Here is a 56,760-nt window from a genome sequence, read left to right as displayed (position 1 = left end):
TTTAGCCTAACCCATATGCTGCAAGGCGAAGTGGTACAACAGCATATTCCGGGAATGTTATACGCAGACGACATTGTTCTTTTAGCTGATAACCAAACCGATATGCAGCGGCTAATAAATATTTGCGGCCAGGAAGCCACCGACCTCGGGTTAAATTTCAGTGCAGAAAAATCAGGAATAATGGTTTTCAATGACGCTACCACCGACGTAGTGTCTATCCAGCAAGGCGAATTACCTAGAGTGAAGGAATATAAATATTTGGGAGTGTGGATAAACGAAGGGGATAACTACTAAGTACTCACGAGGAGCAACTTAAGGTTAAGGGAAAGCGAAACGCAGCTATAATGAAACATAGAGCTCTGTGGGGGTATAACAAATATGAAGTAGTAAGAGGAATGTGGAAAGGAGTAATGGTTCCCGTTCTCACGTTTGCGAATGCTGTACTCTGCTTAAAATCAGACGTTCTATCAGGCCTTGAAGTAAACCAGAGAACGGTAGGACGTTTGGCCTTAGGCGCGCATGGAAAAACAACTAACGAAGCAGTTCAGGGAGATATGGGCTGGGCGTCGTTTGAAGTTAGAGAAGCTCAGAGTAAAATATGCTTTGAGATGAGGTTGAGGACAATGGATCAACGAAGGTGGGCAGCTAAGGTTTTTAGGTACCTATACTTGAAAAGCGTGGACACGCAGTGGTTAAGAAAGACTAGAAGGCTAACGATGAAATACGGAAAAAACAGTGGGGAATCCAAAACAGCCAAGGTAACCAAAAAAGAGGCAGGGCAGATTGAAACGAATAAATGGAGGGAAAAAATGGAAGCTAAAACGTCGTTAGAGATGTACAGGGCTGAGAAGATGAGCATCAGAAAGGAAAATTTCTACGATAATTCCCAGGGCAGTGCTTTGCTTTTTGAGGCTAGAGCAGGTTGCCTGCGAACTAAGAGTTTTGTGGGGAAGTATTCACAAAATGATGGGGTATGTGTGGTCTGCGAAAAAGAAACAGAAACTATGCGGCACATAGTGTTAGAATGTGAGGGTATCCATCCAAATCTACGTCAAGGGAATATTGGGATTTCAGAAGCCCTAGGATTTAAGCAGTGTTGTACGGAACGGCGTTACAAGGAACGGTGTTCCTGGAACTAGTTCCTTTTTGGAGGAACGGAGGAACGCCACCGTTCCATTAAGGGTGGGTGGAACTGTAACGGTAACTCGTTACGTTTTTGAAGGAACGGCAGGAACGGCGTTCCTGCCGTTACATCGCTAGGATTTGGCTGTTTTTGATGCCAAGGCTCGAGTACAAAAATCCACAAGTCGCTACTGCGTTTCTCTTCCTATAAGCTGGTCAATTTGCCCGCCCTTCAGCCGTAAGTGCTTCTTCGAAGGTTAAAGGCAAAAAAATAACCACGCAGCAGGCCTTTCATGCTGGTTGCTTACGCGGCGTTCGACGGGTGAATAGCGTAGCCGCGAGAATGCTTTTCACTCTTCATCGTTTGTCTGGGGAGGCCAGAATGCGCGTCTGGCCGATAGATCTGTTCCCTGGCGGGGAAGGAATAGAGAGTTTTAGCAGTCCGTTCGTTCTGTCATATGCGTTGTTACTGGGTTGGCCGGGACCCGGCTTGGCACTTGGGCATTCGTCGCAGTAGGTGGATTAGTTCCGCGGGCCTGCCTTCGCCATGTCCGCGCCTTCGCACCCTTCCTACTCGCCCTTCCGCGCACTCAGGAGCAGACCGGTCCAACCCGGTAACAACGTAGCCAACGAAACGGACGGACTGCTAAACGGGATCCGAACATTTCGGTGTCGGACATTTCGGTCCAGGACGTTTCAGTGTGGACATTCCTGTGCACGGACAATTTGGTGCACGACGTCTTGGGACAGACATTTTGAGTGAGGGGATGTCCCGGGCATTCTTCGAACATTTTAGCTTTAATATTGTTATTTCGTGACTTGATATGACTTTACGTTCGAGACTTGTGCTTGCGCCACCGTTCGTGGAAACGAACGCTAAACCCTGGCGGAGCATTGCCATGTGAAACCCAATTTCTGTAGTAGATGGTAAAAATTAACGTTGTTAATTTGGATCCGTTCAACCATTTTTTGTTATTTTAACATTCATGTGAACAACCCTAATACTTTAAGTGTTACCAAAGCGCTTTACGCGAAAAAACAACAGAAAAACGAGGTCGATTAAACGCGTGTGCATTTCGTTTTAATTATTCTCTCAATCAATCTCGCCTTCGTTTAATTCGGTGTCAGTTATACTTAAAACTAACAAACCAACGATCGCACTTACGGTGGCGTTACTTTGGGGAGGGGAAAGCTGAGCCCCGCCGGCAATCATCCCCTAAGTAGAGAGAGAGGGGTGTCACTTAATTGTGCTTCACCATTGCGTCGACTGGACTTCGAAAACTTGAAGACGACTGTTGACGCTCTCGTCACACTAGCCTATTCATTTTTTTTGCTCCTTATAATGGGAGGAAGCAATGTATGACTGGGGTGTCCATGATATGCGCAACTTGATGAGTTAATTCCCAAGGGGGAGACTGAAGGCGCAGAAAGAGCGATTCCTGGAGTGCGGGCGCCGTCGATATGACCGCGACGCGCGGAAGGGTGTAGCCAGCAAACGATAGTGGCCATTGTGTTCTCAGCGGCTTTCTGGGTGGCTTTTTGTGTCACATTATAGAGGTTTCGTGCGCCCATGGTGAATGTAAAGCTTTTTCTCTGTTTTAAACGTGAAGTGTGCTATGTCATTGTTCTGAATGTATCACCCAATTCCTGCAAAAGCCTCCACCAAAAGGCTAGCAGTATGTTCTAAATAAAAAATAAAAAATCACTGCGGTGACGCTTCGGAGACCGTGAACTCCACCACGCCAGTAGGATTTTCAGGGGAAACCGAAAATAATATGGCTGAAAAAGAAATCTGGTCGAGGTTAGAGCGTACAGGCGGGAGGTGGGAGGGGTGGGGGCGCTAGAACAAAGAATTGAAATGTGGTAAATGTAGGCTTGTAAACATTAAACGAAGGTTGGTTGTCCCGAACACAATGGGTGGAATTTGTATGCACAACCGGTACGCGCTTAATCAGCATTTAGGACATTAGAACCTGCGGCTGTTTTCCAAAAGGCCCGTTTTTCCTCCCCGACAATATCCTAGACCAGTGTTCGCGAATTCATTTTAGCAAGGCAGCCCAGCCTACGTAATACTCTTGATAAGGTTTTTTTCATTCTGGGGAGCTAGCTAATGTTTGTTACTTTTTTAATATTGAGAGTGTGCATGTAATTTATGTAATTTGAGCGTGTGTAATTTAAAAAAATTACAAAGGAGGCGGTAGACCATCGTAAACACGGGTAATTGTCTGAGCTAAAAAAAGAGCGAATATAAATTAACAACCTGTCATAAATGAAAAGAAACGTGTGCTAAAGACTTCAATCGGCTGCATAACAGGTGTCCCAGTATTAAACAAAAATATATAAATGTAGAATTTCTAAAAATACCTGGCAAAGATCGAAGATGGCATCAATCAAAAAATTAAATTCACTGCTCTAGATTGTTGTCCATAACCCACGTTAAGCGGAAATAAAAATATAACTGCTGTCGCAAACAGGCAAGCACCGGATAATTTGGTCGCCTAAATGTCCGTACACCGAAATGTCCGTACACCGAAATGTGCGATCACCGAAACGCCCGTACACCGATATGTCCGTACACCGATATGTCCGTACACCGAAATTTCCGCACCGAAATATCCTGCACCGAAATGTACTCGAGCCGTCTGGAGTTTGTCCGGTGCTCCCTGAAAAAATTCGCCTAGGAGCATTTCTTTTGATTATCTTTATCTCCAGATAATCTGCTGCCGGTGGTGTTAATATTCGTATAATATACGTAGTTCGATGTGAGTTTTAAATGTCTCACCTAATTTCAACCCAGGATTATCCAACCCTATATTTTAATTTAAAAACCTAATTGTAACGTTAATGTAACGACACGTTCCAATTTTTGAAGTGGAACTGGAACGCGTTCCTTTCGCAATAAAGGAACTTGTAACGGGAACTCGTTTCAAAATTGGCAAGGAACGAGGAACGAGCTTTCGTTCCTATTTTGGAGGAACGTGTACAACACTGGATTTAAGGGTATCAGAGAGGAAGTTAACTTCAAGGCTGTCGAGGGGACGAAAAGAAGATTAGAATGCTGGTGGACGAAAAGCAGAGAGGGGAATATTGCCTAGGACAGTTACCACCTGTACAAGGAAAAGGAAGTATTTCGGGCCTAATAAGCTTTAGTGCCTGCCCTAAGCGGCGCTAGTATTAAACCAAGAGTGTAAAACATGGTTATATTAGTCCTTTTTGGTAAGATGACATGTCATCACCCCGCTTTAAAGGGGAAACCAATAGGAATCATCATCATCATCATCATCATCGTGTAAGCTTGGTTTTTGTTAGCTGGTTTTGCAACGTTGTATGTTACGCAGTACAGACAGGCCATCTAAGGCAGGAGCATATTTACAGCCCCATTTTATACTCCTCTGCGTAGCCGTCGCCTCTTTATCGAGTCGTGTATACTGCTCGCCAAGCGCGGCATCTATCTCTCCTATGCATTGCGCAATACCATCCGCTCATGGGCGGCCGCCAGTTCGGCGCATTAGAGCCTGCGCTACGATTGGCGTGGCCCCACTATCATAAGATGTCATTGTTTCCACCCAACAATCGTGTGTGCCCTTATTCTGTAACATAAATAACTGATCACTGTCCTTTTCATTCAATATAGTAAATTCCCGATACAGCAGCCGACTGATTTTTCGGACCTGGAGGGGAACGAAAGAAAGTCTGAATAATCCGCGATTCGCAAAAATAAACTTTTTTTTTAACTGTTTATTTTGTTTCTTACCGTTGCTGTGTAATGTTGCAATGTCGCAGGTACGGGGTTGATGGCCGCCGTCAGGCAGAGGTAATCTGCCTTTTGCCTCTCCTCCCGAGACATGGTTTGTCTAAATAAATGAACTGAACTGAACTGAACTGAACTGAACCACATTCAACACAATGGCTACCGATCAAGTAAAAGGACAACGTGCATGACGCGCGGCACAGGACAAACCCAATTGTGATGTTGCCTATAAGTCAGCCTAACCTGGTGCCTAAAAAAAGTGGTGTCTAAAAAAGAAACTGGCCACGCATTACCCGTGTTCCGGCGCAGAATATATGCCAAATTATTACCTCCAAGATCAAGGTTTGTTACGCGTCGAGAGTCAAGCCAATCCCCATCTAATCCGAAGCTAGCCGAGACTTAGTATTGAAAGTGGCGGCGTTCCGTAGTCGCACCATGGCTTTGTCGCGGAAAATATTCTGCGGAAAATTTAACTTCTGGCTTTACTTTGTCGTAAATACCCGTTGTTCATAGACATTACTCCTATTGGACAACTGGCGGTTCCTCGGAAATTCCGGAATATCCAGCAAGCCCGAATTTTCGGAGTAAAAAAAAAACAGTCGGAGCGTGTATATAGCTAAATCCCAACATAGCAATCCCACCAGACTGCTAGCTTCACTTGACTTCTCCTTTCCCAGAGTGCAAGAGCTCTGATTTCTTGTTTTTCCGCTGAACGAAATATGATTGCAGACCTAGGTGCACAAGGCAGCATAAAAAGTGCACATCAAACTATCTATCTATATATATATATATATATATATATGTAGCAGAACAGAGAGATGCGGGACGAGGGACTCGGTAAAGATACATATCAATGTTGCAGTCGTCATTGCCAGTGCTATTCGGCTTTTTTTCGAAATATTTAATAGGGCCGAATGACGTGTGCTTGTCACGTTGCTTTGATTCATTGATCAATGAATCAAAGCAACGTGACAAGCACACGTCATTCGGCCCTATTAAATATTTCGAAAAAAAGCCGAATAGCACTGGCAATGACGACTGCAACATTGATATGTATATATATATATGTATATATATATATATATATATATATATATATATATATATATATATATATATATATATATATATATATATATATACAGAAAATAAGGGTTGGCAGTCAAGAAAACCTCGGAAAGCAAAGGGGAGGTTGTGGTGGGTCATAGAAAGAGATGAAGAAATTTTTGAGAGTCGAAAAGAAAGTGGTGAAAAAATGCCCGCCGGGTGGGATCCGAACCCACGACCTCCAGAATACCGGATCCCACCCGGCGGGCATTTTTTCACCACTTTCTTTTCGACTCAAAAATTTCTTCATCTCTTTCTATGACCCACCACAACCTCCCCTTTGCTTTCCGAGGTTTTGCTTGACTGTCAACCCTTATTTTCTGTATTATTTCACGGAGCCCCTCATTTCCCATTTTCTGATTCGCTATATATATATATATATATATATATATATATATATATAAATATATATATATATAAATATATATTATATATATATATATATATATATATATATATATATATATATATATATATATATATATATATTATATATATATATATATATATATAAATATATATATATATATTATATATATAATATAATATATATATATACTATATATATATATATATATATATATATATATATATATATATATACCTATATATATATATATATATAATATATATATATATATATATATAACAGCAAATAAGGATTGGCAGTCAAGAAGACCTCGGAAAAAGAAAGAAAGAAAGCGAAGAAAAAATGCCCGCCAGGTGGGATCCGAACCCCACGACCTCCAGAATACCAGAATATATATATACTTTATATATATATATATATATAATATATATATACTATATATATATATATATATATATATGTGTGTGTGTGTGTGTGTGTGTGTTGTGTTGCAGTTCTATATAGCACTCTATAAATAGGTGCGGAGGTGCGGGACACGTCAAAGAATGCCACCTTGTGCTTACACAATTCTTAACAAAATAGAAAGCAAAGGGCTCGTAACGCTTAATTAGACATCCTGAATAATTTGAAAGCGTATCAGTACATTCTAGATTAAAGCACAAGTAACGACTTCATTCTGGTGCTTTAATGGCTTTCTTGTGAGTCGGCTTTTTTTTTCTGAGTGTGCTGCGCATGTCCTCCATAATTTATGCGTTTTCGTTAATAATGGATAATTGACTCCTCTTGAAACGGCGCTGACTTCGTTCCCCGACACATTTTGGTACAGCCTTATGATAAGAAATAATTATACCACTTTGCAGAAAACCCACCGCGGTGCTAAGGCGTTGTGCTGCTGAGCACGACGTCGCGGGTTCGATTCCCAGCCGCGGCGGCCGCTTTTCTGATGGAGGCAAAAAGCAAGAATTCCCGTGTGTACGAGATTTCGGCGCACGTTAAAGATCCCCAGGTGGTCGAAATTGATCCGGAGCCCTCCACTACGGCGCGCCTCATCGCCCGCGTTGCGTCGGCGAGTTAAATCCTACACTATATCAATCACTTTGGAGAAATTTCGTCTTTTAACAGCGGCCAGTTGTAAGCAGTTGAAGTTGCCAGGAAAGAACACACGGAAAATATTTAAAGGACCAAAATATGATCCTAAAGGGAAATTAACACTTTTATTTATACAGGCAAGAAGGTAGATATGTGGAGGTAATGTTGTTGGTTGTTAAAATTGTGACAGTATTTGTTAGCGGTATTATAGAAGGCGTAACTACATACACCGGTACAGTCAGAGACGCACACACCCACACATAAGTATTTGTATTCGTATACATTTTTAATGACTTAAAACAGCACAGGTAGCTTCGCTGATAATCTGTAAGGTCACGCAAAGATGCTTAATATTTTCAGGGCCAACGCGATTTCTGGAGCGTTTCAGGTGCTCTCGCAATCGAAGGAACAAGTCCAAGGAGCTGTCGGAACGCTGCCAGACCGATAAAATTCTTCACGTTATAAACGAAGTGTCACAGAATCAGGACTGTCTCCCAGGGAACTTCTTGAACTTGTTAGAGACGAGAACCGGGAAGGATTGCAGAGAACCTTCACCTTGCCCCAACTTTTCCACGGGCCAGGAGCTTTTTCTGCTTCTTCCTCAGTCTGCGTAGAAGCGAAGATGTATTTGTCAATGTAGTGAGTTTATAGAATTAGTCCAGCGAGGCTGTCTTGTGTTAGGTTTTGCAAAATATTGCGTGCATCTTAGGTCGCATCGACAAAAAGCCGCATTTGCTCATCCCAGAGCTAGCGTAAAAGGATGTGTAGCTCCCAATCTAAATAGGTACGTTGCATAAATTCATGCTGCAGTTTGCCTCTAAGAAGACTGTATTATTGCTCCGAGTTTGATTTACTTGTCATAAGTACTTTCCAGTGTTGTAAACGCCATAGGGTTTTCGTGTGCTGTAAAAAACATGGCCGTCTATGGAGCGATCACGGTTACAGAACACGGCTGTCACTCTTGTTTTATTGAAGATCTGACGAAACAAATTATATAACAAAAAGCTTAAAATTATTTAGAAGTACGTTATGTGTACTTGTCCTTGTTCCATCATTGTAGTAAGACACCAGGCACAACTCAATATAGTTATCCATCCCTACAGCCTGCCTGGTATGCCATCTTCACAGTAGTGGAAGGACTGCAGTTTTTTTTTATTTTGATAGAATTGATGGCAGGCTACACAAAGCGGACGATATGTTATTTTATCGCTTATAACTTTGTCTTTGTTTGTTTTTAGCTATAAGGTGGACTCCAGTGAAATTAAACCTGCATGAACGCTGCTGCCGGATAATATTTGAAAGTTTTCAATCCTTGGCGTAACACTAGAACAGAGATAAAATTCCTTAGTTGGGCGGAGCAATCTTTTCTGTCCTTTGTTAAACAAAACTTGGACAGACGTTTTTGACAGTATGACACTCAAACAACGCCAAGAGAACTGTCGTATTTTGCTTTTGTCAAAACGAGCAATATGTATTTGTGTTGTGTTGCTGCGGCGTCTGGAACACATCTAAGGACATGGCAAACTTCCCTGGAACCGTTCTTAAGAACGCACAAAGTTACAATATCGTCCCTCGGAATGCTGTGGATTTAAAAAAAAGTATTACTGCAATTCAGAAAAAAGCACTAGTAACAAGTTCCTTTAACTACTTGTGTGGCTATTGAGTCCCCCTCTACTTCTTCAAGTGTGTCGTGCCTCTCTCTTTTTTAGGAGTTTTATATTCACTGATACTTAGGCCTCTTTAAGAGGCCCCGATTCGTTCCTAAGATAGAAGGAAGGAGGAAATGCTAAAAAAAATACAGCATGCCCGTTCCCAGCTACGCTGTATTCTTGCCGAACCTTGACAAAAATACAAGTAACATGTTCTCTTTTTGGTTTTGGGGATATCTTGGTATTATCCTTTTTTTAGTGCGTCACAAAATCTCGTTCCTTAACTTATGGTGTTATTTATTCAGAGATAACTAGGTCATCTGAAAATACCGCAGTTTTGCTTGCCGACTCTTACCACAGAACATAAATAAATGAAATCATCAACAATTACAGTCACCCACGCACTGACCACTTTCATTCACCAAAACATTACATCGCGGTGTAAAAAAGTGGGTGGCTTTGAGTGCAGGGTAAGTTCCTTACAACAAGACCAGATCTTTCTGCCGGGGATCCACTAGAGCTTATCCTAAGTACCGCATAATTTCGCCGTGGTTAACATCGATGCTTTCTGGAATTTTATGACCCGTCATAGAGGAACAGAGCAAGCTGTCTCATTTACGTACAACTAATGTAATTGCAGCATAAAACATACGTACGGCTAATGGACGTTGTTTCACTCAGTGATAATGAAGTACAATGACTGTGCACTGCCGAAGCCCATGGATACTTCTCTGCTGCTTCGAATTGACTTTCGAACCTTTTAGTACCCAGAAAAAAATACGCCGTGAAGCACAATGGTGACTTTTGGAGATCGTGCGTCACTGTGAAGACTGCCACGTTTGACTTATCTGACTAACAAATCTGTCGCGATATTTTTGCTACAATGAATTTTTGTCAGACGGGAACTGGCATACCCCGTGTTAATTTCCGGATGGTTGAAGCCCGCGAGAAACTATGAAGAATATGCAGCGATCCTCTGTAAAAACATTTTTAGCAGGCTATCAGCGCTTTCGCCGTATGCTTTTTTGCTTTGGTGACTTTATTGGAGCCGGTCCCGTTCCCCATTAATTGTATTTGGTCGCCTTAACACATCTGATTTTCACGAGAATTCAAATTAATCCCCATCACTTGCATCACAGATATGTTAAATTATCCACTCTATCATATGATACCCACGTGGAATTGGAGCACACTTACCAACACCATGAGCTTGTATTGGACAAGTCGCGCGATCAAGCGCGGGTCCAGATCGGTGTAGGACTTGTTATTGAGTCGGGCCACCTCAGCTTCTGCCAGAAGTACTTTCTTAAGCTCTTCTTGGCCGTCTTCAGTTCGGATCCCAAATCCCTGTTCACCATCCATCGAGAGCTGAAATATGACTCTGGATCAGTCGTGGAACGGATAATTTATTTGAGTAGCGCGTTACCAATCGAACAACGGCCGAAATAGTTTCTCTTGTAAAGCAGCCTTGTTTATTCTTTTTTAGAAACTATTGTGGCATGTGTCTCCAGTTTTGCATTATTTGGCTTACCATACTGACCAGAAGTGTTATCATACGTCTCTTAGCTTCAATATAACTACCTCCCATATGTTTTTTCACAATTACGCTCGGAGACAGAACAGATTAGAGATACAAAGAGGAACCTAGAGCCCGTAGTTAAATTATGACATGTTGCTGCGCCATGAGGAAACAGCGTCACAGCGCTCAGAAAATCTTGACTTGAAAACTGCTGACTATATATCTTCTATCTCGCCTAAGAACGTTTAGACGAAATGGTAGAATACAGATTTAGAATACAATTACGCTTCTGGATGGTTTTTTATGAAGGTACTGAAGCAGGCTAAAAATTACCAATTGAATAAAAAGTGCAACACTGAAGCGTAGAAGAGCAAATTCAACCACGTAAAGTACAATACCGACTACACTAAAATGCGGAAAGGATTAGAAACAATTCAGTGTACCTTGTTCCCAGACACAATTTCTTCACTTTAGCAAAAAAGAAAAAGAAAATAAGCCTTCCCTGCTCATTCGGATGATTGATGATAGCTAACGTGTTGGCTAAAATAGAAAAAAGCACGGTGCAGACCGGGGTTACAGTGTTGATTGCGGTATGACAACAAAAACCGCGCATGAAAGAGCACATAAAGGAGTGTTGTCACTTTTGTCTTGACCGTGTTTAAAGGAGAACAGTTTGTTACATCTTTAAGAAGTAAATTATATGGAAGATCGAGCCACTGGACCAGCTGCTGTGGCCACTGGGCTTTGCCAGGGAGCGGGACAGGGTTCACGAGGCCCTGGGCTGCTACCTAGAGGCATCAGAACTCATCCTGGTACTCGGCTTCCTGGCCCAGTGACTAGGCACCAAAACACTGTGGGATTTCTGCTTATTTTTTTTCTCCCTCACTCTCTTGGTGTGAGTGTGTGTGGGTTTGTTTGTGCGAGCTTTTTTTTTCATTTTTAATATTTTGTGGTCTGTCTCTCCTTTTTCTCTCCTATCCACCTTTCCGACACCCTTAACAAGTAAATATTATAAAAGATCCAGTTTTTCATAATATCGCAACTGTCTGCTTTTTTGTTTTCTGGTGCCACCATGGAAGCTGCTACAATGCAGGTGACTAACCAGCTCCGGATCTGAAACTGTCATGCTTGGCCCGGGGGCTGCACAATGTTGCGTGTGAGTATCCCCAAAATGTGGCTTTTCGATGCATCCGCGCCCGGTATTGGTCACTTCCTCTTGCGGTGATTGCACTGCAAGACAAGCCAAAGGAAAGGAGTGCACAGAAAAATCTTTTAGTGATGCTCGCAGGCAAATTGTCTACTAATCTGCATAATGATTGCACATTATAAAATAATAAGCCTGGCTTTTACGCTTACCAGACAGCGAAAAACTGGATACGTATCTTCTTGCTTCACTAGAAAGTTCATCGAAAGACGACGGCCAGTGATCGCCCTTCCCACGACACAACTTCCTCCTTCCCCCTTCCACCTTTCCCGGTCTTCGCCTCGTATTTAGATTCTACTATAACGAAAGCAATCGAGATTTCTTGAATTCAATTTTCCCGCGTTCCCAATGCTCCCGTGCTCCCGTTGAGGCCTTTCGTTTCTGTCCTAGCCGGAACAACTGAATCCGATATTCATTTGGTTTAGTGCTCGCTTTTACCGTTTTTTTTTCCACGACGCCCTTCTGACATGTAGTTGTTTACATTTGCTTTAGCAACAACTCAATCCAAAATTATTCTGTATTTTTTAACGCAGTGTCTAGAGTGCCATCCGACGGCATTCGAATATTTAAAGAGTATCCTTGCACTGGGGAAAATGTCTGTCGTTTAGTGTAGAGGATCGGTCATTAATTGTTAATCCCAAGGGCGGTGGTTCGAGACCGGCTCTTGCCTTGGCTGTTTTTTTTTTCTTTCCTTTCAATTTAACTCTAATTTTTTTGGCTTTGGTTAGTTTTTGTGTTTCGGATGATTTCTTTGTGTGCGTTAGGTCATGTTATGATATGTTTAGGTTAGGTTGCATAGCTTTACGTTATCTAGAGCGATGCCGTGCCATACGCAGCAATTTTGTTACAAAACGCCGATAGACGTCGATATAGTGGAGTGCTTATAACACCGTCGAACGGCACTCTAGACACGGCCATTTATTAAAGGACGCTGGTATTTTCGGTTATGTATGCAGTTACCTCAAATACACCTCAGAGTTTTTGCGCTGACTCCTGTATGCCTCGAGGCTTAACGTGGAGATGTCTGAACCATGGCACCAGTTCTAGCTGTTTGGAGTGGTCATGCATAAATGCAATTTAATTCCGTAGCTTCCTTTGGCGAGTACCCCCACAGGCAAAACCGTGTAACACCCGGCATTTCTACAAACATCGCGGAAGTTCCTCCAGTAATCGCTATAATGGCGTAAATGGAGATAACTGGTCGCAGGAAATTGTTAAAAACTAAAAAATAATTTAAATTTAAAAAATTACGGAAAATGGGGAAACACGTGACGCCGTACATTTCCCAATAATGCATTATTCGCGAAAGTTCCACCTGTAATCGTTATATAAGCGTAAATGGAGATAATTGGCATAGCAAATTTTCAAAAACTAGATAAATAAGAAAAATATAAACCAATTAGGAAAAATGGCGAACCGTGTAACACCCTGAATTTAAACAATGCTGCATATTTGGCGAAATTTCCATATTTAATCGTTTCAATCGCGTAAATGGAGGTACATGGTGAGAATAAATCCTGAAAAACTAAAAAATATGAACATTATAAAAAAATTACGCAAAATGGAAGAAAATATAACGCATGGCATTTTCTCAATAATGCAGATTTCGCGAAAGTTTCACTTGTAATATTTAAATAACGTAAATGGAGGTAATTGGTATAACAAAATTTTGAAAAACTGAAAGAATAAGAAAATATAAAATATTTACGGAAAGTGGCGAACCGTGTAACGCCCTGCATTTCCCCAATAATGCAGATTTATCGAAAGTTTCAAGTGTAATTCTTATAATAACGTAAATGGAGATAATTGGGAGTACGCAATTTTGAAAACTAAAAAATATGAAACATTAAAAATTACGAAAAATGGCAAGAGTTATAACCCATGGCATTTCCACAATAATGCAGAGATCACAAAAGTTCCGCCTGTAATAGATAGAATAACGTAAATGAAGATCATTGGTCGAACGAAATTTTGAAAATAAAAACAGAAAAAAAAGAATAATATAAAATAATTACGGGTAATGGCGAACCGCGCAACTCCCTGCATTTCCGAAAAATGCAGATTTCGTGAAAGTTTCAGATGTAATTGTTCCAATACAGTAAATGGAGATAACTGGTAGGACAAGATTTAGAAAAACCAATAAATTTGACTAAAAATAATCACACTCAGGACAAGGGGCATAAGAATACTATCCTCTAGTAGATAATTTTCTGAATTTATGCAGCCGTTTTTGTTAACCCGTTCTTTCCTCCATTTTTATAGAAAATAGTCGTTCTTGGGCTAGTCAAACGGGAAAATGTTGGTTGGTTGGTATGTTTTCCGTCGGTCGGTTTGTATGTTGGTCTTTGAATTAGCCAGCCGGACAGAAGTTAGAATTCTTCAACGAGACGTTCATATAGGTGAAACATTTCTATACTAATTCTGGCGGCAATATTCGTACGTTCCAACACTGTCGAGAAAGAAAATGAACATTAGGCATATTTGGCAAATTTGACCAAGAGATCATTACAGAAGTTATATATGCATTCTTCTTTTAATAAACATATAAGCCTGCTTGATGTTTGCGATGGAAAATACTAAAAAATAAGCTGTGATAACACTTGTGACTTAAAGATACAAAAAGCACTTGAGGCGCCCTCTCGTGGCAGTGTTCTAAGTTAAAAAGTGGCGAAAGTTCCAGTAGGTGGCGCGAGTAGTGGACCGCGGCAAAATTGGATTGACTAGCCACACTTTTCGAGTAATGTACCCTGGTTTTTAAAACATTTGGCTCTTTTATGCGCGGGGAAAAAAGTCTATCTGTGTCAGTCCCATAGCTTCTATTTTAGTGATGATGATGTTTGAAGGTTAATGGCGCAAGGCCAGCTAGGGCAAAGAGCGCCAAGAAAGTATTTTTGTACCAGCCAGCTTACCTTCTTGAATACCGGTTAGTTTGGCAAGTTTCCCGAGGTGTGCAATGAAATCTCAACGGTTCTAATTACCCAACCACCAGTATACTTACAAAGCATCAGAGCATGCCGTTAATGCGGAAATGAGAGCATTTGCACACCTAAATTATGTTTATATGGGAGTTCTGGTGGATGTAGGTGGGATACGTATAGGTGGTATTCATTGGGAAGTTCAGTTGTAAATTTCTTTGGCTGGCAACACTGGAAATGGCCACAGACATGGCCGATGAGCCACGGACATGGCGCGGCTTGTGCCACTGCGCCCGCACGCCGAAGAAGAAAAAAACGCCGGCGTGCGTCGTCTGCTCCGTTTCAACCCGATTGTCAATGGTGGTGTCAACGGAGATGGTAATAATTGCCCTCCCATTGGACCCGAGGCATTACTTTGCGTTCGGTGGGGTAGAGATTGGAACATCCAACACAAATCACGTGCTTGGCAAGGACAAGTACCGCCATCTCGCGGAGCCAGATATAACCAGTAACGGCGCACTCACATCGTTGTCGGGATGCATGACTCGCCAGTGAATACAAGCTATACCTAATCTTTCTACGCGACGCTACTCAGGCGAAGTTTGCAAGTAAATACGATATATTTAAAGAAAGGGATATGTGCCAATGAAGAAGCTGCTTAAACATACTTAGAATTGTCCTAAAAACATTTTCAGGCGAACACTGGGAGCGGTTGAACAACGAAATGTATTTAAAATTGTCTGTTTCTACACCAATTAATAATGCATGGCGCAGGACTATTCACACTCACTCGATCAACCAGGCTATTTTTCCAAACTACTGTTGGGTCGAATCCGTGAAAGATTAGTCTCATGTGACGACCCAACACTGGTATGGAAAAAAGCTAAGACTATCTGAAAGTATTACAGGAAGCGTAAATGGGTTAACTATAGTTTTGAGATTCCGAGTATATTTCGGTAACATGCTACCACACGATTTATTTATTGAGTGTGAAGCGTTCATTTGGTGTGCAGGATTGATTTATAGAGGCTTTCCACTTGCCGAGATGCAGTTGGTTCACGAGTGAAGCGTATTACTTTGGCATAGAACACTCACCTTGTGAGTGAGCTCTGCTATGCACTGCTGCATGTGAGGTTCGCTATTTGAATACAGATGTTTAGACACAGTTATCTGATTTGGGCGTTCAAAATCCCCGTTCCCAACCTCAGGCGTATCGATAGGAGTATCTACACTGAAGACTGATGCTTTAGTTTAATGTTTTGAAGTATGCCATCTGCTGTGTTAGTTTCTCTCACCTACTGATAATGTGTACGTCGCTTTTCTTGACCGTTCGCATGTTTCAGAAACAAATAATTTACAATTTTTGTACAAGACTTGGTTTCGTTCGAAGGTGTTCTGCCGTAATTTTATTGCCTGCGCTAAGCTCACACTCGAGTTAAACTACATAGCGAATACATGTTTAAGACGTAGTTTAACCATAATTGACGAATGTCACTTTGATGTACTCACCGGCGGCCATGGCAAGAGAAATCATTATCAAGCAAAAGCAAGCCTTCATGTTTGGTTAACCTGTAAGGAAGAAACGAACGTTGGTAGTCACATCAGCTTGCACCACGATGACTGCAATTCTTGGAATGTATGAAGCAATACAATGAACAATGGAAACGTTATTCACAAGAAAAGCTTCATGTTAATTTCTGTTTCCGATGTTTACATTGTGACATGTCACATTTCCGCGAGAAATAAATGAATAGAAAAATGTAAAAACTTGCGTTTAAGGTTTTCGTATCATGTGTTCATGTGCTCGCCGAGTGATGGATGTTTTAATGGGTTAGCTTATGATACAACAAAAAAAAACCCTTTAAAATCTTGACTATTCCATCGTTATTCAAAAATATTTGGAAGTTTTCCAATTCAAGAAGCATAGAGTATTAGGAAGAAAATTATTAAAGCGTTACTTCGCAGGGCGTAATGTTGAACTGCCGTTCTTCATTTGGACAAGGGGTTATGAGCCACGTAAGTGTTCTTTTACGTACATTGAATTAGGAACGTACGGCAGCTTTGCTTGCGCGAAAATCTGTCTGGCATACTCTTCTGAAATCTACCTAAAAAATCGGAATGTTCTCTCACCGCTGTCCGGCGTTCACGGTGGTTTTATCGAGTGTGGTTCATGGTTTTTCGATGCCTGTTATATACAGTATTGGGACGATCTCGTGCTGCCAGGCACGCAATATTACTATCTCCGTTGTTGTTTCCAGATTAACCCCTGGATAGCCGCGACTGGCAGAGTCAACCAAATTTACTGCTTCGTTTCTTCAGCTTTTGTGATTTCGAGATAAAACGCATTCCGTGTGAAAGTATGCACGTGTGGGTACACTTGTGGGGCCTATTGATATCATTGCGGGTCTAGAAGAAACCAGCTGAATATTGAAAACAAAGGACTAAGTATTAACACAGAAGTGACAGGCACAGTGCTGGACTAGCAACTGAACGTTTATTACAAATGTCAAGCATACATACGTGAGGTAAATGCTTTATCACATATGCTTTAGTCTCAGCCTCCCCTTGGTTTTGCCAAGGAATAAAAAATCAAATAAAAATAAAAAAATCAAAATTCTGCCTCAGACACGTCCCTTCAAGGCCGAAAACGCTATTGCGGAAATGGGTCGTTGTCACGCCCGATGAACTACGTCTTCGCACATGCCTCCCTAAGGTACAGCTTTGCCTTATCGGTCAGCAGTACCGACGGGATGCTCACGCATGCGCGGCCTTTTGTGCCTATCGTAACGGCTTCCATTATTTCTCTCAACGGCGCATTTTTTCCTGCGGTAGCAATGTCAAACAGATTTGCGCTGCATCCGCACTGTCGGCAATACATACTCAGATTTCCTGACGTGGCCGATAAGAAGAGAGTTTTCAACAATATTGCTAACATATGATGTGGGAAAGGATTAAAATGATACAGATCTAACTCTTATGTACGCGCCACAAGTAGGAAAGAAATTAAACAATGTCTAAATGAAAAATTTATACAATGATATATACAGGTGCCTATATACAATGCCTGGTGAATTTATAAAAGTACTATATGCACTATGCACAGTATGTACAAAAACAAAAAAAAATAAAAACAAACAAGAACAAAAAACAGAGAAAAGCCAATCCCCCTTTTTTGACAGGGTGCCTAGCGCTTTCCAGCGATGTGTGCAGCATAGAAGTCCCTACTGCGCATGACGGTCTCACTGGCAATCAGCCGCTTCATCTTGCGCAGGTAGGTCTTGCTGCAAAGCCGGCGGAGGACACGGTCGTTCCCTAGACCCCAGGACCCAAGGGCCCCGAAAATGCCCGCCTCCACCGTGACATGCTGTAAGCGCCGGGACAAGTAGTTTTGATGCTGGCGTACTTGTCCTTTTTTGTCCGCCGAGCTTTCTGAAGGGCAGCCCGGCGGTTGTCAAACGGGCAGGCTACATCGACGACGATGGCCTCCTCCCCTTGGACCAGCACCAAGTCCGGTCACAGATTTGAGTTGCCGACCGGCCGGTTCTCATGGCTCACCGTGAACCGCAGCATGACTGCCGCTTTGATGCGGTCCACGATGACGTTGTGGCGGCGGGTGAGGGCCTGGCTTTGAACCATGCAGTGGCAGACGACGTGTGGCAGGGTTTCTTGCTGGTAGCCACCCGGTCTGCACCGCTGGTCAACTGCGGAGGCCCAAGGTCGCGCATCATTGAGGGGCAGCAAGTTAGCCGGGCTCGTTGGATAAAGCACCAGTCGGCTAATCGTGTGTACCGCCCAGACCGCATGCAGTGGGAGCTGGCGCGGTCGGCGGCGACGCGTTCCATAACCTTGACCTGGCTGGGTTGTTCCTGCAGTGCCCGGTCGTTTGCTGCTGTGGCGATGCCTCGCAGCGTAGGAACCACCTGGTGCCTATGTTCAGGCGAGATTGTCAAGCCTCCACATGTGATCCGCGCCCCCTCTGGTACGAGCTGCCACACCACTCCCATTCGTCGAGAGGCTTTGCGGGCCTCTGTTCACACCGACTGGATTGGGTGGCTGTTGCCCGGAAGTCTCCTTCTGTTTCGCCTGACAGGAAGGCTTCCACGTTCGCGAACCTAGTTCTCTGGGGACGAGAGCAGCGTGAAGGCGCTGTCGATGCGGCATGCATCCCTGATCTCAGCGGCCTCCGGGATCCCTGCAGTTCCTGCTCCTTCGCTGCCATACAGATACTTGTTCGACGCATTGGCAGGTAAGTACAGCATCTGCTTGATGAGGGGTCGCAGAGTGTCATCCTGCGGCGCCGCTCCTCCTTCCCCACGGCCCCAACTCTCATGGCGAAATTCACGGTTGGGTAGAGGAACGTCTTGATGGCATCCACCCTCTGCCAAAGGGCCAGCATTGATGACAGGAGGCGTTTGCCAAGAGCCATGGCGTCATCCACGCAGGCAGTGTCGGAACGGACTTTGTAGCCTACACGACGGCCGAGGAAGGCATGGTTCTCGAAGGCGCCGATGTGGGGGATTTCTTCTACGCCGACTTTGTACGGGTTGGGCCTGGTTCCAAAGATTCTGCCCACACATGTGGAGGGTATGGCATTTCCTGGGATTCAGCTCCAGCCCCAACTTTGAGGACAGTGCCACTACCACGTTGATTCGTGCTTGTAGCTGTGCTGGCCTGCTGCCTAATGGGGTCAGGTCGTCTGCATACGCCAGGTTCTTGGGCTGGCGCTCTCCTCCCTGCACCGCCGGATCACTGGATCTAGAATCATCAGGTTGAACAGTAGGCCGCTGAGTGGGCAGCGTTCACATATTCCTGCCTTGATGTTGACCGGCTCCGTCATTCCTCTTTCGCTTATGATGGCGGTGGAGTTACCCTTGTACAAATCCTCTACAATACTGGTGAAGGCATCTCCAGCCCCTGCACCTCGAACCGCTTCAACGAGGGCATTGTGGGCCACGAACCCAAAGGCGTTTGCATAGTCGAGGAACGCCACGCAGAGGTCACCCCCACCTCCTGTGCGAGCTGCGTCCAGGCGGTTCTGCAGCACGAAGTTGCGCTCAAACACTCAGTCGTGCGGCATAAAACCCTTTTGGCATTGCGACAGGACCCCATTGTCGCACAACCACCCCTGCAGCCGGAACGCCAGGCATCCAGCGTACAGTTTGGCGATCGTGTTTCCTAGGGAGAGGGGGCGCCAGTTTTTGGGATCAGTCTTTCCGCCTTTCTTGTGGATGAGTACCGTGCGGGACGCCTTCCAAGAGTCAGGAACCCGGCGGTGCTGCAAGCAGAGATTGAAGACTGCTGCCAGGAAGCAACCTTCGGGGTCGACGGACTTCCAATGGTGGTAGGTAAGTCGATCGCTGCCGGGGCCAGTGTTCTCACAGCGGCGGAGTTTTGCCACTAGTTCAGTCGCTGTGAGTGGGGTCAGGTTCATCTTCCCGGGGCAGGCCGACGCTGTGTCAGCAGTGTTGTACTTCTTTGGGCCTCCACACTGCAGAAAAGTGCGCCTCTAACTCTTCTGGAGGGATGGGACACATCTGGGAGGGGCCCTCAGCGATGAGACGGATTGCACGGCGGCGGTTGCGACGGTACAGCGTCTGGATCTACTGGTCATTGGTGGCGTTGACGTCGCGCCGGGGTCTTCCCTCCCCTGTGGTAGTGGACAGCTTGACTATGCTTGCCACTGTGGTCATTGCGTCATTGAGAATCTCCAGTAACTAGTCCCAGGCCTCTGCATTTGGTGCCAGTTTTAGCGCGCGATGCAGCTTTTTGGTGTGCTCTGCCAGCACAAAGCTGTCATCAATGAGCGCAGCTTCTGGGAAAATTTCATCACCCTCCTCTCCTCCTGCACCGTCGTCAGCCTGCGGACTCCCTCCCTTGCTGGGGCCGTCCTGCGACAGAAGGCATGAGGGTGCGGCAGACTGGTCCGACTGGCTGGGAGTGGAGTGCCCGCTGGCCTGCGGGAGAGGTGTGTGTGTTAGACGGGGGATGTGCTGTTGGCTCTCCTCATCATCGCCACGTTCTGGGCTGCTTTGAGCTTGGGCGTTCTCCCGGCTCGCAGGGCCGCCTGTCACCGGGGTGGCTTGTGTTGGCGGCTGCTCCTCATCCTTGCTCTCCTCCACTCATGGGGTGGTGCTTGGCTAGGAGCTGGCTGCACGTGATAGGTTGGCCTTCTCCTTTCTGTGCCACCGTACGTGGTTGTGCAGGCCCTCCTGGAAGGGAAGGACAGCGTGCATTCAGTGCACTGGTACCGTTGTTGAGTGGGCGGTGCAGGGGCCTTCCCATTGGCTAGGCAGGGGTGCGTTGTTGGCCTGGCTCCTAGCGTGTCCCCCACACAGTGCGCAGAGGTTGACTGTACGGCGATTTCGCATGCCGTTGTCTGCTTTGAGACGCCTCTACAGCGACTGGCGCTTGTTCGTCCAGGTAGCAGTAGTGTAGGCTGGCGTGCAGCCCGTCTCTGTGCACCTGAAAACATGGGGGCTGGAAAAGAGACAAAGAGTGAGCCTCCATCTCTGTGAGGTTGCTGCCCCTCGTCTCGTGGTGGAGTGAAGGGGGGGGGGGGGGGTTCACAGGCGTCTGCGGTCTGGGCACCGGGATTCCGCTGTTGTGCCGCCTGACTACTGGAGCCCTGTCGTTCACCACTGTGGCGGTGCATCATGTTGCACTGGGACTGGTCATTCTGCCCCGAGAAACGAAAAAGCAACAGGTAAGCAAGGAAGACAGTGCCAGGTGAGGCCGGAAGCAAGCGTGTAGGGGTGTGTTTTGTAAACACTACCCTACGTGTGAGCAGGGCCTTCTCATTGCGGTTGGTGCATTATTAATGCTGGGTGAAAGAGAGAAAATGAGATGGGCAGTAGAAAGCAGAGGAACCGAGCAGATGGCGATTTGTTTACATTGTTATTGGTGAGTTTAGCCAAGCAGGAGCTGTACGGTTTTGTTAGCAAAACAAACCATTATGTGCGAATCGACAGAGCAGAAGATAAGAGGGGAGCCAGCACGCCGTGGCACAATACTTCAGGGAAGCAGGCTCATGCAGCAGCAAGGATTCAGGAGGCGTCCGAAAGCCAGCGCGGCAGCCGAGAGGGTCCGTGCGGCAGGCAGGTAGCTGGTCCGAGCAGCGCCGATGTCAGCGGGCGTCCAGGGTAGAAGTGGTGCGAAATTCGGCACAAAACGACAAACGCTACAAAGTACAGTACGTGTGCGGAACTACATTCTGAGCATTGCCGAAGCGCCAGAGAGCGCCATGCAGGCAGGCAGCAGCATCCCGACACTTTAGAAGGCCCAACCAAAGCATAGCAACAGCTCAAAGCAACCATGCTGGCATGCGGCGGCACTGAACTTCAACATAGCAAGCCCATGCAACAATAGCAGGTCCTCCAGGCAGCAGGAATTCGAGATGCAGCCAAAGCGATCCGGGCGGTGATCCGTGGCGATCCAGGCGGCCGGCGCCTTAAGATCGCCTTGCTCTAATAATCAAGGCTGCCTCTATTATCTGTCCTACATTTTGCTCTTTATCTCGCTGGGACAATGCATGACTTAAACAGTAGCACGCAGACGCATTCATGTCTGTGTGCCGACAAATGACCATCCCGGTCGCTGCGAACATTTTGTCTGTATCACCTTAACCAGTAGCTAAGATATTGGCCGGTGTATATAACGCTCCGCCCGACAACTAAAGTTCGTACACCACCCCAACCCGCGCATTCTACAAAGGGCCTCTGGTGTTTTTTTTTTTCGCACATGACTGGTGCTTAGCGGTAGACGCAAATCATTTTGGATAATTGGTTCACTTTTAGGCACACAAAGAACAACCGTTACACCCATCCGACTGGCAACCTTCTTCAAATGGTCCCATGTGTTGGGAAAATAGGTGAGTACTGCTACGTTTTCTTTATGTGCCTGCCCTGACGCCATTTTCAGTGTTTATCTTCTTAAAGGGGCAAAAAAATGCGCTTTTAGCCCACTAACTGAACTAGTGCAATTGTTAGGATGGATGGTGAATACCAGCTGTGCCAATTATAACATTTTTACGTGCAGCGGAATGATCACGCTTCTGTTACAAAGTTTGTTGCCATGTTTTCACTTTTTCCTGCATTGTTGGGAATGACTATCCCACCGCTGGTACCACTGTTGGGAATGAGCATCCCAGGGCGGTCGCCAAGGTTGTGACTCGCCTCCAGCTCGTCACCGATGTTGGGAATCAGCCATCCCGACGCTGTTTCCGCTGTTGCGACTGGCCACCCGAGCGCAGTCACCGGTGTAGCGATGTTGCCTTGCTCCGTCCGCTATCGACGCGGCGCAGAGCAGAGCGAAGAAGTTCCCGAGCCGACGAAAACTTGAAGTAACATTTATATACAGTATGTACAGGGTAAGCAAACGTTACATGACTCGCACAAAGGCGACAGCACCCTTTCACTCGGTGCTTCCGAAGAGACTGGTGCCGGAGAGAAGCCGCCGAGGAATGCCGACGAGGAGAGCCTCCGGGCTTCTTTTATACCCCGGGAAGTTCGTTGGGGCCCCGAGAAGTTCGAAAAGCTCCAATCAGGGCTCTCGCTGCCTGAAGTTTGCATTCCGACGAATGGTAGCGAAGCGGTGAGTTAGCTGCGCCGCCAATGGGGAAAGGGAGGGCGATGCCCCCGCCGTCTCCGTGACCTTGCCTCCGGGCGTAGCGACATGCCCTTGTTTGGTCGCTCTCAGATGCGGGATTCGGCCGCGCCGCAGCGTTCCGAGATGCAGGACGCCTCCTCCCCCTCTTACTTTCCCGGAATGTAAGAGGGGGAGGAGGCGGGAGGGGGAAATTAAATGCCCAACGCACTCTAAAAAATTGCCTGTGCCGTACAGCGCGCAAACCTTCGGCTGCTCTTTTTTTATGTTTTTAGTTGTAACCGATAGAATAACGAGATAGGATACCACAGCTGCCGGTGTACGAGCGTGCATGGCGTCCCCACAACACGACGAATCTCGACGAGCGGCCAAATAAGCAATACATAAACCCAGGTCGGTTCATAACGCATGTACAGCCAGTAAAAGGCTTGTCTATAACACAGCGTTCGTACTCTCAGCCCTATCCTGCCCTGCCGGGGCGGGATTTGAATAAAACTACTGCGGAATTCTGAAGTCTTAGCCCTTTGCTTTTGCCTCCGACATGTTTGGAACGAGAATGTTTCGGCAGTTTTCGGAGGTAGCTGGTTGAAGTTGAAATCGCTGTTATAGACAAGCGTTTTACCGGCTGTACGTGATCACTCTAGTGAAATTTTGAGGCGATTCTTTGGTGATTCGCTCACATATTGTACACTGTATTATGTACAAATACGTGTCGTCGTCGCGAACGCGTGGTGACAGGGTCGTTCTCTGTTCGCGTGATCTTTCTGCAAGGTGTGGAGGCGTAAAAAGCCCGCCCCTTCCCTTCCATCTGCTTTTCCAGTCGGGAGCAGAGGGCAGGATTTATAAAATGATAAGATGCAGCCCAAGCGGAACCTTGAAATTCAAACGGCTTCGTCCCAAAGCGATCCTGCGGCGCAGAATACCGAAGCAGACGACGCGAGCCACCCGATGTTATTGCAGATGTCGCCGAGAAGCGAGGCATCATGGGCCTTCACGCTGGCACGGTGCGATGAGGGGGACGAGACGAGGGAGAATCGTGGCGCATAATACTCGTTGCTTTAACAAAATTCTAGAAGGAAGTGACTACTAAGACATTGATTTACCTGAAAATTTGAACACCCATGTATCGGTAAAACCTCTTTCAGCGCCCCTTTAAGGGTATCTTCAGCTACAGACACAAGAACCCACCGCAGGATTCCCAGATGCAACAAAGCGCTCCGCTTGCTCTTTGAACCTAGTTTGGGTAGAATGGCGGCAGGATTTTTCAGATTGATTGATTGTAGGGTTTAACGCGTCGACGCAACGCAGGCGATGAGGCGCGCCGTAGTAGAGGGCTCCGGATTAATTTTGACCACCTGGGGATCTTTAACGTGCGCCGAAATCTCGTACACAAGGCGTTTTTGCTTTTCGCCTCCATCAGAAAAGCGGCCGCCGCGGCCGGCAGGATTTTTCAGGCCATTCTACACTGAAGGGCATTCCCACATTAGCAATCCTTCTTTTTATCATCTTAAAGTGAGCCAAATCGCTGGTTAACAGGCTTTGTTCGCCCGGGCGTGATATACCCAATACCCATGTTATGCGCAATACTTGTGCATTGTAGGTGACAGCTCGATAACCGTGTGAACATGTATGCTCGTGCATTTCAAATAAAACTAGTGATAAGTTAGCGCCACGTGGTGTCTACTGTTTTCTGTGTCCTTGTCTCGATGACCCATGCATTTTTCAACAGCAGCGCCACCTTGAGAGGCGAAGCGAAAAGGATACGCCTGGAGGCGGCTGGCGAGTGGAACGAGATTAGAACGGTGCTGACTTAGGGGCTAGTTAAGTAGTGACAACCGCGGCCGCAAAGTTTAACAGAAAGCTCGAGAGGTGCTCAACAGAAAGGTCAACTATGACTTCGCACTTACAGTAGCGTACCCCGGCATTTTTTAGCCTGCATTTCTGCTTCCGTATGTGGTGATAACACAGTGCCGGGGAGTCAGTCCATCGCCATATGTCCACAGCAACGGTATCACAATGTTGTTGGGATACCGTTGTGAAGAAAAAACGGCTATAAGATCATAAATTGAGAAAATTGTGGGACAGATTTCTGATGAACCCAAAAATAACAAAAACAGCAAAAATAAAAAGTTTCACAAAAATGATCTCACAAAATCAAAAATATGCATCTTATACATATCCCCTGAAACCAAAGAGTAAACGGCTAAGGTACGGAAGAGGCATTCAAAATACGACTAAAAATAGCGAAAATGGTGAACCGTGTAGCGCCCTACATTTACCCAAAAATGCAGATTTCGCGGGTGTAACTGTAATCGTTAGATTATCCAAATGGAGATAATTGGTCACAAAATTTTCAGTAACCAATAAATAAGAATAATAGGACAAGTAAAATTTTCCTGAAAGTACCGGGCAAAAATAAAAAAGTATCATCTTATACATCTCGTCAAAAAACCGAGCACTAAACAAGGTGAGTCTTCACCATAACTTAGGAGATACGAATAAAAATAGCATAAAAGGTCCAACACTGCAGTATGCCTTGCATCTTCGGAAAAAGAAAACAGCTTGCACGAGTGGTGTAGGGCTGGAGGAACAGCCGAGCTGCGGCCCCTCTCACTACGTCGTAGACCCGGCTGATACACCACACATAGATTTCCGAATTTGCCGCTGAAAGTTCTCCACGTCTGGCAGGCACGGAGCGTTTTGTCCGCAGCCTTTCACGTTCTGGCAAAGTGAACCGCGTTACCACGCGCTAGAACCGGCAGCAACCGGCTTGGCGAACTCGGCGTCCGTAGCGCGCACTTGGCGTCTGCGCACGCCACTTCAGTGTGAACACGCTTGAACTGGCGAGTAGCGAGCACGCGAGCGATAACCACAAGAACGCTGGGCAGAGTGTTCTCGAAGGCCGAGCTGGCAAACTCCGGCTGCTCCTCGTGAGGCGCAGGCTCACCTCAGCTCGATAGTTTATCTTCATATTTATTCGAGCTCCTCACGTGGAGCAAGCACACGCGCAAGCATGGTCGACGCTGGGCGCTCGAGGCACACGCTTCCGAGCGCTCAGTTTTCCGGTAACGCTCTACGTCGGAAGTAAAAGACTAAATAGTTCTGGAGTTCAAAAAAACAGTGAAGTTAAAGCACTTCACTGCTAGAATAGTACAAGTTCATATCATTTGCAAAAAAAAAGAAAATTTAAAAAGGGCACAACAATGTGCTGAAATTCAAAGGAATTGTCTCCTAATGCGTAGTATGCTTACGCCGCCTGTCTAAAGTGGGAATCCTTTACAGCCAAATTTCTTGGTTTTTAAAAACTCTCCGGAGCAAACTTTGACATCCACCTCAACGCAGCCGTACGGCTACGAAGGAAAGCTGTGCAGCTTTCTCGGAAACTTCGCAGATGAATAAAAATTAGTCCTGCTCCAGGACTCGAACCGAGGACCAGAGCTTAACCGGAGCAGTCACTCTACGAACTAAGCTAACCAGGAGTTTTTTTTTATGTAATGCATAGATATTTAAGACAAACGCAGACAAGACACTTAACACACAATATAAACACTAGCAGACACCAAAGGGTACGCTCGTCCATCTAACAAAGGTCGGCACCGTTTCAAATCTCAGGCAAGCAAGTGCACGCATACAAAAGAGGCAACCACTCCAGTGGATCATAATGCGCCGCATGAACCCTCCGTACCAACGCCGGCTGTACCCGAAAAATGCACTTGGTTGGCCTAGGGGTTCCGCATGCCGATCAGTCATGCGGCACTTCCACAAGCCAAACAATAATAGAACAAAAACGTCATATGGCACCCGATTAACGTTTTCAAATGGCAAGAAGCGAATGGTGTACGGGGTGATATCAATGTGCTTTTTTAGTGTCCGTTGCAAAACGTCCCAGAAAAACACCGCGTTACGGCACACCACAACACAATTGTCAATAGTCTTTGGTTGATGGCTCAAGCGGCACTTGTCCGACCAAGAGATCGGCATTCCTTTTTCGCGCAGCTAACCAGGACAGTAGCCGTTTGTAGAGCGAGAGAGAATTGATCAACAGCTCCAAGTGATGGATTTGTTGATCAATGGATTGAATCGACCAGATTTAGTAGAAATCCCCAAGGTGGAGTAAGTTTCTGCGAAGGAAAGTTTGACATTCACCTTTAAGCAGCCGTACGGCTACAAAGAAAAGCGTCAACTGCGAAGTTTCTGAGAAAGCTGTACAGCCCTCTCAGGAGCCGTATGGTAGACCAATTGAGGGGTAGTGTTGGGAGTGTCGCAGTGAACGCACTTGAGTGCATAGTCGGTGGCGACATGTGTAAGGTGACGTGGTTGTGATAGAGTGAGTTTGAAGTGTTTACCATATGCGCGCGTGGGAAACAGAGAGCGAAGGGTGGGGATCATATCGTGATAGGTGCATCAGGAGGCCCTATAGTGGTACAAGTTGTCGGTGTAGCCCTGTGGGGGGGGCGTTCACAGTAGGTGGACCATGGTCGAGGTTGTGGCCGCCGGCCTCGTCCAGGAGTTCCCGGGTAAGGAGAGCGCGGGCCGTGGCTTGAGCCACTTCCTTCCCAGGGAGGGAGGTGCGGCTAGGTGTCCTCACGATTCGGGTGAAGGGAATGGTGGGACGTTGGAATAGGATGTGGAGTGCCGGAGGGGAAACTCTGCCTGGAGCATAGCGGCGGAAGGCGGCTTCCGAGTCTGTGAGCTCCGTGATAGTTGAAGACGTAGCGTGAGCGATGGCGGTGGCAACCGCTGCTTCTTCTGCCGTATTGGTTGATGTGGTTTGCCGGATGGAAGCAACGAGGGTGAGGGCGCCGGAGTGCAATACGGCTGCTACATGTGCCTGCTGTCGGGGATATGTAGAGAGTAGTTGAATAACGAACCAGGAGGCGGGTGCGATGCTGTAATCGTCCGATATTGTATGTGGGGTGCATATGGTGTGGGATGGGAAGCACCTAAATGTTTGTGCGTAGAACAGTGGGTATTCGTTGTGAGGTATCGGGAGTCTCTTCTGCATGTCGACCTTGTTTTTGCAGCAGCTGTCGGCCCGTTGGGGTGAGCTGCAGTCGTTGCAACTTAGAGTTTATTTGGTCTTACATCAATTCGGCAAGAGTGTTATGGAGGCCGAGGTGCAGTAGCCGTTCAGTGGAGATGCGCACCGGCAAGCCGAGTGCTGTTTTGTAGAATTTGGGAATCTGAATGCCAAATTTGGCCTGCTCTTGCGGTTTGAGGGCTAGGTAAGGAGCTCCGTATGTGATCCCGGTGGTTACCATTGCTTGGAGAATGCGGCGGGTGTCGGCTTCTTACAGACCGTGTCTTCGCGAACAGATTCTTTGGATCAGGCGCATTAGTTCCGGCACAGTAGTTTGTAGCCTCGGGAGATACGCAGCCTCTAAGCCGTCATGGTGCCAGTGAACCTTCAGAATGCGCGGAGTTTTGACAGTGGGGATCAGTTGGCCGCTGATGGATATTATTGGGTTGACAGTCGGGTTTGATCGTCGTGTTCTGGTCCTGCATCGGAAAACAGGGAGTGCAGATTTAAATGGGGCATATGAGAGGTCACACTTACAGAGGTAATAAGAGATGACTTCGACTGCATGCTGTAAATTTTCTTGCTAGTCACCAGGGAGCCTGTGTTAATTCGAAGCGTACGATCAGAAGCATTTACAGCGTGATGTATGTCAGGTAGTTATGTAAGTTGCGCCGGAAGGCCTAAGAGGGAGATGTCCAATAGCAGAAAGGAGATTACTGATCCTTGGGGCGTTCCCCGTGCGGTGCAGTGGAATTTCTGTCTTGTACAGTACAACGTGTATAATAGGCGTCCGGTTTGTGAAGAAGGCGCGGACAAAGTTGTAGGTTGCCTCGCCACATCCTTTGCTTTGAAGCTATTTTAAAATGGGTGTATGGGTTACGTTGTCGAAAGCCCTTTGTATGTCGAGTGCTAGAATGCAGCTAGAGTTAGTTCTGCCGAGGCGATCAATGAGTGTTTATTAGGTGTACGTCTTGAGCAGACATACTTGCCCTGAAGCCGAACGTGGTGAGAGGAAAGCGGCCGGTATCTCCGAGGAGTTCTGTAAGGCGTCTACCGACCAGATGTTCGCATAGTTGACCAATGCATGATGTGCAGGATATGAATCGTAGGTTGTCGAATGGTAAGGGCTTGCTGAGTTTTGGTAGTAGGGGAACATGTGCGTGCCAGCACTGCGAGGGTAATGTGCCTTGTTTACACAGCCGGTTGTAGCAGTCAAGGAGGGAATCGAAATGCTCGTCGCTCAGGCTTCGAAGTGACTTGTATGTAATTTGCTCTGGCCCCGGCACCAAATCGCGTGTTAACTTTGTGATTGCTTGTAAATGTTCCTCGCAGGGGGGGGGGGGGGTGTTTGGAGCTTTTTATAAATTAGGGTGGGACGCAGATGACATAATTAGTGTGGGGCAAATAGCTTCTTTTGCAGGAAGGAAGGAGCTGGTGCGGGGGTTGACAGTGGTTGTGAATGAGGCGGGATTTGTGTAGAGTTGTAGTGGTTTTGGATGGCGTAGTGCCCAACAGGTGACGAAATACGTTTTATGCTTTCATTGTTGTCAGAAATACCTTCAGTTGGTCGCGCCATCCGCGCCAGTTTTGGTTTTGGAGATGTTGGACGTAATTGAGGGCCTCCTGCGTTTATTTGGCGATGCGCCGTTTGAGTGAGCGATTATGCTTGTTGTGACGCCATTGATGCAGTAAGCTCGGCGGGCAGCTCACAGGTGGTCAAGGCGGGTATCGGTCGCTGGACGATCTCGTGAGAGAGTGAGGTTCTTTGTGTAGGTCCTGTGTTGGTCGGGAATCTGTTGTGTCCATTATTCAATGGCTTCCAAGGGTAGTATGGAGGGAACGAGAATTTTCCGGAGGGTCTCCCACTCGGTTAGTCGGGCCACTCCCATGTGGTGGTGGAGGGCGTGATTGGAGATACATAAGGCATTGATGAAATCAGCGTTTCCCAAGGGGTCGGGCCTTGGTTCGCAGTCTGCGGGACCGGTCGTGTGAACGTCAGATCGGAAAAGGAATCCAGCGATACGCTGTTGCCGAGCCAGGTAGCCTGATGAGGTCATTTTGCAGAATCAAATGGTAATGTTGCCTTGCGTAGAGGAGGACCGTTCCTTTCTTAGATGCGTGAGAATATCCCAGGTAACATGCGGTGCGTTAAAATCTCTAATTAGTGTGCCCAAATTGTTTTCAGTGAGACGGGGCACTTGTTCTACGGATGTTAGAGCCTGGGTGGACGGGCTGTAGAGGGGCAGGAAAGGAGGCTTTGTTCCCGCTAGTCGTGACGGATGAGCCCTAGCAAAACCTGGTAGATAGGGGACGCCGTATCACTTGGCCTGGAAAAGTACGCTTGGCAAATATTGCTGTGCGTTGGTGTGGTGGGTTGGTGTAAGTGTTGTAGTCACGCAGCGTGGGTGATGGAGTGCCCGTTCCTTGTAGGGCCAATACGTCAAGGGGGTTGGTGGCCTATACAGTTCAAGAGCGGCTTTCCTCATTTTAAAAGATCGGGAATGCCAATGGCGTATACTTATAGGGGGCTGACATGGGTGTCTATGGGTCATTCTGTCCATTCTGTTTCTTGGGCTTGGGGTGGGTATTAGAGGAGGAAAGTGCGCTCAAGGGCTGAGAATGGCGTATGGTAGATGTATTTCTCGGCATAGGTGATGATGCATGGTGTGAATTGGGTATTGACGTTGACTTCTACTTGGGCTTGAGGGACAGGGGGGGGATTCGCAGTAGCCTCAGGGGGAGGATGGAGTGGGGCAGCAAGTTCGGTTTCCAGTGCTTTCACTCGGCTGAGCAGTTGAGCGTTTTCGTCATAGAGTTGTTTGATGAAGTTTCGGAGAGCTTGTAAGACGGGAGAAAAGGTAGGGAGTGGGGAAACTTGTGTGTGTCGTGTGTTTGGGGGCGTAATGAGCAGTAGGAGAGTGAGCACCTACAGTTGCCCAGCTGCCCTGGTTATCCGCGAAAGGTTTCTTGTTTGTCAGCACGGGGGGCAGGAAGCGTCGCGGGAAGTCCTTACCCGCTGTCATGGCCGATTGTGAGCGCAGTTTGCACTTGGGAGCCCCGCATGGTCCGTAGATGGAGAAGGTCGCCCACAGTCCCGACACTTGGAATTCTCAGGTTGGAGACACACGTCCTTACGATGGCCACGTTCACAACACACGCGCAATCTTGCACAGATCGGCGAAACAGTCGGCAACGGAGGAGGACGCTTCCCAACATTACAAAGAATTAATGTGGTTACCTTGCAAAGTCAGAAGCCCTGAGCGGGTGTGATACATTAATCATGCGTGGGTGAGGGTCGGCTGGTTTTCTTAGAGATACTCGTGGAGGTTCTGAAGTCACAAAAAATTAGCAGGACAGATGAGTCGTTGCTTCTGCAGTGAATGAAGAGGGACTAAGATGGTGACGATATGGTATGAAGGCCTTGGAAGTCTTTAACAGAGCGGGAAAGGAGGAAGCTGAGAAGGTGGTGGCCCGGGTGCGGTGACCCGGGACTTGAAGTTCATGACCGGTGCTATGATATGTACGTCGGTGGGGTGGTGTAAGGTGCGAAATGGAGTGAAGGAATGAATAAATAAAACCTTTATTGAGGGGCATCCGCAGTTTATTTTGCACAATGAAGGCATATGATGGCACGGTTTTGCAACACATTCAATTGCGTTGGTGAGATATATTTGGTGTCGGTTCAAGATGGCGCATGTGTATTGAAATACACACCTTCTTTCGTGGGCTATACGCGCCTAAGGGTTGCAGGGAACAGACAACATAACTTCGTTAAATCCTCTGGAAAAGTAACAGGGCAGATCCTCAAACACTGTCTGTCTTATTCATTCGGTGTGAAACCACACTGACATGCCAGAATATTTCGATGTTACTCTGTAAAAGTTGTCGTCGCATCGAATATATTCAAGCTGAAGGTAATACATGAGCTAATTGCATGACACTCCTATTGTGGTGTACATTCTTCGCTCTTTGTTCCTGCGTCTTGTATAAACATCAGCAGTATACATTAACATAGTATCATTGTAGTAACCCATAAATCCATAAGAGGAAATACTCCTGGAAGAGAAGCATTTTTATTGCCCCGGAAAATTAACACTTGCGACTTTAACCTTCTTGATCATGAGATGCTGCCTGCTTGTGTCGGTACTGCTTAAACCAACAAAAAACGACTGCGTAACTTCGAACACGTAGTTTATTTTACTCTTTTAGTGCGTCCCGTTGCTTTGCTGTGATATTCACCAGCGAGTAGAAATAATACTTAAGTCGGTGTCTTCGCTGACAAGCACACACACCGATCTGACGACTTGACAAGTGTGCTCTTATCCCCTGTTGTTCAGCTTCTTGTGTACAACGTGGGCGATGACACCCTGTGCCACCCCGCGAATAATGATCGGCCAGATGTACTCCGAGGCCTCGTCGCTGAGAGCGATTTCTCCCTTGCTTAGTGCCTCAACGATCTCAAGAATCTCCTCCTGGTTCTCCTTGGTCGCAACATCGTTGCCTTGCAGAAGGCGGCCGAGGGTCTCCAGACTTTTTCCCGTCTTGGCCAGAACCTCGGCTTCAACCTCTGTGGAGAGAGTTGTGCTTAGAGGTCAGTTTTCCAAGTGTGAAAACACAGCACGAAGTTTGCATGCAAAGCCAGATGTTCATTGGCTGCTAACAATACTGTGCAACGACTTTGTTCTTTATTGCTGTTAGGTCTCCCGTTGAAAAACAATGTATAAAATTGTAGTTAACCTAAAGTTGTTACGTACCCTTCGAAAGAACAGGCTTTTGTGCAGCCACTTGGGGTGCTCTGTGAAGGAAACATTGCGCATAACGGCAAGTTCAGTGTTAGTAACGCTATATGCTACATACAAACGTGGAACACTAGAGGACATAAGTTTGTTTACTTACACAGTGGCTCCGTCTTCATTTTTCATGCGAGAAGAAAAGAGAAGAATGACTTGTTAGCAACCGTAGGCATGACGGCAATCAATTTCAAAAGGGCAGAAAGAATTTGTAGACCCCGTTCATTCCTGAAGCAAAATACGAATGCTGTATTTCCATGTGGTATTGAGTTTACCTTTATTCTAGTCAAAATGATATTTTCACTTATTTCTTTTTTGTATAATTCAACACCTTTCCTATATTACAATCTGCAAAAAATACACTTTTGAACGGTTCATGAAAACTGTTGATCTCGCCGTTACGCAACAATGGTGCTCAATGTATATACTTTTCGAAAATTTCTATAACAACCTATACAGGATGCCGCTACTTATTTTGGTGGTAACATTCAATTGCTTTTTTGTATGCACTCAAAAAAAGTAAAAATATTTGCATCGCGGCTGCTTTGATTTGTGTGCACCTGTTGGTTCAACATTATCTTGTTTACTACAAAGTATTTAGGAAACCTGCGGGCACGGTTTGCTCGATAATTCGAGTAAGTATATTTTTTCTGACTTACATGCCACGGCGGCGAGAGAGAGAAGTGTCATCCACAGGAAGGCCTTCATTGTGCTTTGAGATGTGCTAAACAGGATGGAGAAAGATTGCACGCCGTAAGGGAAACAATGGATAATTTCGGCGGCATTTAGTTGTTAAAGCAATGATATATGGGGTATAAATATTACAATGGTATAAAGATTCAAATCACATCTTACGCCTAACCGAACATATACCATTGTGACACCCTGTTTGTTCTTAATTAGAAAATCAAAGCTGCACTCAATGTTGCGAGTTGCAAACAACGTATTAGGAAAAATGTCAAACGTCTGGCATCTGATATAACGTCTGTATAACACCTTATTGTTTTTGATCGCACCTCATGTAATCACGAACATTTTGCATTCGGGCAAAGGGCATTTTCATACGTGAAATGAGAGGTAGGGTAGCAGTCTCGCTCAAAATTACGGCAGGAATACAAATATTGACAAAAAAAACCTCTCTTGACAACTTGAAATTGAAACGAATTAAATCATACGTCCACTGATCAATTACTTGCTTAAAAGTGCGTTCGAAACTTTGCATGTCGACAAATAAAATAACACAAAACTTTATCGGATGCATGCACACTCACTAGAAGCTTTGTTGGAATCTCCTACAAGACAACTCAAAATACATACCGTTCTTTGGTCTGTTAGGCTCAAATCGAACAGAACTATCCTGCGTCTGATCGTGAATCGTTTTATACTTGACAGCCGCAGCATCGTAGCTCGATACAATCCAATAGGATCAGTCCAGGCTTTTCCTATCTGCATTCCTGGAAAGCAGGATACGCTGATTTATCAGTCCTCTTCAGTGCCGGTGTTATTGTCTCGGTGTTGAATGTTTTGCCGGAATAAGCAATTTCAGAGCGCGCTATCGCTCTCAGTAACAACGTCCCCCACTGCAGATTTTGACAATGCATGATCGCACGTGAACCGGGGAAATACCTCACCGCGGTCAGTTTCTTATATCAGTATTTTCCGAAGGCACGTCATTCATTTTATGCACGAAGATCACTGACATCCAGTAATTTTTTTCACTTCAGTACAACAGTAAGAAGTACCTGAACTGTTCATTGTTAAAGCGGCTGCAAAAGAAACTGACAAAAAAAATATAGACACAGAGAAATACCCAGGGAATCTTGTGTGAGAGACGTTGTAATGCGCAACCATTCCTACTTACGCATTTTTAAATGTTTGTCAATTAAACGGACAGAAATATAGCAAGTGTTAGTAGCTATGTTGGAACTGAAAGTGGCGGGATAATTTTTTCGCTTACTGGTGCAAGATGCTTTCAGAAGTATTTATATGTTTTGAAGGACAAATTAGTTTTAACTGCACACTACCAACCAGTAAGTTCACACCAAAATCAACGTATGTAAGCGTTGATTGATTACGCTACGATTAAAGAACGTGCCGGAAAGTCATCAGAGAAAAATGGAGTTAACTGAATAAGCTTATTTGAAAGTAATACTCGCCGAAGGGAAGGAGAAAGCAACCTATAGTTTTGATACATGTTTCCCACAGACATCTGCGGGTCGGGAATTGGCATATACCTATGCATCCTATCAAGGTCATCGCAAGGAAGCAGAAACTGACTACTTAATAACTTTTCCGCTATGGTTCCAGGGGTGCCACTTGTGGTGACACCATTGGACGCCAGTTGTGTTATTAGACTCGTGGGTTTTTGCATGCTGAAACAAGAGAAAATAACGCAAGATCATCCCCACTACACGAGTGCAGTACAGTGTAACAAAATCGGATGCAGAACCTCCACCAACAATAAGCGGATACGGACGGAAGAGGCAGGTGTAAGCCACAGCGAGTATTACTCCCGCGGTTTAAATAAATGCGTATGACTCTTCAGAGGAGGGCTGTGAAATACATAAAATCTGGATGAGATAATTAAAGACTGCCTTGAAATCTTGTCGTCAGAGCTAGATAACATTGCATAAAATTTGAAATGGTCGACAGCTCAGGCGCAGTGCCCCGAGTGGTTGGCATCTTCTGTTGTTTTTCTTCAGTTGAAACAATTAAAAATCAGTTCCTGCACAGTTGCGATAGTTTCAATAGGTATAGCTTACTTAACAAGTTGTTCTACACTGCCACGGAGGTATAATTAGCCATCAAAAACGGCCTTGCTTTATGTAACATTTGCGTTCCCTCAGGATTATAGGTATTACATTATTTTGTCTAAATTTATCGTGCAAAAATGGTTGTGATTCATATAGCCGTGTATTAGGATTCGGCTAAAAATTTTCTTTGATTTCCCACACTGCATTTGAAAGGCATATGCCATATGGTACCAGACGGTCTTAACGCCGTTTAGGCTTAAACTTCGCTTGTTTTTGGAGTCCGTGTATCCCGAAGGGGCAGTTGTGGATTAACAAGCTGTTGGCTTCTTTTGTTCCCACAGTAAAAAAAATCTATTGAAGGATTCTAAGATATCTTGGCAGTAGCTAGTTTCAAATTTTGGCTGGAAATGCCACTGGAGAAACCGTGGTCGGAACGATCCGCTCTTCATTTTCAGGGGCTCGGGCCATTGCAGAAGCGGTAGCTGCGTCATCACAAAGTTTAGCATCCTGATACGACTTTACGCCATCTGTTGAAGCCGCGCGTACATTCCACGTCTCTGTACGCCTGTGTCAGCTTTTTTAAGTCAACAGAAACTGGGAAGTATATTTATATAACCGCCCTTGATCGACCTACGCACGTTGAAAACGTGAACTGACAAAATGCTGTATCTTCGAAAATTTTGGATTAAATGAATGTACGTCCGTGTTTTATTCTCGTGGTTAGAGTAGCAGTGCCGCATGCACTCTAAGGCAAAGCTTCTTCCCATGCACGATATATAACAAAAATAAGCCGGTAAAACCACGGAACCTATTTACTGGTCCGTAGACCTGAACTTCACAACTATTTACCTACGTTCGTCTTCACATGTCCGAAATTCCTTGAGCCCTGTCGAAAGCCCACCCTGAATGAAAAATACTGCGTAGTTAACTCAACAACAGTAGTAAACACTTCATTTATGCCCAGCTTTGGTTATGGAGAAGGAGGAGGAGGGCCGTACCCCTCTACCTCTTCAAACGATGCCCTTATAGTCCGTGGTAGATCCACTGTATTTAGTGACTCTAGTCCATGGGCAACAGCGCCGTCCTTGCCAACTGAATGACCTGGATTTGAGTGTATGGGTTAGAGCAGTAATGTAACCTCCCATATCCCTAAAGAATTGGTAGGAAGGATTGGAGAAAAGGAGGGAGATTCCTTTCCCTCGGGGACCAAGTCCTGCCTTTCCCGTGCGCATCCAGTGTCATATACTTCGCATATAACGCCATACGCTTCGCTTGGGACACTCATATTCTTTTATGCAACCATTAAAAACGCTCAGATGTACTGCCCTAAAGTTCTCCCACGTTTCGCAGGACCATGGATCTTACAAGAATCGCCCCGGCTTTGAGCCCCAGCGATGCCGATGATTTTTTTTTAAAACCGGTGTTCTTTTTAAAGTGTTCTCTTAACTCGATTATTTGCAATCTTTTAGTTAATAAAAGCGGTCTGGTATCCTTGAGGTCGGCCTAGAGGTGGAGCGTGACATATCAATATGTTTAATTGACGTTTTGCATCCCACCGTAGGTGCGGGGCTAGTACCTACCTAGGAACGGAATATCGCGGGAAGGGAATGTCCTCGCACCGGTCGGTGCGGTGTCTGAGTGAGTTTCAGGGTTGCAGCCAAACTATATGGTGAATATCCCCCTTGCCGGTAAAGATTTGGACTATGGCAGCATATTTTCCCACGTAGGAAATATATAGTAACTGACCAGCAAACCTTGGATTTTCAGCTGCCGCCAAGCCGCAAACCGTCACTTATGTTGAGTTTTGTGAGCTCCGCTATAAGGAAGCCTACGAGGTAAATTAGATGGGATCCCCGCAGTATGTCAAGCACGGCGAGTCAAGATCCGAGCAACGCTTGCCTTCGGTAATCTCTTTCAGTCACAGCCCATTACCCTGAGTTGATTGTTTGAGTGTGAAGTACGGTGCATGATGCCGGTAAAGGTTGTCGTCATCCATATTCTTGCTGAGTCATGTAAACACCTCATGTTTCCTTCTTCACGAGGACAGGAGGTTCGGGAGAGGAGCCGCACGTTGCCTGTTTGGAACTTCTTACGCCGCTTTAGTATAGTTACCAATTTGGCGTTATTTTATTACTCAGAAGTTTGCCCTTATACCGGGATGGATTGAGTGTGGAGGCTAGAAATTTAACCTTACACCTTCACCTACGGAACAAAGTGTCAAGGGTAGGGTCGGGCGACCACGCGTATCGAAGCAGGGTTGTTTTCGCATGAATGCTCGAAATAGCCGGTTTGGAGCTCTGCGATGAGGTAATCATCTCCTCTCGCGTGTGTATAATCTTATGAGATTATGTTTTGGGGTGGTTGTGCTGTTTTCGGGTTCAGGAATACATCAAATAATGTCCTTTATTTTGAAAACATTCATTATGTACCGCGGTGTGTCGCATGTGCTACTCGCACGGACGCGCAAGCTCTTTTCTCGCTTGCACCTCTAGTTGCTTGTGAAGAGTGCAATGTGCATGCGAAGGGGGGAGATTTCATTTCTGTTCACATAGACATTATGCAGCTTTGTTGTCGTGTCCCACTTACGAAGGGGCTTTTTGTCTACCCGATAGTGATTTCCCTTATCTGGGATTGTTTTATAGCATTGCCTGCTTTAGTCCTGCAGGTCTGCAACCCACCTTCCGATATAGCCTATATCTGTGTTTGAGATGTCGCGGGCATTTACATTTAGCTGGCGGAAAAATTTGGAAATACACATAGGACTCCTTCGCGTTTATCTGCAAAGGGATATCAGTGTGTGGGTGGATAGATGTCGCAGGCAATAGGAATGCGTGAATCGAACGTGAGACTAGGATGACAGCTATCACGTTTGCGCTGATTTCCTGTCGCCATCAAAATAAAAAAAGCTATATGACTTTCGAGGGCAGCCCTAAAAAGAGTACATGTTGCAAGTAATGCACGGATATAATTCACATGTTACGTGTAGGCAAAAGGTCATTAAAAGTAATAAGAAATAGTGACGTTTAGGTTGTTCTTCCCGTTTTAACTGAGCCTTTCTTTGTGCCGGCTGTTTCATGTGTTGTTTTCAGAATATTTTTGAAGATCATTAAAAAAAGCTCAGGACTGCAGTATCCTTTTCTCCGTTCCTGTAGTACCTTTTGCGACATCTCGTATAGCAATAGCCATAATTATTGAGCGGGTTGATTCAAAGTAGGGAGTCCTGCATGAGCGAGATTTGGCGTACAGGGTGGTTAACAGCGCAGCGGGAGTAAAGATAATGCGATTAAGTACGAAAAACTTGGCAAACTTGTGTCTGCATGAAAATCAAACATAGGGCTGCCTTCCCAAATTCGAGACAGGCATGCATCCTCTACGTAGCGAAGGTGTGTAGAGGTGAATCAAGCTATTAAATTGTGGGTGACCTTCGACTTCGAAACGTGCCATAGGGCTCTACTGAAGCCTAGATCAGCAATTTTAGCATGTTAATTACAAAGATAGAAATGAAGTCAGCAGCTAAGTACGTTATTTCCGGTACATGCGCCACTTGCTTTGTTATGAAAATGGGTTACAGATCGGCCGTGCGTTAGTAGCGCCATCATGTGTTATTCACTAAACTTTTCTGTTGCTGTCGCTGCCCTAATAAAATAGTAGTAGTAGTAGTTAGAGTGTGGTTTTCTTAGTTCAGGGCCCCACTGTCTTCAGTCGTTTGTCTCGCTAAGTCGATTAGTTCGCGCTGGTCGTCCAAAGCTCTGCTGGAAAGAGCGGCGTTCCATCCGGAAGAGGAGGGCTTGGCTATGGGAGTTTTTGTCAGGGTTAGAGGCATTCCCATGTGGAATAATAAATGTTTGGGTAGGTTGGGCTCCTTTGTCACAAGGTTACTCGTCGTAGGGCGTGCACAGGTAAACAGGTCAAAAGTGTCAACTTCTTGTAGGGCAAATCGTACGAGGTATTCGCTTTTACCGGAATATTCGTACGACGGCAAATTCCCATTATGAGCTTGTTTCAAAAGGTTAAGGCAATGTTTCCGCCTGCTGTACGTCGCCCATATAAAAAGGACTAGCCGAGAGAGTGCCATCAAATTTTTTGACGTACGAATTTGGGTGAATGTGTCGTCGCACAGCATTAATTATATTATAATAGTAATTGCATTCAAATTTCGTCGCAGTGCACGCAAAAAGTAAAAAAAAACGTACAAATGACGCACAGAACAGGTTTTGCAGAAAGTTTGCAATGGTGTTTATTGCAATCACTTAATACAGCCAATATTCCGGAGCGCGTTTACTGGGGCTCAGTTCAGGGCTACAAAGGATCATTTGATCTGATTGTAGCCCTTTCTTGCCGGTCCTTTCCAGCCAGGGCAATGTTAACAAGGCCGGGAGTGGCGAAATCTAAGCGAGGAAAAGGTGCTATCATTCGACATATTATCTGTGGGCAAATTTTTATGAACACATTGCTCAGACATCAGCCCCGCTTCTAAACACAAGCGCAGGACGCACTGATTTATCGACCTACCCCCTCCCCTATGGACAGCGCTTCAGCCGCGTCTGAAGGGTTCAAACACGTGTGCAGGTCACACCATCGCCTGGTGACACAGACCTCTCCATCCGAACTACACCAGTAACCAGAGTACGATTGTTCAAACTAACTAGGCACCCATTCTCCGCTCCCCTGTATAATCAGCGCTTCAAACAAGCACAGATCATTGGCGAAACCAGCCTAGGACCCACTTTATAGCCAGTTTCTAACCAGAGTTCAAGCGCTTGTTCAAACGGTCGCAGTGAAACGAAATCCCTGCGACGAAGAGGCAGCCTCTCCATGAATACCTATCTCCAGATGGCATTGTACCAAGAGGCCGGTGTGACGAGTTGGTCTGTCACGAGTTCTTCGGGGACGAGTGGTCTCGGCGTAGATTTGGGTATTCTCCGCAGGATGGGCATAGGTCTAGTTATCTGGTAGGATAAAGGGTGAGTCGGGGAGGCTAGGAAACGTATCAGTTTCAAGCACGCCCCATGCTGCGACTTCTTCACAGTGAGTTGCGCGTGTCGAGGAAGAAGTATCATACGGGAGAGTCTGTACTGTTGCGATGTGTGTGTGTGTGTGTGTGTGTGTGAGTGGGATGATTTCTGTCTCGCCTGGGCCGGGTTGGTCTTCCGCTGGTGCCCGGAGGGTGAGGCCTCGGGCTATCTCTAGAAAGTGCGCTTGTCAGGGAAAGACAAACGTTCAGGTGTCCAGATCAGACGGACTGGTGTTGTGTGGGTTCCCGTGCAGGATGTGTTGTGTAGTCTGGAAGATACGTCCTTGCGCGTAATTTCGGCATGCTTCTTGGGAGTCGTATATAATAGTTTTAGGGTTTCCTAAAGGGCGAGTGCTCACAGCGCCTGGCTGCTCCAAGAGAGCTCCCATGCAGGCGTATCTGGCTGCCTCACTTTATGCCTTACGATTTGATGTAAGCTCTAGTGATGTAAACCTGTACCCGCAGCTTGACGCAGTTGGAACGTCGTGAGCCTGGGTGCTATAATAGTCTAGTTTACTCCCATGTATAGGGCTGACAAAGGCGATTGGTCAAGCCTCTCAGCCATAGTAGCTGAGCGAAGGAAGAACCAGCAGAGGAAGGGCAAGGAGGAGAACTGTCCGCTAGGCTACCCTACGCATGGGGACTGGGATACGGGAATAGAAATAGGAAAGAAATGACAGCGCTACACATTTAAAGAAAAAAAGAGGATGGAAATTAGAAAAACACCGGGCGCGGCCATGATAAGTACAAAGGTAGTACAGAGCAAGCCTCCCCCGCCCCCCCAAAAAAGCGAAAATCAACAGAACTAATTGGGTAATCTTACAATATTTGCAAACGAAGGACGCTGCACTGTAGTAACGTCCCTACAATCATTCAGATAGGACAGTGTCCTTTAAAAAGAGAACTAAGCCTTTTGCAGCGTTGTGAGACTCTGGTGGCGAATGTCTATTACCGAAAATAGTCTGTGCTGTAATGGGGTGGTAGTCGAGTCGGCGGAGTGTGGTGGAGAGCTGCTGCCTCGGCGTTGTGAATCGGTTACGATGGCGCAACAGGTGTTCAATGGCCTCTTAGGTGGTGCACACATCACAAGCAGGGTTGAAACAGTAAGCACTGGTGAATACAACACCTAGCAGCAGGCGGCAAAAGAAGGTGACGTCTGAGTGGGACGGGTTAGGGAGTAGGTGCATGGCGCTGCAAATTTGGGTCAGGCGAGTACCGACGAGCGTTCGGGAACTCTGGTGTGTTCCACTTAGTGAGAGTGCCTTTGAGGACAATGAGCCGCAGTGACCCTGTTGCGTCAGTCCGTGATAAAGGGATGCAGGCCACTCTGGCCCTTTTATGGGCGCCATGATCCGCTTTATCCGCGTTCTTGTTGCCAAGGAAGACACAAAACGTGGTTGATTCCTCTTTAATATGAATCGGTAAAACACGAAAGCGAAATGTGCTTTCACTGGAGCAATTCAATGTTTATTGTGCATGGATATGAACTCACACATCACTATTTATATTTCATTAGTATGGCACCGTTGCGGCTAAAGTGATTGTTGGCTCAAAACATAGCGCCGCAGCGTCAGTGGAACTTTTAGTGGCGATATCATTCCCGTGATGGATATAACGCCGGTGGGGACTTGTTGTACCCCCGAATAAAACATTTGCGTGTTAAAAACACACAGGAAAAATGGTGATGACAACTGTAGGACACATTTTTCTAATGGACACTAGTAGTTTAGCGTACGCAACGTACCCAGGAATGAAAAAGTCTCCGCATTACCCTCCTGCCGTACTTTGCGTGCAACATATTGTGGTTTTTAAAGCGAAGCTGTCTTCGTTTAACAGATGGTGGTATCGTAACCAAAACACACTGCAGGAAAGCTAACTTTAGACCAACGAAGACCACAAACTGATGATGAGGAGGAGGAGGATGTTGACAAAACAAGAAAAAATGCTTCCCGTGGTCCCAATTGAACATGGGTCGCTCGCTTTATGAAGATGACGTCTATACAATTGCGCCATCATCACTTTCGGGTCCCGAAGCAGTTCCTTTGGATTCGTTGCGCATGCGCTGGTTTTGGACTTTGCGTTCAGCTATAATTTGGCTTCAAAGATAACAGGGGAGCGCGGGGCGCTGTTCAGCTTTCCGAGAGAGACTCGTTTTGCTAAACTGTGAGTTTCGACATTCACTCGCAGGTAGTTTGCACTTTGATCGTGGATGCTTCGGCTTTGCAGCAAATTTTACTCTGGCAATTCCCAATTCTATTTTTGCGCGCTAAAAACTTCGTGTTTCAACCATCGTCGTTGTTCCTAATTTCATCCCTCTATAATGTTATTGGCCTTCCCTACCTTCTATACCCATCTCTTGGCATCCATTCTGCCTTATTTTTAACAATTCGGTTTCACGAATTACCTAAATTTACGCTGTTATAACGATTACAGGTGAATCGTCAATAATATCTGCAATATTGTGGAAATTCAGGGCATTACACGGTTCGCCATTGTCCGCTTTTCTTAAATTTCTCCTATTTTTGAGTTTTTCGAAACTTTGTTGCACCAATTGTCTCCATTTGGGGCATTATAATGATTACAGGTGAAACATTCACGAAGTCTGAATTAGGGTTGAAATGCAGAGCGTCACATTCTTCGCCGTTTGCCCTCATTTTTATATTTCCGTTTTTTTTAGTTTTTAAAAATTTCGTTGAATGAATTATCTCCATTTACGCTATTTTAATGACTACAGTTAGGACTATTGGGAAATCTGCATTATTGTTGAAATGCAGGGCGTTACACGGTCCTGTCTGTGGGGGTACCGGCAAAAAATGCTATGCATAATTAATCAAGAATTGTCCCGCTTTTCTTAAAAAGTTATGTGTAGTTGGACACGTCCCTATGTCTGATCACCTTATAGATCATTGTCAATATATTCACCCCATTACATCGCTTGACCAAAAGACCCTAAACTTAAATGTACACATCATGAACAAATGAAGAGCGAACACGAAAAATATCGAACACACAAAGCGAGATCGAACATTTGATAGTGCAAATTTAAAGCGCAACAAATTTAGACAAAAGACGAATGACACAAGGACAAGCGCAAGGACAAGGACAAGGACGAGGATAAGAACAGTTCCGTTCATGGAGGTCACATAATGCCGGGTTGCGGTATATTTCGAAAGTCACGACTACAAACTGTGATGCTGTTATGGAACGATGCGACAATGTGGCTTACATAGCAAGAAATTTCGATATTTGTTTTTTTCTATCCCTATTTGCGCTGTCGCATTTCATTTGTTCATGAGTGCCCTTCACGAAAATACCAAGAAGTTTGGGTGATGTTCGGGTGATATTTTTAACTGTTTTATGAACTATTCCAACGACCTGTTCCTGCCGCTTCAATACAAACGTCAGTGGTATATAAATAACCGAAAACCACTGCAAAAGTTCTAATTTGAAAAAAAAAAAACTTTATTTTTCGAACTCAATCGATGGGATGTTCACCGCTGAATCGAAAGACAGGTGTTCTTAACCCCTGTTGTTAAGCTTCTTGTGAACGACGTGGGCAATAACACCCTGTGCCACGCCGCGAATAATGATTGGCCAGAAGTACTCCGAGGCCTCGTCGCTGAGAGCGATTTCTCCCTTGCTTAGTGCTTCCATGATCTCAAGAATCTCTTCCTGGTTTTCCTTGGTCACAACATCGTTGCCTTGCAGAAGGCGGCCCAGGGTCTCCAGACTTTTCCCCGTCTTTTCCAGAACCTCGGCTTCAACCTCTGTAATGACATTTATCCTTAAGTTCAGTTGTTCAATAGAGAGTGTGCATACAGGGGACGGCTTTGGCCATAGTGTGTATTTTATTTTGCCGTTAGTCCTTCAGTACCAACTTTATCGTGGCTAATAACCGCGACAACATTGATTCATTTTTTTAGTTCCTTTGCCAAGCACGCCAAATTTTCTTGAGTGGAGCAATCTGACGCTGTAAACTACGCCAATCTTACGCCGCATCCCTTAGCCCGGCATTACGTGGAAATATTCTTGCATATTTTTTTTGAAAGAAAGGTTAACCAGGCATCTACTTTAGGAACGACTTTAACTGACCCGGCAAGAATGTTTATTTTAATAGATTACACAAGGGTGATACTTTCCTGTATTTCAAATATCTCACAACGCAAATCAATAGCCTGTGGGTGCCTCTCCCAGCAATTCTTCAGGAATGTGCCATTTTCAGTATTGTCAATTTCACTTTTTTTTAGAATCCCCTTAGTCTTTTCTTGAATGGATGACTCAAATGGTTGACGCACTTTATTTGGTCAAATAACTCGCCGCGCGTTTGACATACAAGGGCAAACAGCCATTTAATGCAAAAAAAAACATTATAAACGTCTCTTTCTTCTTCACTGGCAACAAATGTTTCCACCAAACAAATTCTGCTAGGTTGCAGGATACATCACTTATACCAGGCACGTACCTTTTGAAAGAACGGGCTTTTGCGCAACCACTTGAGGTGCTCTGTGTAGGAATCATTGTAAAAGAAATAGACAAAGCTAGAGTTACTAACTGTACTGCAAGTAAAAAAGTAGCAGCTGGGAAGCAATATTTGCTCACTTACACGGATGCGCCGTCTTCGTTTTCCATGTAGAAAATGAGATAATAATAATTTGTTAGTAACGTTGGCATAACCGCAATACAATTCGAAAGAGTAAAAAGACCATGCCAACACACTCCTTTTTATGAATAAATTTTATGCTTGCTTAAGTAAACGTATTTTTGGTATGGTATTTCATTTTCTGGTAGATTTTCTCGAAAAATTGTTACATTTTTTTTCTTCTGTACTACATAGCTCCATTTGCTAAAATGGCAACCATGGGGGATACCTTCTTTAGAGTTGAGGCGAACTGTAGAAAACACGCATGTACATAAGTGATTGTCGTTATATGCGTTTTGCTCGCATGCCAATAACAAAATACGAAGTTAATGTCGGCCTCCCTATCTCCCGGTCCCAATAAAAGCAGGGCCTATTTTGTGTGCATTTGAATGAACAGTAGCGTGTCTTTCGTTTCGGAGCTAAATTTCGTGCACCGTTCTTTCAAGGACTCTTCAGACAAAAATTAATTATTAAACCTACGTAAAGTTATCGCATAAGAGGTCGAATGAGGTATTTCCTTTGACTTACATGCCACAGCGGCGAGGGAGAGAAGAGTCACCCACAGGAAGGCCTTCATTGTGTTTTGAGCAGTGCTAAACGGAACGGAGGAAAATCGTGAGGAATTATGAGAACAGTGTTTAACTTCTGCGGTTTTGACGAGTGCAAGCAATCAGAAAAGTGCGGACTTTTTGAAAAATGCGTTTTTTATACTTCATGCCTAACCCGAAATTTTCCGAAGTGTCACCCTGCTCGTTTATAAAGAGAAACGGAAAATAAATTATGCGCTCCACTTTTTGATGGTTTGCTGAAAATATTTTATAAAAACTGCAAACAATTCTCCTCCGACCTAATATCTCTACTGCCGCAATAATATTTGTTCTGATCTTACATGTCATCACCTGCACTTGAATGTCTCATTCATACAAAATATCGGTTTTCAAACGTCAAATCTAGGGTACGACTGTAATTGGTCTCTTAAGCTTACGTTATACAAAACATTCCATTACATTAAATTGCTCAGACGACGTCTCAGAAGCAAAAAATAAACCTAAGCAAGTGCAAGCAATATAGAGCGGCAGTCTGTTTAAAAATGTGTGTGTCACACGTGAAATAACATAATACTACCTTAATCGCCTGCATAGTTAATGAGAAATGACGTTAGCTTCTTCCAAAATGCAACTCGAATACGTACCGTTTTTTTTTCCTTCCTTCAGGCTGTGGTCTAACGAATATAGCCTGCAACTGATCGTCAATTGTTTATATAGGATATCCGAACCATGGCTGCACCCAACAATCGAATAGAATCTGCCCACGTACCTCCTATCTCTTTCCTGGAATGTGGGCTGGGGTAAATTATCACTCTTCGCACTGCCCATGATATTGCCTCGTGCTTGAGAGCAATGGAGCTATGAACAATTTCTCGGAGCTATCGGTCGCAGACGAGAACTCGCCCTCCTTGAATCCCCACAATGCACAAGCGTACGATACTGCAGGAAAAACCCGACAGCCACGAGTTTCTGACCTGAATATTTTCCAGGGCTGCAGCAATCAATTTCATGCGTGAATATCAATGACATCAATAACCTTCCTTCGGCCCAGCGCCACTACAACAAATAACTAATGCTTAGAAAAAAGTGCATAGAAGCGGCCTAACAGAAGTTGAAATGTGGAACAATTATTTGCGCTCCAGGGAAAAAGAGGTGTGGCAAGTCTTCAGTAGTCATGGGAGAACTGAAAACATCATGAATATTGTTTGTTGAGTGTAGGAATATAATAAAAAAGTTTTTATGTGTTTTCAAAGTGACACATTTATTTTCACTGTGGACTACTTCCTGTAATTTTACAGCGAGAGCTACCTACGCAAGCGGTCTTTCATCGGCTGTGAGAGTTGTGGCCACGTCAAGAATAAAATGCTCTTTTGCGCAACTACGATCAGAGAGCAATCTAGTTTGCAAGTAATGCCTGAAGAATCAAATTATTAAGCAACGTCAACAACCCGTTATTAACGTTTGCAACCGCCAGCTGTCGGTCCCATGATCCGTACACTTGCATGAGGCCTCCGCAACGACACTGCATGCTCGATGCTCGCGCCATTTTCTTTTCCTGTGTAAGTAATTTGACGCAAACCTTTTAACAAAAGCCGAAACACTCGAAGGTAAGATTCTCAGGACGTAGTGCTATTATTAGTATACACATAAAATTGAAGGATGGCTTAACTAAGGCATTCATGGCACATCTCTTGAAAGCAATATAAGGAACACGAAAAACGAGTTCTTGTAAAAGCTTCACCAGAGTTGCGCGTCTCATTCCTACAAGCCACCGCCCCGCAGGTTCCATCATGACAGGAAAGCCCGCTTCAGTGCTGTACAACGAAATCTTTTTCCTGTTGCGCGCAGATCGGCGGCTGCGGCTGCCCACGGACCGGCCGGCGCACCCGGCAGCACTACTACGCGCCGGCTTTGCCCCGTCGCTGCAACCGGCGTGGCGGCGCTTAAATGAGTGTCGGGTGACGTTCCCGCACGAATTCGGAAATCAAGATGGCGGGTAGACGCGCAACTCTGCTCTTCCAGAGGAGTTATTAACACGAGCTCTAAGTGCAACTAAGCTGTTTTAGGGGCATTAGGTGCAACAGAACGGCTGAGCCGTCTCGTGGCTACTTGCTGAACTACGTGGCAGGAAGTAGAGCCTAGAACGCTGAGTTACTACTTACGCAAAGATCGTGACGGCGCGGTATGCGCCAGAAGTGTAACCTTCTACCCTCGGCCACTACTTCCTTTAATTTCCTCTATAAACAAAATTTGTAAAGTATTTTCTGTGACCATTCGTTTACGATCAACGAGCACGACGGATACGCAGTGTGCATCGGGGAAGGTTGTGGTTGCTTACGTTTCGTGTATTTCGGGGCACAGAAGACTCAGGTAAATTGTTTGTTTTAACCTGCGGTGTCGATGGAACCAAATGGTAGCCGTCGATGAGGATAGAAATATCCGGTGCTCCTTTTATTCGTGATGGGCCATTTACGGAACCAAGATCTCCGTCATATGCGACTACGATTTTCCCACCAGCTTACAAAAATCGGCCTAGCATAGCTGAAGACTCAGGGACGCCGGTTATACGCTCCTAGTCTGGTATCCTGTGTTTCGTGATTATCAGGTAGTTCTTTTTGTGTTTTGCAATCTTGGGAGGCATTCCGAGCAGAGGAAATAAAAGAACATTTTGTTGACGTACAATCATCAATGTCGCCTCCTTTTTGTCAACCTTAGAGGAAAGTATTTGTGAACTGAAAAATATAGGATGCATAACACAAAAGGAGTCCTAAAAAGAGGGGTCTCAAACCGGAACGGTACCGAACAGAAAACGGAAACCGAACCGCTATTTTTTCCGGAACTAATTCCGGAACCGAACCGTTATTTCTTAGCCCGCTGAACCCGAAGCGGAACTGAACGGAAAAAATAAATAAAGGTGACCGGTTCAGGACTAAACGGCTTGACCATCTGTGGTTAAAAAGGCTCGGTGAATGTCATGCGGGGATTTTTCTTCTTCACTTTCCATCAGTTTCATGATCGTCCACGGACTTTTACTCCTTGGATCAATCACAACACTACCAACTTCCTGTCTATTCGGGGTCGAAACTCGAGGAAAGAAATGCACACTATACTGCTGCTGGTCGCGCGCAGAATATCGCAGTCTTGGCTGCGTGCAGGCATGTTGAAGATATGATTCGCAGTGTTAAGTACAGGTCTCGCTGCGACTATACAGCAATTGTATATCCACGAAAAATGAACGATAAAATAGCGAATGAATCAATGTATGATAAATATCTTGCGCAATTTTTGTTACTTTTATACATAGTACAAAAAAAATTTTAGGATAGAATTTTTCTTACCCCGTTGTAATCTTTTGACAGGGCAATATTGTGTTGTTTGTCAGCCCGCTTAATGGATGGACGAAAAGATTAATAAAAAAACGGGCCAATGGAAGGCGGGTTATTGTTCACGGAAAATGGGGACCCAAACATACCCTCAAACAATCTCCAGCTATTTTTTCACGGCACAGGCTTCAGTCGACGGCTCAATGCTTAGCATCGCGTCCCCACACTTCTCCGAATTAGGTAATTGCAGACGGCTAAGGCGGACGTATTGGGGGCGGCAATACAATATACGAGCTAATTGGGATCTTTCGGATTTGCATAGCGAGAATTAGGGTTGACAAGTTCCTGGATAAATCAATGGTCATTAAAGGGTGTATAGTATCTTGTATTAGTTCAGATATAGTGAAATGCTGAATGTTGTTGACGGTATGATACTCTGCAGTATGGAGGATAATTGCCACTTTTGGCGTTGCAGTTCATGACGATCTCACGGTGCGTTTTCGCACGTTCCCTGAACAATCTGGGGTAGAAGTAACCCACTGCCCGGTTTACAAAAATGCCCTAGAAATAGCAATAATGTGGACTGGCAGGCAGGCCACCACATTGCTGCACTGTGCAACAGTGATCCAGGTAATAAAAGGGTGGCCTACTTGTTGCATTTTGTAATTCCTGGGGAAGCAGAGGTGCAGACTGTGCTTTCATAAGGTGATGTAAAACTGTTCACATTGCTATAGGTGAAATACTTTCGTATAGAGTATCGTATATAGAGTAGAGTATCGTATATAGAGTCTGTATAGAGTACCTTCTCTATAGAGTATCGTTACACAGCAGAGCGGTAGGAACGAATCTTTACACATTATTAGACAACTGACTGATTTTTTGTACCAATTTGTGTAGACTGTTAGTGGTATGGAATGGCAGGTAGAATTCTCTTTTGCTTGGTGTAAAAGGCAGCTCCATGCCGGAGGTGACAAAGTTTGGGGTCGGCGCTGTTCCCCTACAGCGTCCACTTAGCCGCTCTGCCTAGGATTTAAAAGCAACCATGAAGGTAATATAAACCGTCACATTGTTCAAGTGAAATCAATAGCCTTTGGTGACTTGCTCTATGCTATTCCGGCCCCGCAGGACGTTGTTCTAACAAGAAAAAGGATAGCAGGTATTCAAACACCCACCGTCAGTGCTGGAAATGCGGGTAAAGAGATTGATGAGTATGTTCACTCCCTGTTAGCAATCAAGATGTAAAGTAACACAAGACTGGACGCACCACTAAATCTCACAGGCCTGATTTTCAGGGATGCCTTTATTCAGCGGCTGTCAATAGCATATGTTCCTGTGACATCATGAAAACTGTGTCAGAAAGTGCCTTGTCAACGGCAACAACTACATTCATTTTGCAGATTATCTATCATTGTTTAAAGCTGCCATCCATATCAGCACGAATGCGATTGTGCCAAAGCCATTTCTTGTATGAACAAAACTTGCATTTTTTTCACACAAAAAAAGTAGTTTTTTCGCACTTAGTTATATTTATTCTTTCTTAGCCGCTTCGCTACCCGGTTCAGGTTTGAAAACCGGCGCGCGAACCGATTCGGTGTGAAATGTACTCGAACCGGGACTGAACGGATACTAAATTATTTCACCCGAACCCGAACCGTAACCAAACGGGTATTAAAGACTATAGTCTTTCTTGGGCTGCGTAAACATAGTAATTTTGGTTTGTCGGTCCGTCTGTCTGTGACTTGATTCCGCCACCCAGCCAAAGCAATACAGGAGTTTATATAGGGCCTACCTATAGCCAAATTTAAACGTCGAAGTCCGGTGCTAATGTTCATACTTGTCAGCATTGTTGAACAGGAACAAAAAACAATGCAGAAAATCATACACAAGTGATATTTGCAGTGTTTTTTATTAAAAAATTACGAATGCTTGGTTCTTGCGGTAGCAAATAAAATACTTCATCAACTGCAGAAAAACATCGCCTGCTCTTGCCCCCGCTACTATAGCTCCTGACGGCTTTGAAGAAATCAAACGGCAACACCAACGAAAGGTTCTACTAAATTGGTTCCACGTTCCGCTTTGAACGCTCGTGGATTAGGGGATCGTGGTTCTATAAACGTTGTAGTAGGGTGCCTAGATTCACACGCGTCTCTGCTATACGGCAGCGCTGGCGTCAAGGCACCCGAATTGGAGCAGTGTAATGTGGTAACTTTAACCTGACTTGGGCCAACCTGTAGCGTGTTGTCTTGGGAAGAACAAGACGGGACCCGCCGCGGTGGCTCAGTGGCTAAGGCGTTGCGCTGCTGAGCACGAAGTCGCGGGTTCGATTCCCGGCCGCGGCGGCCGCTTTTCTGATGGAGGCGAAAAGCAAAAACGCCCGTGTGTACGAGATTTCGGCGCACGTTAAAGATCCCCAGGTGGTCAAAATTAATCCGGAGCCCTCCACTACGGCGCGCCTCATCGCCTGCGTTGCGTCGGCGCGTTAAATCCTACAATCAATCAGAACAAGACGGGAAAGGAACAGCATAAGAGATGAGCAGTAAAGAGAAGGGAGACATTTACTTGGCAGGGGTGCCAGCGGACTATGGTCTTTCGTCGGCATTTACAACGAAAGGAGCAAATCCGCGGCCATTTGTTTCGGTTCGACACATTGCTAAAGAAGCTTCGTGAATGAGGCTTCCCTAAACAGACTTCACAAAACAAGTTTCGCGAAGCAATCGTCCCTAATTTTCCGCGAAACCGACAGTGGTAAGTTAAATTAACTGAAATAGATGCCGTAATGCGTTCATACAAAATGATAGTTTAGTGCACTGAAGCAGATGTGAGTGCAAAACTACGCTGGATTCGGCGTAAGAGACGGATATGAATTGACAAGGCGCATGTATGCCCACGGCGATGAGCAAGTGTCGTATTTAAATATTGCGTATGACTGACCAACCGACGGTCTCATCTGTCATGAATGAAACGAGGCTGAAATATTATTGCAATGGCACTACCCTTACCTAATGTTTACATCGTCCCCTAAGAGTGCGGTAACATAGGATATGTTGTTTATTTGAGCGGGTGCTGGTGCACACCATTCGGAGTTTCACAGTGTCATAACAAGATTTGTTCGTGTTGATGAAAAAAAAATATTTTGCCCAAACTGGGGAGGGTGGCCCTCAGCCGGTGACCCCCAGTGGCATCGCCGATCAGTTGGACAAGGCTGTGTTGAGCGTCGGGATCGGAGCTGGAACACGGCCTCCCATTTCTCTAGAATCCCTATCGCTATTATTTATTTGCTTGTTGAAAAAGAAAAAAATTGTAAGAAGCTCACACTAAAGCGCAAGACTTCATGGTAGCGAAGCGGCACGCCACCATTACGACGGTTTAAGCCCACGATTCCAGCCGATTAGTTTCTTCTTCGTTGCCGCAACGACCTTTACTCCATCATTGTTGCTATAGGTCTGAGCTTCCTTCATTTTTCGTAAATGATAATCATTGGGCATCAGCTTGGAGGGCGTACGCTATGACGTGCCTTCCTTGTTTCTAGCAAGTGGGGACACGATTACGTCGAACGCTGGAGCTTTCTGGCCCATTTAGGCCAATCTTCTAAGTGGGTACGCTGGCTTGACGAACGTGCAACCGGAACGCTCGGCGCTAGGCGCGAGGCACGCACACATGAGCGCTCCGCACTTTCTTGGTTTTTCTATCTGCCGGGCTGTCCCAGCAAGGCACGCGCTTACGTGCGCTGGGAAATTTTCTTGGTATTTTAAACTGCGGCCACGCAACATAACGATCTCCTAAACAGCTTCGCTGTAAAAAGAACAACTGCCAGACTATCGAGAAGTCTAACCTGTTTTCAATTTCTTCTGCCTCTCATTAATGTACACGGGGTTCATTATTGCAAAATCAGTATCAGGCCTGTTCTGCGAAACTTCGTCATTGGTGGGACTACGGGTACCAAGACTCAAATTGGGTAGTACAAAAATCTACCAGGGTACTTAGGTACTTCGCAGTTTGGATGATAGCTTCGATACAACGATACAGTGGCAGATTTTGTGCCCATATTAGCATTGAAAATAAGGGATAGGACAGGCGCATACTACTCCGTGGTCGCCAAGATTAATCTTGTTGGTTTCAACGGTCAATGTATATTCTTCTGCTGACTCTTTTTGGGAATCCTAGTGTCCCTCTTAAACTCGTTAGGTGACCTGTTTGGAGGTACACGGCACCTCTCACTGCACGTTCCTCTTTTTATACATACTGAATTGAGGCTGACGTTTCCGCATCTGCACGAACCACGCTGGGTTCGATAATCTGAAAGGTTAATTACTTGCCAGTCAGGGTTAGGTATGTCGACATACCACTTGATCGATCATGTGTGTCGAGGCTGAGAATCGCTGCTCTAGGCACAGCAATGTATAGAAACGTAAGGCTGCAATCTTCCCAAGAAGCCATAGGCTCCATCGTAATGCCGCATTTTATGGTGTGAGGAATGCTTTCATTCATGCAGCTCTCCAGAGATTATGATAATTTTGGAAGTGTGATTATTCTTGAACAGTAACTACTAATACGTTTTATTTCTGAGTCACTCCCGAGGAGCTTAACACTATAAACACCTCGCATCAAGTGCTTGATACTCAGTTCCCTTCATACCATGAGGGGTTGTTTACAAGAAAACACGAATCACTGTCACAGCGTTGCTTTCACTGCTACCGCGTTCACTGCCACACTGAATCACTGCAACAGCGTTCGGAAATTCATTCATCTCTATGTAAACAAGCAAAAAAAACAGGAAAATGCTTTGATCAAACATTTATTGCAGTTAATATCATAGGAGTGCAAAGCCCCGTAATTGTCAATGTTTAGGTCATTGCCATTGAGATCACTTAATCAGCTTCCGGCTCCACTGCCACGTCAACTAACCCCTGAGTTCTCATTTTTAGCCCCGTTTGTTGAGCTTTTTGTGGACCACATGAGCGATGGCACCCTGAGCGATTCCACGGATGATGATTGGCAGGAAGTACTCGGCCACTTCTTCATTCAGGACGCCATCAGCCGTGGTGAGAGCCTTCACAGCATCGAGCAACTGCTGCTGGCCTTCCTTTGTCGCAATGACATCTTTGCCCTGCAGGAGCTGTCCCAGAGCCTCAAGGCTTTTCCCGGTCTCCTCGAGAACTTCCTTTTCCTCCTCTGCAAATACAAACATGAATATACGCTCAGTACCAGCCCGAACATAAATATTGATCGTATGATTATTTTCTAGTAGATTGCGCTTGGAAGCTGACATTCGGGAAGCCACTTTAACACATGTCCAATATGTTCTACATTGTTTGGGCAGTGGTTATAAGCCGTTGTGGGAGGCTTGAATTTACTTGAATTTACCTTCAGCAACATTTCTATATAGTAAAAACAAATGACCTTCAAAAATCATGGTAATTAGCGGAAATTGGTCGTCCAAACACTGTTTTCTCACGCCCCGAATCACTACAGCGTCTTTCTATGGGGAGGGGGGGAGTACACAGAAACTATTAGCAGCAAAACAGAGTACCCTTTATCTCCTTAATCGAAAGCGTAAGTGATAAAGAAGCAGTCGCTTGAATATACCTATTAATAACGTTAATGCATCTCAGCAGATTCCTGGAGGTCGTTTATCCAGAGAACTGTATTCATGGCTTGCTGCATCGGCCTCAACCCCAAATGCAGTACGAAAGGTTTTGCACTGTACCCAAGCACACTATTTTTCGAACGTACCATCGTCTGATACTTCTCTGAAATTATTCTTACTGGGAGATCTGGAATTAAGAAGTGGCAACACGGCTTAGGCTGTTATAAAAGTTAAAAATTCGCATGAGCTTAACACTATAGAGACAGCATTGGGATCGTTCGTAAGCGTCGGCAGGATTTTGTCGTGAGGGATAAAAACCAGGTGTGGCATTGCGGGGAGAGAGGGAGAGGAAGCCGAGGGGAATGGGCTTGTGTGTATTTTAGGGGGGCGGGCAAAAGCCCCTTTCCACTTCCCCACCGATGCCCTTATATTAGTTCGGAGGATATTTTTTAACAACCCGAATTTTTATTCCGTCCAACTGACATGGGCAAGCATTAGTTGCCCGTTTACACAAATTCGCGACTAGAAATTTTACAGAATATGTTTAAAGGTTGGACGAATGCGGTTAAGTCAGGTGAATCGTAGCACTGTAGGAAAGATCACTCACCATGTGACAGGGATGGCCTCTGTACTGTTGCCTGTGGGGTTCTGTATTTCAAACAAGAAAGAAATGCACAAATGCGGTTACCATATATGGTGTTGTTTCCAGTAATCTTGAAATATACGCAATGTAGTATGTACTCACACTGTGGCTCCATCTTTCGTACATGCGAAAAAAAGAAAGCAAGGGTTGTTATGGTGCCGTCAACTGTTAGGTCATTCTAAAAAGACATATTTCATAAGCAGTCGCTTTTTTAAAGGTCCCTCTCTAAAACTACATATTGCATAAGTAGTGTCTGCTTTAAGGGTCCTTCTCTCATTATCTAGTTAACCTTCATAAACACCACTACAGATTCTAGTGCAGTAAGGTAAAGATTTGCCATTTATGAAAAACTTCTGAATTTATATTTTCCAACACATAGTTTTACGGGGACAAGTAATACGAGCATTCATTCATAATTGAAAACTTTAGCTGAGAACAAAATCTTCCGCATCTTTTAGGCTGAAGTCTTTATTTTTGGTATACGATCCATCGCTGACCTATTTTTGTAATCATCTGTTTCTAATGTGCATGATTGTTTTCCTTGAACTCTCCTATTTCCTTGAACTCTCCTAACGAAAGCATTTTGATGTAGCATTGAGTTGTGGTGGGTGGTGTTGCACGCTATTTTTTACAATACAATGCATGTGCAATGCACACACTCCTCCGAAACGTTTCTGGAATCAACATAAAATACATACACCAGCCACTACGAACTGAACAAAGCATTTTCTGTACTCACAGGCAACAACGGCGAGCGAAAGGAGGGTTAACCACAGGCAGGTCTTCATTTCTGATTGAGCTGCAACAAGAGCATGAACACTGGTAATTGCACATGCTTGTATTAGGATGACCGCATTCTATTGAGACGTGAAAGGCAATCCTTAGAACGAAGAAAATTTTATTCACCCCAAGAGATTTGCGTTCAGTAACATTGAAGGTGTTAAGCATTTGGGTGATGCATTTGAGAAACAAAATAAATAAATTGAAATAATTTTAGAACAAACTTCACCTAAAAACTTTTTTCTATAGCCGAGGGGTTCCTTACAGAAAAAGGAATACCTTACAGTTTTGTCCCCATACAACCATGCTTACAAATATAGATTCTGTCAGTCAGAA

At 45.2% G+C, this 56,760-nt stretch overlaps 4 protein-coding genes across 5 annotated transcripts in view; all 4 read right to left on the bottom strand.

Annotated features, from left to right (window-relative positions):
• Positions 1-7,704: 7,704 nt before the first annotated feature.
• LOC144167506 (uncharacterized) lies at positions 7,705-16,947 on the bottom strand. Its single transcript, XM_077696756.1, has 5 exons — positions 16,857-16,947; positions 16,236-16,295; positions 11,710-11,837; positions 10,286-10,456; positions 7,705-8,045 (listed from the first exon to the last, which is right to left on the bottom strand). The coding sequence occupies exons 2-5, from the start codon at positions 16,282-16,284 to the stop codon at positions 7,899-7,901; spliced, it is 495 nt and encodes a 164-aa protein (XP_077552882.1). The 5' UTR covers positions 16,285-16,295; positions 16,857-16,947; the 3' UTR covers positions 7,705-7,898.
• Positions 16,948-32,521: 15,574 nt separating this feature from the next.
• On the bottom strand, positions 32,522-34,566 carry LOC144169472 (uncharacterized). The gene is made up of 5 exons (XM_077698656.1): positions 34,455-34,566; positions 33,797-33,861; positions 33,244-33,256; positions 33,102-33,142; positions 32,522-32,914 (listed from the first exon to the last, which is right to left on the bottom strand). The coding sequence occupies exons 2-5, from the start codon at positions 33,843-33,845 to the stop codon at positions 32,667-32,669; spliced, it is 351 nt and encodes a 116-aa protein (XP_077554782.1). The 5' UTR covers positions 33,846-33,861; positions 34,455-34,566; the 3' UTR covers positions 32,522-32,666.
• Positions 34,567-44,352: 9,786 nt separating this feature from the next.
• LOC144169471 (uncharacterized) lies at positions 44,353-46,772 on the bottom strand. The gene is made up of 5 exons (XM_077698655.1): positions 46,736-46,772; positions 46,072-46,136; positions 45,508-45,520; positions 45,367-45,407; positions 44,353-44,671 (listed from the first exon to the last, which is right to left on the bottom strand). The coding sequence occupies exons 2-5, from the start codon at positions 46,118-46,120 to the stop codon at positions 44,424-44,426; spliced, it is 351 nt and encodes a 116-aa protein (XP_077554781.1). The 5' UTR covers positions 46,121-46,136; positions 46,736-46,772; the 3' UTR covers positions 44,353-44,423.
• Positions 46,773-54,193: 7,421 nt separating this feature from the next.
• Positions 54,194-56,760, bottom strand: part of LOC144169470 (uncharacterized) — a 2,931-nt gene continuing 364 nt past the window's right edge. For both annotated transcript variants that reach the window (XM_077698654.1, XM_077698653.1), the window contains exons 2-5: positions 56,384-56,443; positions 55,747-55,759; positions 55,609-55,649; positions 54,194-54,586 (exon numbers count right to left, since the gene is read on the bottom strand). In XM_077698654.1, the coding sequence (XP_077554780.1) occupies positions 54,336-54,586; positions 55,609-55,649; positions 55,747-55,759; positions 56,384-56,432 (354 nt within the window). In that variant the 5' untranslated portion in view covers positions 56,433-56,443 and the 3' untranslated portion in view covers positions 54,194-54,335. The remainder of the gene's footprint in view (positions 54,587-55,608; positions 55,650-55,746; positions 55,760-56,383; positions 56,444-56,760) is intronic.

This window comes from Haemaphysalis longicornis, unplaced genomic scaffold (assembly GCF_048455015.1).
Source record: "Haemaphysalis longicornis isolate Haplotype H1 unplaced genomic scaffold, Haemaphysalis longicornis Haplotype H1 scaffold_2, whole genome shotgun sequence".
Classification (NCBI taxonomy): Eukaryota; Metazoa; Arthropoda; class Arachnida; order Ixodida; family Ixodidae; genus Haemaphysalis; species Haemaphysalis longicornis.
The sequence above is the reverse complement of the archived record's forward strand: the minus strand, read 5'-3'. Positions and strand labels throughout refer to the sequence as shown.

What these genes read in the sequence shown, in the direction of transcription:
- LOC144169471 (XM_077698655.1), bottom strand. Translation starts at nt 46,120, where the DNA reads ATGAAGGCCTTCCTGTGGGTGACTCTTCTCTCCCTCGCCGCTGTGGCA. An exon ending in AAAGCCCGTTCTTTCAAAAG is followed by an intron (nt 44,672 to 45,366) that starts GTACGTGCCTGG and finishes ATGTCATTACAG; the next exon opens with AGGTTGAAGCCGAGGTTCTG.
- LOC144167506 (XM_077696756.1), bottom strand. Translation starts at nt 16,284, where the DNA reads ATGAAGGCTTGCTTTTGCTTGATAATGATTTCTCTTGCCATGGCCGCC. An exon ending in TTCTCTTGCCATGGCCGCCG is followed by an intron (nt 11,838 to 16,235) that starts GTGAGTACATCA and finishes CTTGTCTTGCAG; the next exon opens with TGCAATCACCGCAAGAGGAA. An exon ending in CAGTTTCAGATCCGGAGCTG is followed by an intron (nt 10,457 to 11,709) that starts GTTAGTCACCTG and finishes GTCATATTTCAG; the next exon opens with CTCTCGATGGATGGTGAACA.
- LOC144169472 (XM_077698656.1), bottom strand. Translation starts at nt 33,845, where the DNA reads ATGAAGGCCTTCCTGTGGATGACACTTCTCTCTCTCGCCGCCGTGGCA. An exon ending in AAAGCCTGTTCTTTCGAAGG is followed by an intron (nt 32,915 to 33,101) that starts GTACGTAACAAC and finishes CTCTCTCCACAG; the next exon opens with AGGTTGAAGCCGAGGTTCTG.